This window comes from Nicotiana tabacum, chromosome 14 (genome assembly GCF_000715075.1).
Source record: "Nicotiana tabacum cultivar K326 chromosome 14, ASM71507v2, whole genome shotgun sequence".
NCBI lineage: Eukaryota > Viridiplantae > Streptophyta > Magnoliopsida > Solanales > Solanaceae > Nicotiana > Nicotiana tabacum.
In genome coordinates, this window is record NC_134093.1 from 114,986,730 (window position 1) to 115,058,818 (window position 72,089).

Sequence of the window (72,089 nt, forward strand, 5' to 3'; positions counted from 1 at the left end):
AATTGCTGAACCTATAGACCAGTTGTACGAGAGACTGAAGCTTGTCGATTATATCACTCCCATTCCCGTTGTTGCTATGGAAAACCCTTCCAAGTGGATTAATCCAAACAATACATGTGCTTATCACTCAAGCAGGAAAGGTCATACTATTGATGAGTGTCGTAATTTGAAGGATAAGATTCAGACATTAATTGACACCAAAGTCATACAGGAAAAAGAGGTTACACCCAATGTCCGTAATAATCCTCTCCTAGATCACATGGGTGGAGTAGTAAACATAATATAGACCGATGTAGAATGAGACTCAGAGGGGTCAATTGGACTCATTCGAGAAGGGGATAATTCTAAAACATTTCCAATCACTCTCACACCTATCATGGTACAGACTCAGGCGACAATTAAAGTTGAGGTAGCTGCACCAACTCTGTTTGAGGTTGAAGGAAAATGCCTTTCACTGTGATGGTAGCACCTACGCTGTCTTATAGGTCTAATGTTATACCATAGGATTATGTTGCGGAAGCAAGAAGGAAAGGAAGGGCAAAAATGGAAGAAATAGGTGCAGCGCAAGGCATGACCAGAACTGGTAGGATTTATACATCCGATTATTTGGGAGGAACAAGAAAATAAGCTGCCTCTAAACCGCCTGTCATTGAGACTGGACCAGATGATCTTTAGAGAAAGGTGCAGGCAAGAGAGTATTCTATGGTTAATCATCTGAACAAAACCCCTGCTCAAATATCCATTTTATCACTGTTGCAAAACTCTGAGGCACATAGGAATGCCCTGATGAAGGTGTTGAATGAATCCTATGTACCCAACAACATCACCAGTGGAGAGATGGCCAACATGGAAGGGCAAGTGAAAGCCACAAAATCACTTTTCATGAAGACGAGCTGCCACCAGAAGGACTAAGTCACAACAGGGCACTGCATATCATAATGCAGTTTGAGGACAAGTTCATTGCCAGAGTCCTGATAGATGGGGGTTCGAGTCTCAACATATGTCCACTAACTACTCTGAAAAGATTGGGAAAAGGCCTGCACGAGATACGAGCAGGAAGTATGAATGTGAAAGCATTTGATAGGTCTCAAAGGTCCATAATTGGGGAAACCAACCTCAACCTACAGATGGCCCCAACCTAGTTTGATGTTGATTTTCAAGTGTTGGACATATCTGCTACCTACAACCAATTGTTGGGACGACCTTGGATACATGCCGCTAGGGTCGTAGCTTCTACTCTACATCAGGTCGTAAAGTTTGAGTGGAACCATCAGGAAGTGATCATCTATGGGGACGCAAGTAATCCTATTTACACCAGTCAAACTGCTCCGGTCATCGAGAATAAAACGAAGTTGGGTGGAGAAACATACCATCGCATCGAGTGCGACAACGGAATTGAAAAGGACAAATGGTGGAGCACTAAGATAGAAGGAATATTGGCATGGACAAGGTATGAGCATGTCAAGGGTCTCGGCAAGAATCTCCAGGGTATCACCAAATTGATACAGCTAAAGCGTCATGGCACAACTTTTGGTCTTGGGTATGAATACACCTAGCACGATTATCAGAATTGGTCGCCACCATGGCGTGGTCCTTATTACCCTCTAGAGAAACCAGTACCATATTTGAGCCAGTCATTTCATCAAAATGACATGATGTGGGAGTCCGAAGAAGATGAAATTCTAGTTGGCAGAAAGAATCTATTTCTGGAGGATGAAGACATGGATTGCAGTGCGATAGTTGATGAGGAGCAGAAGGAAGGCCTCATTATTAAGACCATGGAGGAGGGAGTTGTTCTCAAGAATTGGACTGTTGCACCATCAAGGGCCCGTCGAATTTCTGGGTAGCCTGGCAATTAGCATCATTTATTTTGAAAGCAATTTTATGAGCATCTAAGACATTTTCAGTATTTTGTTTTAAGCATATTTTGTTTTGAAATAATTGCTCGAGTCATGGAGCCGTACTTGTTTGACGTTTTCAAGATTTATCTAATGTATTGTTATTTTTAGTATTTATTATTATTCTTTACATTTTTCTCTACAACATTATTATTACCTATCCCGATGAACCTACGACTATGACATGTAATGAGACAACGCAACATAAGGATAATGATTCAGAAGATCTGGAAGAGGATATAATACCCGAGAAAATTGTTAGAGAAGTGGAAAACTTTGAAAACAAGCCTAAGTCCAATTTCGATGAGACCCAAACAGTTAATTTGGGAGACTCTGAAACAGTCAAGGAGACGAGTGTAAGCATTCACCTATCACCGTCAGAGAAGAAAGAGTATGACCGGTTCTTGAAGGAGTATGAGAATATTTTTGCATAGTCCTATGATGATATGACCGGTTTGAGCACGTACATAGTGGCTCACAAACTACCTACCAACCCTATGTGTCCTCCTGTAAAGCAGAAGCTTAGAAAGTTCAAGCCGGATATGAGTCTAAAAATAAAGGAGGAAGTCACCAAGCAGATCAAAGCCAAGGTTCTCAGAGTGGTTGAATATCCGACCTGGTTGGCTAACATTGTTCCAGTTCCAAAGAAAGATGGAAAAGTCAGAGTGTGTGTCGACTATCGGGACTTAAACAGAGCAAGTCCCAAAGATGATTTCCCGTTGCCCAATATACACATACTGATCGACAATTGTGCCAAGCATGAACTCCAATCTTTTGTGGATTGCTTCACGGGATATCATCAGATCTGGATGGATGAAGAGGATGCCAAAAAGACAACCTTTATTACACCATGAGGGGTGTATTTCTACAAAATGATGCCGTTTGGCCTAAAGAATGCTGGAGCCACCTATATGCGGGCCATGACAACCATTTTTCACGACATGATACACAAGGAGATAGAAGTATATGTGAATGACGTCATCATCAAATCCAAGAAAGGTACATATCACATAGTAGACTTGAGGAAGTTCTTTGATCGGCTTCGAAGGTATAATTTAAAACTGAACCCCGCAAAATGTTCTTTTGGGGTCCCTGCCGGAAAGTTGTTAGGATTCATCGTCAGCCGCCAAGGAATTGAGTTGGATCCGTCAACGGTCAAGGCTATCCAGGATTTTCCATCTCCTAGGAACAAGAAAGATGTGATGAGCTTCTTGGGGTGACTCAACTACATCAACCGCTTCATAGCACAATCAACTGTGATCTGTGAGCCGATTTTCAAAATGTTAAAGAAGGATGCCGCAATAAGTTGGACTAAAGAATGCCAGAAAGCTTTTGACAAAATCAAGGAATATTTGTCCACCTTCCAGTACTGGTCCCGCCGGAACCTGGTAGACCTCTGCTACTCTATTTTTCCTTACTAGATGGGGCTTTCGATTGTGTCTTGGGACAACACGATGATACGAGGAGAAAATAGCAGGCTATATACTATCTAAGTAAGAAGGTCACACCCTACGAGGCACGGTATTCTTTGTTGGAATGCACCTGCTATGCCCTGACATGGAGAGCTCAAAAGTTGAGGCATTACTTTTGTGCCTATACCACGTATCTCATATCAAAGATGGATCCTCTGAAATATATTTTCCAGAAACCCATGCCTAAAGGGAAGCTGGAAAAATGGAAGATACTATTGAGTGAACTCGACATCGCATATGTAACTCAGAAGGCGGTCAAGGGATAGGCATTAGCAGATCATCTAGCAGAAAATCCTTTAGGAGGAGAATACGAACCGTTGAAAACGTATTTTCCCGATGAAGAGATATCATTTGTAGGAGAAGAGATCACCGAAACCTATGACGGTTGGAGAATGTTCTTCGATGGGGCTGCAAATTTCAAATGAGTGGGTATCAGAGCTATTTTGGTATCAGAGACAGGTCAACATTACCTGATATCCGCAAAACTCAGATTTTCGTGCACCAACAATAAAGCAGAATATGAGGCTTGTATCTCGGGGCTCAATTTGGCCATCGACATGAACATTCAGGAATTGCTGGTAATTGGTGATTCATGCCTTTTGGTACATCAGGTTCTAGGAGAGTGGGCTACAAAGAATACCAAAATATTACCATATTTGCACTATGTGCAAGAGTTGATGAAGATATTCACAAAGATAGAGTTCAAACATGTTCTGAGAATCCAGAATGAGTTCGTAGACGTATTTGCCACCCTATTTTCCATGATACAACACCCGGATAAGAATTTCATCGACCCTATTCCAGTAAGGATCCATAATCGGCCAGCTTATTGCGCTCATATTGAAGAAAAAATGGATGGGAATCCGTGGTTTCATGAAAATAAAGAATACCTAGCAAAAGGAGAGTACCCGGAGCATGCAAATCATACTCAGAAACTCACACTCCGAAGATTATCCAACCATTTCTTCCAAAGTGGAGGAATTCTATACAAAAGTACTCTAGACCTAGGATTATTACGGTGTGTTGACACCAAGGAAGCTTCCAAACTGCTCTAAGAGATACATGTCGGAACTTGCGGACCACATATGAACGGTTTCGTTTTAGCCAAGAAGATACTAAGAGCATGATATATTTGGATGACTATGGAAACGGACTGCATCAAGTATGTTCAAAGGTGTCATCAATGCCAAATACATGGAGATATAATACGGGTACCACCAAGTGAACTCAATGCAACAAGTGCATCTTGGCCTTTCACCGCTTGGGAATGGATGTCATCGGTCCGATTGAAACCTCCGCTTCAAATGGGCACAAGTTCATTTTAGTGGCCATAGACTACTTCACAAAATGGGTTGAGACTGCATCTTACAAAGTTGTAACCAAGAAAATCGTCGCAAATTTTGTCATGGATCGTATTGTTTGCCGATTCGGAGTGCCTGAATCCATCATCACTGATAACGCCGCCAACCTCAATAGTGAGTTAATGAAATCTATGTGTGAAACCTTCAAGATCAAGCATAATAATTCCACAACATACATGCCTTAAATGAATGGAGTTGTGGAGTCGCAAACAAGAACATAAAGAAAATATTGAGAAAGATGGTAGAAAACCACAAGCAATGGCACGAGAAATTACCATTTGCCTTATTGGTGTATGGTACCATAGGCCGCACATCAGCCGGAGCAACCCCCTACTTGCTGGTCTACAATACTGAAGTTGTCATTCCGCCGAAGTTGAAATTCCTTCTTTAAGAATTATGCAAGAGGCTGAACTTAGTGACGCAGAATGGATACGAAGTCGCTATGAACAATTAGCTCTTATTGACGGGAAAAGAATGAATGTGGTATGTCATGGTCAACTTTACCAAAACAGAATGTCCAGAGCTTTCAACAAAAGGGTCAGACCTAGACAGTTCACACTGGGGCAGCAGGTGCTGAAGCGGATCTTCCCGCTTCAAGATGAAGCCAAAGGGAAATTTTCACCCAATTGGCAAGGGCCCTACATGGTTCACATAGTACTAACAGGAGGAGCGCTCATACTTGCGGAAATGGACGGAGAAATTTGGCCAAAGCCCATTAACTCAGACGTAGTCAAGAGATACTATGTTTAGATTGTTCGCATTTCTTCTGATGTAACGGAACTACGCTTGACCTGATTCCCGTTTAAGAGGGGATACGTAGGCAGCCCTGTGGGTTCAATAAAATCTTCATTTTTACCATGGTCAGAAACTGGGGCAGAATTTTGAGGAGGATCCTCAAAATTCCGAAGCAAGTCTAGCCAACTTCGTTATATGCAGAACAGTCAAAGAATCGCTTATTGAACTGGGGCAGAATTTTGAGGAGGACCCTCAAAATTCTAATTCAAAGAAGTTGCAATGTCTCTAAAAGTGTCACCGTCATTTGGTTCATCTAACTTACTTGATATTGCATACTACTATATTTTTAATTAGCTACATTCATCAAATACACACATATTTTCTCAAAAACTTTATTTTATAAACAACCAGATGTTACCCAGGACAACTCGAACAGGATCTCAAAACAAGAGCAAAAGCAAAGCAAGAAGGTGAAAGCACGGACCAACCTTCCCCGCAAAACTCATGATTTTTCTTTGGATGCAGGCACAATGAACATAACATGAATATTCACAAAAATCACTATTTTCATAACGACAAAGTTGCCAAATGCAAACATATATCCAGCTAAGAAATACTCTACTATCACTCATCGACCTCTTTTTGCATGAGGCTAAGCATTGCCTGTCACGTCTCAAAACCTAAACCGTCGTGATAGCGCCTATCGTAGTACTATACAAGCCGACCTTTCCAAAACTCTTTCAAATTTTAACAGAAGTGAATTAAGACATTTAAAAATATCCAGAGTTTTTCATAAATACGGGGTGAAACTCAAATAAAAACATAAGTGCGGGAAAACAAAAATAGCCCGACATCGGGGTGTCACTAAGTCATGAGCATCTAGACAATCAAACTAATACAACCAGTGTCTAAATATCAATACAAGATAGAAAGAAATATAGAAGGAGAGACAAGGTCATACGGACGTCTGCAGCTACCTCGTAGTCTCCAGTACTCGATCGCCTGAACTCAACGATCTCCGTGATCAAACACACCTGGATATGCACATGAAGTGCAGGGTGTAGCATGAGTACAACCAACTCAGCAAGTAACAGAAATAAATAAGGAATTGAAAAGCAGTGACGAGCTATACAGTACAGTTCATTTTAAAAGTTTTTAGTAAATAGCGAACATGCTTTCAAATCTTGTGGTATAAGTCAAATCAGTTCGCGCTCATGTAAAACAAATATGAATCTTCCAGAAATTTCACAACAACAACATATAACAACTAAGTGCAACAATAAATAAAAGCAAGTACAGCCTCTCAAGGCAGCAGTCACTCAACCCATCTCAACAGCTCACACTCTCGGCTCTCATCCCTCAATACACACTCTCAATAGGTGCATGCGCTCACTGGGGGTGTTTAGACTCATGAGAGGCTCCTACAGCCCAAGCGCTAATCCGCACGGATAACTCACGTGCTGCACGAACAACTCACATGCTATAATATCATATCTGGATCCGCACGGACAACTCACATGTTGTACGGACAACTCACGTGCCATAGTATAAATATAAGAATCCGCACGGACAACTCACGTGATGCACGGACAACTCACATGCCATATAACAATACCTCATGACTAGGCCCTCGCCCTTACTTAGTCATGAACCTCTCTAGTCTCACAGCTCTCAATAAAGAAAGAGAAAATAGCCCAAATCAAAGTGTTACAGTATATCATCGGGGAAAACAAATAATAGAGACATAGGTAAACATGTACAGAAATCACTATGACTGAGTATAACTACCATGAGTAGGAATATAGCCTAAGCATGATTTCTAACATAAAAGCAGTCAAGTTCTAGTAGAGAGGAATGCATGTAAACACAATTAAAGGCTATTAGACTTCATAGTCTCCCGGGATAGACCAGGTCTCAATCCCTCACAGCGTAAACCCACACGCCCATCACCTGGCATGGGTACCACCTCCTAATAGTCATATCATACCAAACTCCGGGTTTCGTACCCTCAAAACCAGATTTAAAACTATTACTTACCTCAAACCGATCAAATCCCTACTCCGCGATGCTCTTGCCCCTCGATTCGGTCTCCGAATGCTCTGAATCTATTCATAATCAGTATAATATCATCAATATATGCTAAAGACATGAATTCCACAAGAAACACTACCAATTTAGACCAAAAACCTGAAATTGTCTCAAACCCGGCCCCCGAGCCCACGTCTCGAAATTCGACAAAAGTTACAAAACATGAAAGCCCATTCACTCCCAAGTATACCTAAACTAAATTCATCAAAATCTGACCTTATTTGGTCCCTTAAATCCCCAAATTACTCTCTCAAAAATCCCAAGCCCTAACCCCTTATTTCACTCTTAAAATCCTACAAATTAGGTGAGAAATTAACGGGAAAACACCATAGCTAATGATAATATAGCTCAATCAACTTACCTCAATGAATACCCTTGAATCCCCTTAAAACATCACTCCAAAAGCTCCAAAAACCGACTTGAAAATGGTGGAAATGAACCAAAATTCGCGAAGTGTTCAATCTATAGTTTCTGCCTAGGTCCTTCGCACCTGCGGCCAAATATGCGCAAGTGCGGTGCCGCATCTGCGCAAAAACCTATGCACCTGCTAAAAATTATTAAATCCCAAAACTTCGCACATGTGCTCCATATCCGCGTCTGTGACCATGCAGGTACGGAAAAGACCTCGCATCTGTGGACTCGCAGATGCGAACTCTCCTACGCAATTGCGGACCCAGCCAACCTCAACACTATATGCACCTGTGAACTTCCACGCGCACCTGCGATCTCGCACCTACGGCTCCCTCTCCGCAAGTGCGGAAATACCAGTAGTAGCACCTTCAGCTACATTTTCCAACTTCAAACAATCCGTTAACCATCCGGAATCACCCCGAGCCCCACAGGACCTCAACAAAACATACAAACAAGTCATATATCAACATACGAACTTAGACGAACCTTCGAAACACTCAAAACAATATCAAAACATCAAATTACCCTCGTATTCAAGCCTAAGAACTTCTAAATTACCAAATTCGACAACCGATGCCGAAACCAACCAAACCACGTCAGAATGACCTCAAATTTTACACACACGTCACAAATGACACCACTAACCTACTCTAACTTCCGGAAATCCATTCCGACCCTGATGCCAAATTTTCCATTGCCGGTCGAAATCACCAAATTTCCAACTTTCGCCAATTCAAGCCTAATTCCACTACGGACCTCCAAATCACATTCCGGTCGCGCTCCTAAGTCCAAAATCACCTAACGAAGCTAATGGAGTTATCAGAATTCAAATACGAGATCGTTTACACATAAGTCAACATCCAGTTGACTTTTCCAACTTAAGCTTCTACTTTAGAGACTAAGTGTCTCAATCCACTCTGAAACTACTCCAGACCCGAACCAACTAACCTGATATATCATAATATAGATTTTTAGCACAAAAGGAAGCAGAAATGGGGGAAACAGGGTTATAACTCTCAAAACGACTGGTCGGGTCTTTACATCCTCCCCCTCTTAAACAAATGTTTGTCCTCGAACGGGTCTAGAAGCATACCTGGAATCTCGAATAGGCGTGGATATCTACTCTGCATCTCCCACTCGGTTTCCCAGTTTGCCTCCTCCACAGGCTGACCTCTCAATTGCACCTTCACCGAAGTTATGTCCTTTGACCTTAACTTCCGCACTTGCCAATCCAAAATGGCCACCGGCTCCACATCATAATTCATGTCACCCTCTAACTGAACCGTGCTAAAGTCTAATACATGGAACGGATCGCCAACATACTTCGGAGCATGAAAACATAAAACACTTGATGCACACTCGACAAGCTGGGTGGCAAGGCAAGCTTATAAGCCATATCTCTTATCCTCTGAAGCACCTCAAAAGGCTCAATGAACCAGGGGCTCAACTTGACCCTCTATAGAAAACTCATAACACCCTTCATGAGTGATACCTTCAGCAAAACTTTCTCCCCAACCATAAAAGACACATCACGGACCTTCCTGTTCGCGTAGCTCTTCTTTCTAGACTGCGTCGTGCGAAGCCGCTCCTGAATCAATTTCACCTTATCTAATGCATCTTGGACCAAGTCTGTACCCAAAAGCCTAGCCTTACCCAGCTCAAACCATCCTACCAGAGATCTAAACCTCCTCACATATAAAGCCTCGTACGGAGCCATCTGAATACTCGACTAATAATTTTTGTTATATGCAAACTATGGGAGCGGCAAGAACTGGTCCCATGAACCCCCAAAGTTAATGACACAAGCACGCAACATGTCCTCCAATATCTGAATAGTGCGCTCGGACTGACCGTCGGTCTAAAGGTGAAAAGTTGTGCTCAACTCAATCTGAGTATCCAACTCTCGCTGCACGGCCCACCAAAACTACGATGTAAACTGGGTACCTCTATCTGAAATGATGGAAACTGGAACACCATGCAGGCGAGCAACCTCTCGGAAATAAATCTCAACCAACCCCTCTAAAGTGTAGGTAGTACAAACTGGAATGAAGTGAGCGTACTTGGTCAGCTGATCCACAATCACCCAAATAGCATCGAACTTTCACGAAGTCGGTGGGAGCCCAACTATGAAGTCCATGATGATTCTCTCCCACTTCCACTATGGGATCTCTAACCTCTGAAGCAAGCCACCCTATCTCTGATGTTCATACTTAACCTGCTAACAGTTGAGACACCGAGCCACTAACCCAACTATATCCTTCTTCATCTGCCTCCACTAATAGTGCTACCTCAAGTCCTGGTACATCTTCGCGGCACCCGGATGGATGGAATACCGCGAGCTTTGGGCCTCCTCAAGAATCAACTCCCTAAGACCATCTACATTAGGCACACATATCTGGTCCTACATCCTCAACACGTCGTCATCACCAATGGTCACATCCATAGCATCACCTCGCTGAACCCTGTCCTGAAGAACGAGCAAGTGGGGATCATTATACTGACGCTCCCTGATACGGTCATAAAGAGAAGACCTGGAGACCACACAAGCCAAAACCCGACTCGGCTCCGAAATATGCAATCTGACAAGCTGGCCCGCTAAAGCCTGAACATCCAATGACAAGGGTCTTTCTGCTGCTGGGAGATATGCTAAACTCCCCAAACTCTCTGCCCGGCGACTCAAAGTATCGGCCACCACATTGGCCTTCCCTGGATGATACAAAATAGTGATAGCATAGTCCTTGAGAAGCTCTAACCATCTACGCTGACGAAAATTAAGATCATTCTGCTTCAACAGATACTGCAAACTCCGGTGATCAATATAGATCTCACAATGAACCCCATACAAATAATGATGCCAAATCTTCAAGGCGTAAACAATGGATGCTAACTCAAGATCATGGACATGATAGTTCTTCTCATGGGTCTTCAACTGGCGCGAGGCATAGGCAATCACCCTACCCCCTGCATAAGAACACATACAATACCTACCCTCGAGGCATCACAATACATAGTGTAAGAACCTGAAGTTGATGGCAGAACTAACACTGGAGTTGTGGTCAAAACAATTTTGAGCTTCTAAAAGCTCTCCTCACACTCATCTGACCACCTGAATGGAGCACCCTTTTGGGTCAATTTGGTCAAGGGTGATGCAATATATGAAAATCCCTCTACAAAGCGACGGTAATAACCCGACAAACCAAGAAAGCTCCTAATCTCCGTGGCTGAGGACGGTCTAGGCCAACTCTGCACCGCCTCTATCTTCTTAAGATCCACCTGAATGCCCTCACTAGACACCACATGCCCCAATAATGCTACTCAACCGAGCTAAAACTCACACTTGGAGAACTTTGCATAAAGCTTCTCCTCCCTCAATCTTTGTAATACAACCCTCAAATGTTGAGCATGCTCCTCCTGGCTACGAGAGTACACCAAGATGTCATCAATGAATACAATAATGAATGAGTCCAAATAGGGATGGAATACATTGTTCATCAAATGCATGAACGCTGCTGGGTATTGGTCAGCCCAAAAGACATCACCAAGAACTCATAATGGCCATAACGGGGTCCTGAAAATTGTCTTAAGAATATCCGAATCTCGAATCTTCAGCTTGTGATAACCGGACCTCAAATCAATCTTGGAGAACACCCTTTCTCCCTAAAGCTGGTCAAATCAATCATCAATATGAGGAAAATGATACTTGTTCTTGATGGTAACCTCGTTCAACTGCATGTAATCAATGCACATCCTCATGGACCCATCCTTCTTCTTTACAAATAGAATAGGCGCACCCCAAGGTGACACACTAGGCTAAATAAACCCCTTATCAAGGAGTTCCTAAAGTTGTTCCTTCAACTATTTCAACTCCGTCGGTGCCATACGATACGGTGGAATAGAAATGAGCTGAGTGTTCGGCATACCGTAGTCAATATCCCTATCAGGTGGCATGCCCGACAGGTCTGTAGGAAACACATCCGGAAAATCATGTACCATCGGAACAGAATCAATGGCAGGAGTCTCTGCACTAACATCCCTCACAAACACCAAATAAGATAGGCAACCCTTCTCAACCATACGCCGAGCCTTCAAATATGAAATTACCCTACTAGGTACATAATCTATAGAACCGCTACACTCAACCCTCTAAAATCCAGACATCGCCAACGTCACGGTCTTAGCGTGATAATCTAGAACAATATGACATGGAGATAACCAATCCACACCCAATATCACATCAAAGTCAACCATACTGAGCAGCAAAAGGTCCACTTGGGTCTTGATACCCCCAATAGTCACCTCACATGACCGATATACGTGGTCCACAATAATAGTATCACTCACAGGAGTAGATACATGAATAGATGAAACTAAAGACTTATGGGGCATATCCAGAAAATAGGCGTTATACGAGGAAACATATGAATACGTGGAACCAAGGTCAAATAATACAAAGGCATCTCTGTGACAAACTGGGACAATATCTGTAATCATAACATCTAAAACAATAGCATCTGGTCTGGCATGGAGGGCATAGAAACGGGCCTGACTACCCCCTGATCTACCTCTCCTTCTCGGGCGATCCCTAGCTGACTGGGCTCCGCCCCTAGCTGGCTGAGCTCCACCCCTAACTGGCTGGGCGGGTGGTGGAGGAACTGGTGTTGGTGCCATCGGTCGAGTACTCCGCTGTGGAGTCCCACCCAATAGCCTAGGGCAATCTCTCATAATGTGACCAAAATCTCTGCACTTGAAATAACCCCTCCTCTGACGAAACTGTTGCTCCTAATGCCCAAAAGAACTACCCGAGGATACCTGAGCGGGCGGGGGCATGATGAGAACTCTGCGCTGGTAGTGCACTGAATTATGACTAGCCCTGCTGATGACTGTGAGAACCATGGCCAGATGATGCACCACGGTGAAATGGCCGAGCTGACTGAGCCTGTCTGAAATGACGACCTCTACCGTTCTGGAACTGACCCCCAAAAGGAGCACCGCTAAATCCACCCTGACCACGAAGCCTCTTGGCCTCCCTCTCACCCTTATCCTAATCACGAACCATCTCAATCTGCCAAGCAATGTCGACAACCTCATCAAAGGTAGCACCAAACACCCTCTCTCTGGTCATGAGCAACCGTAGCTAAAAAATGAGACAATTTATAAACCTCATGATCCTCTCCCTGTCTGTGGAACCAACCAGATAGCATGACGGGCCAACTCCAACAATCGCATCTCATACTGCATCACAAATATATCACCCTAGCGAAGCTGCTCAAACTGTCTGCACAACTCCTCTCTGCGGGACTAAGGCACAAATTTCTCTAAAAAGACCACGGAGAACTACTGCCAAGTAAGGGGTGCTGCGCCAATAGGCCTACACCTCTCGTAAGTCTCCCGCCATTTGAGTACAGCTCCAGAAAACTGAAAAATAGTGAATGAGACCCCACAAGTCTCCAGAATACCAGCTGTACGGAGTATCCTCTGACATCTGTCCAAGAAATCCTGGGCATCCTCTCTCTCTGTGCCACTGAAAGGTAGAGGATGGAATCTCCCAAACCTTTCCAACCTACGCTGATCATCCTCAGGCATAACACGAACCACATAGTCTTGAGCAGCTGGAACCGGTTGGGTTGGTGGTGCCCCCAGTGCTTGAAATCCTTGAACAACCTACTCGGGTGTGCGAGAGGTGGGAGTCTGAGTGCCTCCCCAGGCCTGAGAAGTGGTTGTGGCTGTTGAGATAAAGACCGCCTGAGCAAGGCCGGTACACGCTGTCAGAATCTGAGTTAGGGCCTCCTGGAGGCCTGGAATCATAATAGGCACAAGTGATGTCTGAGCTGGTGCATCAACAACTGGAACCTGGTCCTGATCTGGGACAACTAGTGGATGTGCAAGTACTGCCCCAGCTATTGTACGGGTTGGTGGTACTGGTGGCTAGCCCTCCTGACCGGTAGCACGAGTCCTCACCATCTTTGAGAGAATGAAACAACATGTGTTTAATTACCAGAATAAACATATCCGCACGACAAGAATCCAAGAATGTGAAATTTTCCTAAGAGTTCTACAGCCTCTCAAAGATAAGTACAGACGTCTCTGCACCGATCCGCAAGACTCTACTAAACTCGCTCATGACTCGTGAGACCTATATAACCTAGGCTATGATACCAACTTGTCATGACCCAAAACCTAACTCGTCGTGATGGCACCTATCGTGGTACTAGGAAAGCCGGCCATTCCAAAACTCTTTCAAAATTTAACAGAAGTGAATTAAGACATTTAAAACATCCAGCGTTTTTCATAAATACGGGGTGAAACCCAAATAAAAACATAAGTGCGGAAAAAATATAGCCCGACATCGGGGTGTCACTAAGTCATGAGCATCTAGATAACTAAACTAATACGACCAGTGTCTAAGTATCAATACAAGACAGAAAGAAATATAGAAGGAGAGACAAGGTCTTGCGGACGCCGGCAACTACCTCATAGTCTCTGGTACTCGATGGCGCCCAAACTCAATGATCTCAGTGATCAAACACACCTGATCTGCACATGAAGTGCAGGGTGTAGCATGAGTACAACCAACTCAGCAAGTAACAGAAATAAATAAGGAACTGAGAAACAGTGACGAGCTATACAGTACAGTTCATTTTAAAAGTTTTCAGTAAAGAGTGAACATGCTTTCAAATCCTGTGGTATAAGTCAAATCAGTTCGTGCTCATGTAAAATAGATATGAATCTTCCAGAAATTTCACAACAACAATAGATAACAACTAAGTGCAATAATAAATAAAAGCAAATACAGCCTCTCAAGGCAGCAGTCACTCAACCCATCTCAACAGCTCACACTCTCGGCTCTCAGCCCTCAATACACACTCTCAATAGGTACCTACACTCACTGGGGTGTTCAGACTCATGAGGGGCTCCTACAGCCCAAGCACTAATCCGCACGAACAACTCACGTACTGCACGGGCAACTCACGTGCTATAATATAGATCTACACGAATAACTCACATGTTGTACGGATAACTCGCGTGCCATAGTATATACATAATGATCCGCACGGACAACTCACGTGCCATATAACAATACCTCACAACCAGGCCCTCGGCCTTACTTAGTCATGAATCTTTCAAGTATCACAGTTCCCAATAAAGAAAGGAAAAATAGCCCAAATCAAAGTGTTACAGTATATCATCAGGGAAAACAAATAACAGAGACTGAGGTAAACATGTACAGAAATCACTATGATTGAGTATAACTACCATGAGTAGGAATATAGCCTAAGCATAATTTCTAACATGAAAGAAGTCAAGTTCTAGTAGAGAGGAATGCATGTAAACACAATTAAAGGCTATTAAACTTCACAGTCTCCCGGGACGGACCGGATCTCGATCCCTCACGGCGTCCTACGATGCACGCCCGTCACCTAACATGTGCGTCACCTCCAAACCAATCACATAACGCATAATCCAGAGTTTCATACCCTCAAAACCAGATTTAAAACTGTTACTTACTCAATCCGAGTCAAATCCCTACTCCGCGATGCTCTTGCCCCTTGATTCGGTCTCCAAATGCTCCGAATCTATTCACAATCAGTACAATACCATCAATTTATGCTAAAGGCATGAATTCCACAAGAAAAACTACCAATTTAGACCAAAATCCCGAAATTGGCTCAAATCCGGCCTCCAGGCCTACGTCTCGAAATCCGAAACAAAACCTCAAAGCCAATTCACTCCCGAGTGTACCCATACTAAATTCATCAAAATCCGACCTCATTTGGTCCCTCAAATCCCCAAATTACTCTCTCCAAAATCCCAGGCCCTAACCCCTTATTTCACTCCAAAAGTCCTACAAATTAGGTGAGAAATTAACGGGAAAACACCATAGGTAATGATAATAGATCTCAAGCAACTTACCTCAGTTAATACCCTTGAATCCCCTTCAAATATCACTCCAAAAGCTCCAAAAACCGACTTGAAAATGGTGGAAATGAACCAAAATTCACGAAGTGTTCAATTTATAGTTTCTGCCTAGGCCCTTCGCACCTGCGGCCAAATATGCGCACCTGCGCAAAAACCTCTGCACCTGCGGAAAATCATTAAACCCCAAAATTTCGCACTTGCGCTCCGTATCCGCATCTGCGACCATGCAGGTGCGGAAAAAACCTCGCACAAGCGGCCACTGCCTGACCTCCTCACTTCTGCGGTCATCCATCCGCATCTGCGAACTCGCAGATGCGACCTATCCTATGCACATGCGGACCCAGCAGGTGCAGAAATACCAGTAGCAGCAGCTTCAGCTGCATTTCCCAACTTCAAACAATTCGTTAACCATCCGGAATCACCTCGAGACCCTCGGGACCTCAACCAAACATATTAAAAACTCATATATCAACATACGAACTTAGTCGAAACTTTGAAACACTCAAAACAACATCAAAACACCAAATTACCCTCGTATTCAAGCCTAAGAACTTCTAAAGTACCAAATTCGACAATCGATGCCGAAACTAACCAAACCACGTCTGAATGACCTCAAAATTTACACACACGACAAAAAAGACACCAAGAACCTACTCCAACTTCCGGAAATCCATTCCGACCCCGATATTAAATTTTTCATTGCCGACCGTAATCGCCAAATTTCTAACTTTCGCCAATTCAAGCCTAATTCCACTACGGACCTCCAAATCACATTCTGGACGCGCTCCTAAGTCCAAAATCACCTAAAGAAGCTAATGGAACCACCATAATTCAAATCCGAGATTGTTTACATATAAGTCAACATCCGGTTGATTTTTCTAACTTAAGTTTCTACTTTAGAGACTAAGTATCTCAATCCACTCTGAAACCACTCTGGACTCGAACCAACTAACCTAGTATATCATAATATAGCTGAAAAGCATAAAAGAAAGCAGAAATAGGGGAAACAGGGTTATAACTCTCGAAATGACCGGTCGGGTCGTTACATTACCTCCCTAATTGCATAAGGCTAAGCATTGCCTTTCTTTGCATGAGACTAAGCACTGTCCCATTTTCCTTGCATGAGGCTAAGCATTGCATCCCTAATTGCATAAGGCTAAGCATTGCCTTTATTTGCATGAGACTAAGCACTATCTCCTTTTCATTGCATGAGGCTAAGAAATGCCTCCCTAATTACATAAGGCTAAGCATTGCCTTTCTTTGCATGAGACTAAGCACTGTCTCATTTCCTTGCATGAGACTAAGCACCATCTCCTAATTGCATGAGACTAAGCACTGTATCCTTTTCCTTGCATGAGGCTAAGCACTGCCTCCCTAATTGCATAAGGCTAAGCATTGCCTTCCCTTACATGAGACTAAACATTGTCTCCTTTTCTTGAATGAGGCTAAGCACTGCCTCCCTAATTGCATAAGGCTAAGCTCTTCCTTTCTTTGCATGAGACTAAGCATTGTCTCATAATTGCATGAGACTAAGCATTGTCTCCTTTTACTTGCATGAGACTAAGCACTGTCTCATTTTCCTTGCATGAGGCTAAGCACTACCTCCCTAATTGCATAAGGCAAAGCTCTGTCTTTCCTTGCATGAGACTAAGCAATGTCTCCTAATTGCATGAGACTAAGCACTGTGCCCTTTTCCTTGAATGAGGCTACGCATCACCTTATCTTTTCATAATACCAAATGCTACCTCCGTTATGCTACTTGAAATCTAGCACTATTTTCTACTTTCCCGGGGCTAAGCTCTGCCCCAATCTTACACAAGACTAAGCTCTGTCTTGTTTCGCTTCACATATGACCAAGCATCATGTATTTGCATCTCATGGGTTGAAACAACGCCATTTTGTCCAAAGGTGTCATAGTCTGAAGGCATCATCTGTATAGCTGGAAGACACCATGCCATGGCCTGAGGACCTCTCAATATTGCACATCATTATTCAAAGGAGTCATGGTTCAAAGGCACCATTCTCATGGATCGAGAACATCATTTCATGTCCTGCGAATCCTTTATCACGCGATTCATGGCCCAGGACATCATGGTCTATGGACATCATCCTCATCATCCAAAGACAACTTTCATTGTCCAAAGAGGGCAGGTCACCAAGTACTCTCCTCACATGATTCTTGTCACAAGGCGCAGGGTCTTTTCACCAGTCAAGTAGCAAAGCCAGGATATTCTGGACCATACCGAACCTGGGAATTTCGTGCTTCATTTTCTGCAAACAAAAAAAGGTTAGCCCTTTCCCCCTCCAGATTTGTCTACTTACGCAATAATGATCAACACGTTGGCACATTTTCTCAAAGTAATGCACATAATATGATAATGTCCATTGGGAATGTGGAAATTTAGTCGGACTTTGGACAAGACTCATCTTAGCGGGTTGTTACGTTAACAATGCGTCAACTCGTACTAGGTTTAGCATGATGCATGTACATTTCAAATTGGAGTATGGTTTCTAGAAGGGTCTAGACTGGTACTCCCAAGTGGAAAACTTGAGAGGGAAAGGCATGGGACCGTTGATTGCACCGTTGATCGACTATTCTCATGCAAATAAGCCTTTACGATTTAAAAGGGGAGATTTCAGGAAAGCGCGGGCATTCATCAAGCGCCGCTATGTTGATAATTGTCACAAGTGGAGTATGATACGGAGCATGCTTTATGCAAAAATAATAACACGTTGCCAAGTATTTGCATGATAAAAGTACGTAAAAGCAGTAAATAAAATAGTAAAAGTAAACATGAGGAGAAAAGAAAAGAAATACAAAAGAGAGAAGTTTGCTCGTCTTCGAGCAATCAAACTACACTTATAGATACGGCCTTTTTAAGCAATTCTCCTAACTCATTACACCAAGAATTTTTAAAATAGTTTAAGCACCATACTCGCCTCAAGATTCAACTCACAAATACCATGCCTTATTCACAATTCACTTACTTACTCTAACATGGATGTCAACAACATTACCTTTTCTTTATGAATCATGTGCCCTCACCCAATCAAAGAGATTAGTTCCACACACAATGAATTTTAAGACCGTAGGAACTCAATATAGGAAGAATTCACTCGCTCTCAGAAATAACATTCATATGCTACAAAAGATACACCATAGGCTTGCCCGTAGTGTAATACTCTACTAATCGAGTTCATTCAGTCTAAGATCAAGTAGGACTTTCATTGGTTGTAATGTAGGTTGCGGGTCAGGTAGTATACATTTGGATATGAGTGACTACACCTCCCTTAAGCACTTTAATACATATACTTTAACACACATCCCATACTTATGTCAAACCATAACTCCACCTTCACCTCAATATATATTAACTCCATATTTTTTTAAGCACAATTATATCAAGAGTCACCACTATCAAGGGATATTTTTCACAGCAATACAACTAATTTTTCTTTTCTTTCTTTTTTTCAATTCAAGTGGCTCTTACTTTTTCAAAACAATGCACCTTTCTCCTTATTTCATTAGTTCCACGCCAAAGCCGAACCAACCACCCAACACTTTAACTTTTACAAAGTTCATAACAATTCAAGTGCTCATGAGAGGTGAAAAGGTTCAAATATATGGTCGATTAAAACAAAGGGGTACGACTTGTAATGCGGTTACCAAAGAAATAAGATTATAGGCTCAACGGGGTTAACTACGGTACATAACATTTAGGTGGGTAAACATTATATATATGGCTTAACAAAGAAACGCTCATATCACTTCCTAGACTGAACAATACTACTATTTCGCTTTGCAAACATACGGGGCAAGTTCTAGACATCAAATGCAATGCATAGAATACATACAAAACCTCACACAGACATGGCACATAACTCACTCAGTTTCATCGCGACGCTTCAGTCAAAGCAGTTAAGCAAAATTAAGAATCTACGATTTAAGGTACTTATGCAAGAGTCAAAACCCCTAAGCGTCACAACCATAGTACTAACTATTCTCAAGGCATAACAAAGCTAAGAGATATTGCTTCAATTCAATTCATGGCACAATGGTTCCTATTCCTAAAAACAAATAAAACTAACTATACCTGGTTCAAACAAAACTCTTGGAAAAGAACCATGATACAAAGAAAAACCAAGGGGAAATTGCTACACTACCTAGCAAAAGAAAATCTTTTTGTCTTTTTCCTTTTGACTTAAATCCCTCAAGAAAATTGTCTAATAGATCCCTCATCAGGAAAAGTCCAATCTTTTCTATTTCTGTTCTCTAAAAAAAAGAAATTCAATTAAACTAACATAATTAAAATAGCATAGAAAGTCACCTAGACAATCTCCTCACCCCACACTTAAAATTGTGCATTATCCCCAATGCACACCATAACTAATAAGAGGGTAAAAGAGACTCCTTGGTAGGCCAAAGGCCGAAGCACTAGCAACTCATGGGGTACTCAGACTTCTCCCAGGCTTGGTCTTTCGTGCGGGTACCTCACACTTAGTTCCAACCATCTGGTTTGCTGTTGCATCCTTCCAATAGCTTTGCTTTCCATGCTCCTAGAAAAGCAAAAATCGACACTACAAAAATAATAAATAAAAAAAATAAAAAAAATAAAGCAGTAAAGCTGAATTTCCTCCCAACAAGCGCTTGATTTAACGTCGCGGCACGACACGAATCACTTTCTGCCTCCACTTTGAACATATGAATTGGACCCTAAGTTTTGATTCTGCTCTATGATCATGCTCCTGGGGTGGTGGAATGAATCTGCCTGGCCCAATAAAACAATGTAGTATTCTGCACTTCTTGGCCTTTAGATAAGATGTGTATTCCCGACTTTCTGGCAAGAAGCATTTCAGAATGTAGGCGCCTTGTTCCTCATTCCTTGACTCCTCAAGTGGCTCGGATGACTCTATTTCTATATCATCATCCAAACACAATGTGGAAAAATGCTTGGAGTGTGGACCAATGCGTTTAACTACATGAGCATTGGGACTGTCTACATCCTCAATACTAATGACACTAGAGTCAACTAAATATGTATCTTCAATGTACTTGCTTGACTCTAGTATCTCTTCTACAAAATCGGCATCATCAAATTCTAGTTGGTTGGTTTGGTCAAATTCTACTCTTAACTCCTCCATTATAATGGCAATTTCTGTAGCCCATTCATGCTCTTCTTGGCTATTATCCACAATGTAAGCTTGTTGCACTTTACAAGGTTCAATTAGTTTATTAGCTTGAATCTCCAAGTTGTGAATAGTTGTCTCTTGCCTTTGTATCTGTAGTAATTTCTCATCATATTGTTCCATGAGGCCCTTTAACATATCTTTGATCTCCTTCAGGTCCGCTTCCCAAGATTCTTTGTTCTTATTCACTTCACATGAAAATGTAGAACCATCAAAGTAAGGGGTTGGGGGAGGATAAGATATATAAGCACAACCATGAAAGTGACCATCTTGACCACCACACATATCACACACATTCCACACATAAGATTGAGTTGGTGCACATAACTCGCTCTCAAGAATATTTTGATAATTTTGCCATGGGTGGTTTCCTCCACAATATGCATAAGGAGGATCAATAGTAGAATTACCAACATCAAAACTGTCATAATTCCAAGATGCCATGTTTCTAAAATCAACAAGTAAAACAAAAATAAAAAAAATTCAAATACAAGAAAAAAAAAGGTTCAAACTTGCAACCTAGCAATATGTACACCTACATCTACACCGTTAGTTCCCCGGCAACAGCGCCAAAATTTGATCACGTCCAACTATGCCTTATAAAAAGGACTAAGCGGTCGTTGCAAATATAATCCGGTTTACAAGTCTGGAGTCGAATCCCACAGAGAACTAAGGCTTAACTACAATTGTTTAATATCCCTAAGAAACACAAGTCCAAATAATTTCCTAATTATAAAGATTATAATGCTTATTTTTATCTAATTAACTAGCAAATACTAGAAAGCACTAAAACTATCAATTAACATGGATGAAATTATAGACAAGACTAAGGAGGTCTAGAGTTATGATTTCTCTAATTGTCGGAATCCTTTCCGCTACGTTTCCTATAAATTTGCCTAAGTTTTCTCTATCGACCATGAGCACTCTAACTGTCGTAACTCTCTCCCGAGTAATTACCATAATTTACTAGGCATATTCTCCCAAATTACGCTAGATGGCATTAAGTACAGCTCACTCAGATCGCACCAAGGTTTCGTTAACCCTAATCCCACCTTTAAACCTCCGTATTGATCCCTCATATATATTTAGGAGTGATGTTATTCAACAACTACCTAAATATGCACTCTCTCCCGAGTAATACATACTAAATAGGCACAGCTGATTAAAGGGCCCTTCAATCAACCACAAGAATAATATAGTTGAACAAATAGAGAAAATACTACGGCAAATCTATATTAACGTAACAAGAAAATCATCCTTCAATAGGTTCCATCAAAACCCTAGATTAGGAAGTTAGCTACTCATATTCATAGTAACAATATCTCAAATATTTTGCATAATTAAAATAGAGAGTAAAGATGAAAAGATGTAGAAATAATGATTCTAACTCCAAGGGGGGTGATTCCACCAGTTCTTCTTGCCTCTAGCTGCCCAAAAACGTGGCTGCTGAAAGAACCCCCTTCCAAGTGGTGTTTTAAGTCTATTTATATGTGTATAAGAAATCCTAAACGTGTGGGTCGGGTCCTAGTCAAACCCGGAACGAATTAAGTCTTCAAAATTCGGATTGGACCTGGTGTTAGGCCTGGCGTCGCTAGCCTAACGCCTGGAATTTGGCTGGCCTCGCCAGGCTAAAGCCTGGTCCAGCCTGGCCTTAGGCTGGCCTCGCTAGGCTAAAGCCTGGTCTCTCCTATTCACTGTTCTGGAGCACACTACTCTATACTCTTGATGCAATGGACTCCCTAAAGCCACTAAACCGCTCTCTTCCACCCGATTTGAACTGAACCTCGTTCTAGTGAGATTTCAACGTTTAAGTATCCTTTTTGCTCTACTTTCATCTCCAATTCACATACACATAAAATAGACTCCATTATGCACAAATAAAGTATAATTTATCATTAAAGCATGTAAAATGCAAGGCACATAATGTACGAAACTATGGAATTATAGCCACACATCAAATGTGCACTAGTTTTATCATTTTGACCATCCTAATGGAAGTCTAGAACCACCCAAATATAAGTCCAAAGCCTTATAGGCCATAGGTGTGGGACGGGTTGTGCACGCATAGGGTAAGACCTAGAATTGAATTAGAGTGCCTTTAGGTAAACAACTTTAACATAGTAATCGGGTAGCAGGAGATGATAGTTTGTGCCTGCTGAATAATATGAGCAACCCCTATCTCAAAGTAGTTGCGAAGTATTATTTATGTTGTATAGGATGGTCCTTTAGGCTAAAAAACTTAGGACCCCCTTCTTTTCTTTATGTATTTGTTATTTACACTTAGTCATCTAACATAGATAAATGTAATTGTATCCTTGTAATCATTAAGATTTGTGTCGATTCTCACATGTTCTAATAAGACTCTTCGGCTTCTAAATTTTCCTTTATTTATCTGATCACCTAGCCTAATTACGTAATCCACATAATTTAAAGTTCGGTCGGGAACCACAGTTGTGTTCTAAATTTTTCTTTATTTATCTGATCACCTAGCCTAATTACGTAATCCACATAATTTAAAGTTCGGTCGGGAACCACAGTTGTGGACCTCGAAGAGTGCCTAACACCTTCTCTTTGAGGTAATTTGAGCCTTTACCCGATCTTTGGTGACACAGACTAGTCAAACAGAGTTATTTATAAATAGGTACCCTAACACACCTCAAAATCGTTAGGTGGTGACTCATCCCTTTTAATACCTATTTAAAATAGTTGTCACACGTCGAAATCTGCTTTCGCGAGAAAACGGGGCGCGACAGCACGGTGACTCTGCTGGGGATATACTTAGGTTTTTACCATAATGAACTTGACTTATGTGGATTACTTTCTTTGTCTTAAACTGCTATTACATGCACATCCTTTCCCTTATTCTCCTTTATTTTCTATGACATGTATGATCTTTCTCCATCTCCTTCATCTTATCTAATATTGCTATATTATGATTCTCTCATCCATATTTCCCTACCTGCTTCATTACGTTCTCGCACATGTTTTTCATGAGCTAAACTAACTTCTCTCTTTTGTATTTCTTTTCTTTTCTCCTCATGTTTACTTTTACTATTTTATTTACTGCTTTTACGTACTTTTATCATGCAAATACTTGACAACGTGTTATTATTTTTGCATAAAGCATGCTCCATATCATACTCCACTTGTGCCAATTATCAACATAGCGGCGCTTGATGAATGCCCGCGCTTTCCTGAAATCTCCCCTTTTAAATCGTAAAAGCTTATTTGCATGAGAATAGTCGATCAACGGTGCAATCGACGGTCCCGTGCCTTTCCCTCTCAAGTTTTCTACTTGGGAGTACCAGTCTAGACCCTTCTAGAAACCATACTCCAATTTGAAATATACATACATTATGCTAAACCTAGTACGAGTTGAAGCGTTGTTAACGTAACAACCCGCTAAGATGATTCTTGTCCAAAGTCCAACGGGATTTTCACATTCCCAATGGAAACTATCATATTATGTGCATTACTTGGAGAAAATGTGCCAACGTGTTGATCATTATTGCGTATGTAGTCAAATCTGGAGGGGGAAAGGGCTAACCTTTGTTTGTTTGCAGAAAATAAAACACGAAATCCCCAGGTTCGGTATGGTCTAGAATATCCTGACTTTGCTACTTGACTGGTGGAAAGACCTTGCGTCTTGTGACAAGAATCATGTGAGGAGAGTACTTGGTGACCTGCCCTCTTTGTTGAACATTCAACCAAATAGGGAACTGATCGAGGCCCTGACCTGCCCTGATCACTAAAGACCTTGAAGTTGCTGGGTTCTTCCTCTTTGGGCCTACTCTGCTTATTGGGTTTGTACTCATTCAGTTTGTAATATTCGAGCATGTACTCTTCATTTTAGGCATGTAATAATTTGTAAACAAATAATTGGGGCGTTAGTGAAACTGGGGAATGTGTGTGCTTTATTCTTACATAAGGGGTAGAGAACATGCCTATAGGGTCTACGCGCTTTATTTGCTACCTTGTTTAACTTGCTCTACTTTTGCACGCTAGTAGAAATCATGTCTATAAGAATCGCACACACCTCACCTAATTTGTCTAATACTCGCACACTATCTCAAACATGTTAGTATTTGCTATATTTGATTTCCATATTATTACTATGCGTTCAGACAGCATGCTTATAGGATGTATAACACATGCTTTGTCAACCTAGAAACCATGTATATAGAACTTCAAATAATCAATTGGTCTATTGTTTCTATTACTTTTAGTGTACTGCCCATCTAGACATCTTGACTACAGGACCCTAATCTTTTAATCAACTACTTCTATTATTCTTCATTACACGGGTTCGCCTAGATGATATGCTTATAGGAGTAAAGTGTTATAAAATCAAGAATAATTCTCAACTACTAGAAATCCTGCCTATATGATGTTGTCACCTGCCTAAGAAGTATGTCTATAAAATCAGCACTGATAATTCGAAATTCTGAGATCGTTTCACTGTCTTATTGCGCAAAAAAATTAGAAATCATGCCTATAGGACTTGCAACGCCTTTAATCTGCAAATTCGTTAGTTTAAAGTTGCAACGCTGCCTGTACAACGCTGGAAATAAGAATCACATAGAAACTATGCCTATAGGACTTAATGACTCTACTGCATCTGAAATTGTCTATTGCCTAACTAGAGGTTAACTTGAAATTGTCTATTGCCTACATTTTCTTTGAATGTGTGCTAAGTTTAGCATTTTGAGCATCCTAAGGGAAGTCTAGAACAACCCAAATAGAGGTCCAAAGCCTCGTGGGCCATAGGCGTAGGACGGGTAGTGCATGCATAGGGTACGACCTATAATTGAATTAGAACGCTTTTAGGTAACAACTTTAACATAGTAATCGGGTAGCAAGAGATGATAATTTATGCCCGCTGAATAATATGAGCAATCCCTATCTCAAAGGAGTTGCGAAGTATTATTTATGCTGCACGGGGTGGTCCTTTAGGCTAAAAAACTTAGGACCCCCTTCTTTTCTTTATGTATTTGTTATTTACACTTAGTCATCTAACATAGATCAATGTAATTGTATCCTTGTAATCATTAAGATTTGTGCCAATTCTCACGTGTTCTAATAAGACTCTTCGGCTTCTAAATTTCTCTTTATTTATTTGATCACCTAGCCTAATTACATAATCCACATAATTTAAAGTTTGGCTGGGACCCATAGTTATGAACCTCGACGAGTGCCTAACCCTTTTGTTTGAGGTAATTTGAGCCCTACCCGACCTTTGGTGACACAGACTAGTTAAACAGATTTATTTGCGAATAGGTGCCCTAACGCACCTCAAAATCGTTAGGTGACGACTCTTCTATTTTAATACCCATTTAAAAGGGTTGTCTCACGTCGAAACCCGTTTTTGCGAGAAAACGAGACGTGACAATAATTATTTTCCAAATTTTTATATTTGTTTAAGTTAAAACCACCAGTCCTTGTCTTATTCGTTAGTCTGGCGTGTGAATTTTACGTACTTTTTGTGTTTGGCTGCCTACAAATTTTGTATCTAAATGACACATTCGAGCTGTGGTTGGAGTATTCAAATGGAACAGACTTAAGATGGAGTGTCAAAGTGAAAAGTGATGACAACTTTAATGAATTGTCGATGTATTCTGCATTTAGTTTTACTCCATTATTTTTCGTTTTATCTTCAAAATACTTGATTTAAAGAACATCGTTCCGTTGTCATCTGTTTGGGTACCGTGGCTATTGCTGCGAAAGTCTTAGCAACATCACTGAGAGAATGCCATTAATTATTGTACTAATTTTGGGGTGCACATTATGAGAAAGAAACATGTGTGAGTCGGTGGAGAAGAGGACACGTGGGTTTGATTTTTCCTTTGGCAGATGAAGACGTGTTGGGGAAGATGACCAAGAGTTGGGTAGGGTTCTTGTTTTGCTTTCACTTTTTTCAAAAGTTTTTTTTTTATTAATTTATTCAAGTTAAATCCATATGCCCCTTTTTTATTAATCACACTGGCGAGTGAATTACACATATTTTTTATGTTTGACCGCTTATGAATTTTGTGTTTAAATGACATATTTGAGATGTGATTGGGATGTTCAAATGTAATTGACTTAAGATGAAGTGTCTAAGTGAAAAGTGAAAATAATTTTAAAGATCTCTCGATATATGAGTGAATTGTGAGGCCCTCAAAAGTGTGTGCAAGTGAGAAGCTGCCAAGAAAAGTGGAAATTTGTTAGGAAGAATTTTTACAAGTGGCCAATTATGATTGATTTTTTTTTTTTGTAGTATTTTATTTTCTTGATAATAAATAAGCAAAATAATCTACTCCTGCTAAATAAGTAAATAAAAAGTAAGCTAAAATAACTACACTCAATATTTAATTCTTAAAGCCTTTAACTTAAAAATTGTACTACACTAGATAAAATTATATTTTTTGGAAACTCTTCTTTCTTTGCAAATGATAATAAAACTAATACTCTAAAAAATGTCTCTTTTTGTAGTTTTTAATTTTATCAAATAAACCTACTAAAAAGTGAAATAAAGGTTAAAATATCAAGATTAAACTTAGCAAATATTTACATACTAAAAAGTGATGAAAAATTTAAATATAGTCAAAAATTAGGTGCTCGCATCCATAATAATGGTCTTTAATTTTGTTAAGTGATATAGTGGCGTTCAATTAATAAATTTTTAACTTTTACAAACTTTTTTCAAGTTAAAATTATTTTAAAATAAAATCAAACCTTTTTTGTTTGTTTTAACAACAAATACAACAAAAAAATTCACAAATTCTTTTCAACATTAACACAAGTACACAACTATCTCACTACAATTAAATGGAGGAGAAGCAGCAAACGCTGCGCGGCGGAGCAGGAAATGCTCATTGTTCATGCCTAATTACTATGTATAACTATAGTATGTAACTATAGAGAAAGCGTATGACAAAGGTTCTATGGAGGTTCTTTGGAAATGCCTGGAGGTGAAAGGTGTATCGGTAGCCTACATTAGGGTGATAAAGGACATGTACGCGAGAGATAAGACTCGGGTTAGGATTGTGGGAGGTGACTCAGAGCATTTTTCGGTTGTTATGTGGTTGCACCAATGGTCTTATTTGCCCTGACGATGGATGCACTAACACACCATATTCAAGGGGAGGTGCCATGGTGTATGTTGTTTGGTGATGATATAATTTTAATTGATGAGACGTGATGCGACGTTAATGAGAGGCTGGAGGTTTGAAGTCAGAACCTAGAGTCTAAAGGTTTCGAGTTGAGTAGGAGTAAGACAAAATATATGGAGTGTAAGTTCAGCGATGCGTCGGGGGAAGCGGACCTGGACGTAAAGTTTGACTCACAAGTCATCCTCAAGAGAGAAAGTTTCAAGTACCTTGGGTCAATTATCCAGGGGGATAGGGAGATTGACGAGGATGTCACACACCGTATAAGAGTGGGGTAGATGAAATAGATGTTAGCTTCTGGAGTCATGTATGACAAGAAAGTGTCACCGAAACTTAAAGGCCAGTTCTATAAAGCGGTGGTTAGACCAACCATGTTGTATGGGGTTGAATGTTGGGCAACCAATAACTCTCATACCCAAAAGATAAAAGTGGAAGAAATGAGGATGTTGAGATGGATGTGCGGTCACACTAGGCTGGATAAGATTAAGAATGAAGATATTCGGGAGAAGGTGAGAGTGACTCCCATGGACGACAAGATGCGGGAAGCGAGGGTTAGATGGTTCGGCCACGTGCGGAGGAGAAACATAGATGCCCCGGTTAGGAGGTGTGAACGGTTGATATTGACAGGTACAAGGAGAGGTAGAGGGCGGCCTAAGAAGTATTTGGGTGAGGTGATCAGGCATGACATGACGCGACTTTAGATCTCCGAGGAATAACTATGGATAAGAAGATGTGGATGTCGAGCATTAGGGTTGTAGGTTATGAGGGAGTCGACCATTTTTCTACGTTATTTCCGGGGGCGGGACTAGGTTGATAATATTTCGCCTTGGGTTGTTAATAATTTATGTAGCTTCCACATTATTTTCTATGAATTTTCTGTTTCTTACGATGCTGATATTATTTTATTTTTCTAGCTTATGTTGTTGTCTATAATTGTCTATTGTTTATTTTCTTCTCCTTGAAGGGTCTTTTGAAACACAACCTCTCCACCCTTGGGGGTAGGGGTAAGGTCTGCGTATACTCTACCCTCCCAACCCCCATTTGTGGGATTTTTACTGGGTTGTTGTTGTAGTATGTAACTATAATGTGCCTAATTACCATTTTTGCATACGACTACAACCAAGACGGAATATAAAAAATACAGAAAGATAGAATACTCTCATTGAGAGTCGAACTCAAAACCTCTACTTACTAAGCATGTGCTCTAACTAACCGAGCTACGAGAACTTGTTACTTTCTTGTTTTAGTTCAAATAATTGATATGTTGTTTCAGTAATATAAAAGAATTTGTTATAAAATTCAAATATAACTATAAATGATACTTTTTTGAAAGTATAGCTACAAGTGGTAAATATAATGTATATGTTTGTTATGTAACTAAATTTTTCATTATTTTTCTTTCAATGTTTGTTAGGTCACGTAATTTTTCCTTTATGTTCAATTTCTTTTTCTTAAATATCAATATTTAAACCGGGGCGCCAACCAGATTACTCTCCCGCGCAAGTACCCAAAATATGATGGGCCCATTGCCAGGCTGGCGATCCTCGTGCCCATCACTTTCACCAACCAGCACATATCATTTCCTCCTATATATATACCCTAATACCCTTTTCGATCTTAAACCGAAAGCAAATAAGCAACAGAAGAAGAAAGCTTACTTTACACACAAATCGAGAGCTAGGGTTAGGGTTTCTGTTACTCTTTCATCTAACAATGAGTTCTGATGGAGGATCGGGCAAGGGCAAGGGCGGCGCTGGTAGAGGGAAACCTAAGGCATCAAAATCGGTGTCTCGGTCTTCAAAAGCGGGGCTCCAATTCCCCGTTGGTAGGATCGCTCGTTTTCTTAAGGCTGGAAAATATGCTGAGCGTGTTGGTGCTGGTGCGCCAGTTTACCTATCTGCTGTCCTTGAATACCTCGCAGCTGAGGTAATTTTTTTGTGAATTTTTGCTTCATTTGCTGGATTGAGTATTGAATTTTTAATTGATTTAATTTCGATCTCATTTGTATGTCGGTTTTAATTTTGTTAGGGATAATTGCATTTTTCGGGTCCTCATTTATTAATAAATTTTTATTTTGGTCTGTGTAATGGTTGCCTAAGCAAATTTAAACTTCAATTAAATAAAATGTGTGTTTACCTATCTTCTGTCGTCAAATACCTTGCTGCTGAGGCAATTTTGTATAGATTTTTACTTGTGTTGAATTTAATTGATTTGATTAATCTCATTTTTGTCGGTTTTCATTTTGTTCGGGATAATTGCATTTTTTGGTTCCTCATTATTAATAAATTCTGATTTTGTTCTGTGTAATAGTTGCCTAAGCAAATTTAAGCTTCAATTAATTGAAATGTGTGTTTCTAGTCACTTTATACAGGGAATATGTGATATTTAGACTTTTTTTTTTGACATTTATACTATACTCAAATATGTAACAAAATTCTAAATTTCACTTATGCATTTCATTCTTCAATTAATTGAAATTTATGTTTTTATTCTCTTTATATAGGAAATATGTGATGTTTATATTATTTCTAGAGTTATACCATGTTAAAACATGTAGAAACAATTTGAATTCAACATTTTAATGGGTTAGCACTTAATTATTTCCTATGGTTGTAAAAATTCACAAGTTTAGGTATCAAAAGTTCATAAATTATATAATTAAAGGAATTCTGTGTTTAACCAGAATTCATTGGGACTAAAAGTGCAGATTCACATTTTTATCCATGTATAATTGATGTTGTTTACAGGATAAAGATGTTTGGTAATGGATTGTGACAAACGTTTGAATTGTTGGTAAAGAGGTGTAAGATTATCAAGTTTAGTTTTAATGTGTTAGAATTAATAAATCTTTATAAATATTCATAATGTTCTGGTTGTAGGTGTTAGAGTTGGCAGGGAATGCAGCAAGGGATAACAAGAAGAATCGTATTGTGCCGAGGCACATCCAGTTGGCTGTGAGGAATGACGAGGAGCTGAGCAAGATTTTAGGTCAGGTTACAATTGCTAATGGAGGTGTTATGCCCAACATTCACCAGAATCTGTTGCCTAAAAAGGCTGGCTCGGGCAAGGGTGATATTGGCTCTGCATCTCAAGAGTTTTAGATTTACCCATTTTCTTGTTCTGGGGAAATGATTAAAAGTAAACATAGTTATGTAAAATAGAAATGGCTGTTGTTTTGATAATACTTTGGAACATTAAATGCAGTGGCATTGTCAACTTGCAGTTTTGGTAATACATTGTGGAATGTTTTTGTGACCTTTTGCTGTGTCTTTCTTTTTTTAATTGTCATCATCTCAAGTCTAGAAATTTTGTTCTCGACTGATACTACTAGCTTGTTGCTGTTTGCTGTAGATTGCAGCTTGTTGTGACAATTTTTGTTGCATCTGTGTTCTCCTTTTGTTAGTATGTTCCACAGCAAAAGATTTGGCATTTCATTTCCGCAATGGATACATTAAGCTGTCCTGTTCGTAAATAAAGATCTTTGTATAAACTGTGTAATCTGTTGCCTCATAAATTCATTTCTATTTCTCTTGTTATTTGTTATAGCTGATACATGTGAAATATTAAGGGAGTTAGACATGTATTTGATCACTGATTTCAGATGTTTCAATGTAGTTGTGTTTCAGCAGGGAAGAATTTAAATTCAAGCATACTGCATCTCACCCATAAGTCCACAACTGTAAATTGTAATGTGCAACATCAAATTCAAGCATCCCTTTCAGCAAGGTTCAAGACTTTGAACTTTGGTTACGTGCTAAACGTTACAATTCTCCTTTGTGTTCTGTAGATAATAATAATAATTATCATCAAAGGTTGTGAAAGTGTGGCATGTATTTTTCCATACTTAATTGAAGGTTTTGGATTTGAGTCTGAGAATGATATCGTCCTTTGCTAAATGAGCTTGAATTTGGATTTGTCGGTGCCACGTTGAATATGGGATATCAAATGAAAAATTTAAAAAAAAAGGAAGAATGATAATAGTACTATGCATATTAGTCCTTTTTTACTAGACAGATCTACAATATTAACCTGCTCAGATTTCACTTACGGAAAATGGTTAGGTTTGTTGTTGTGGATCTTGTGGTCTACAACACGATTCTGCTGAATAATGGTTTCCCAACAGGTTTGAGCAATGGACTTGCAATCACGATCAAATTACAGTAAGGAAGTAAATAAATTTCAATCCCCTTCATCTAGAAATTCCATTGTGCAATAGTATAACAATAAAAAATATTATATCCTTTTAAAATACAATAAAAAATCTTTTCAGTACGGTGATAACGTGATTCAAAATACTTAGGGGTCGTTTGGTACAATGATAAGAAAACAATCTTGGGATAAAAATTTAATATCGTATTGTCGTTTATTTGGTTACTAATTCTGGGATAAGTTATTCTATGATTAAAAATAGTTTTGAAATAATTTATAAATAATAGAATACTAATTCCAGAATAAGTTATCATAGAATAAAAAAGTAAAATTAACAATTTCAGGATTAATATAATATTACCAAATAATCAGTAAGAAATAATATTAGGATAACTAATCCTAGTATAATTAATCCAAACATAACTAATTTCGGCATAAATAAATCCAGTATAACTTGTCTTCCAAACAAACGACCCCAAAATATGATTATATTGTAAAAATAACAGTATGTAGCCACTTTAAAGGCCTTCTATTTAGGAATTAAGCCATGCGTCCTGAATTTCACCTAAAACAAACTATACTGAATTTGTCCTGAAATTAAAATTTACTTTTTTTTTTACCAGACTCGAAAGAAAAAGATCACGGGTACCGTTATGTAACCCACTTGTACATTCTAGGACGTTGTAGAGATGTGGTAAATAAGCAAGCCACATCAACTTGCTCACTCATCAATCCAGCCAAATAAGTCCACGTGAATTCTTTACTTTTGAGGCCCAGACTTTACTTACGTGGATCTTAAAATATCCACCCCTTTTTCCCTTGCCTATTGCTATAAATATCATACCAAACTTCATCAACTTTACTCAAGTGAGTTAATTTGTTTAATATTCAAGTGATCAATTCTCTCTGTTTGTAAAGAAAAGAGAAGCTATATATTGCATTTCTTAGAGTTCTTATAAAAAGATGGCAACTTGTGTTGGTATGCAGACCATGATTTTGGGAAGTCCAATAGTGTCAAATATCTCAAAGAGGAATGGAGTGAATCAGTTCGTTCCTTCTTGTTATATTCCACGCCTTCAGAGGAATTCCACTCTCAGTGTTAAGTGTATGTCCGAGGTAAGACGTTGGATTATTAACTTGTTACTCGATCCGTTTCCTAAAAATAATATAGTCAAATTTCTCTATAAAAATTTCGTTTGTTCCGAATATTTTTGGATGTTACGTTAAAGTATCTGTTAACATGAAAATTGGTTCCCTGAGTTAAGTGTTGTTATAGAATATTATTATAAAGAGCCCTCTTGTGATACTTTGTTTGACACATGTACTATTTTAACAATAAAAAAAAAGTTTCTTCTTTGATCATTTTTTTCTTATATATTTTTAGCTATATTTTAAATTATTAGCTATTTAATTTGTGTTGTATTACTTACTTGATCCGTTTCATAAAAATAATACTCACTCGATCTGTTTTACTTTGTTTGGCACATTACTATTTTTCTTATAAATATTTTCAATATTTCAGATTATTAATTGTTTTGACTTATTTTACCTTTTATGTAGATTTTAAATAGATAAATTTTATTTTTAATATTAAGTATAAGAACTTTGATCCTCGTACTCCGAACCATTAAACGGTGGTTGTAATTTTTAAGTTTGAAGAACCTTTAATATCAAATTTTCTGACTTAAAACACTTATTAACGTGCTCTTATGGTCACGAATATGAATAAATTGCATGTTAGAAGGGTTTTTTCTTTTTTTCTTTTTGCTTGCCAAGCTAACTTAAGTTAATTAAATGTTGACGTTACTAAAATTTGCAGGATGGTGAGAAGGGCCAAACTTCAAACTCCTTGAATGATATTACTGCAACGCCTACACCAACACCAACACCCACACCTCCTGTGGCTAAGGTCTACATTTTTCAACGTTTTTTCGAAGTCTACAAAATTTTATCTGCCATACTTCAAATAAAATATTTGTGTCAACTTATGTGACATAGTTTAAAAAAAACAATTATTCACCAACATGTCTAATGTGGAAGATAAAGAACCTTTATTGTCTTAGTATACTCATATTTTACCAGTATAATTTAACATGAAGTCAATAATAGTTCGCCTTTTTTTTAAAAGTATTGTTAATGACACTTATTATTTGTACAAGTGGTGTTTTTCAAGTGACATAAGTATTATATATTTAATACTTTCTCCGTTCACTTTTATTTGTTCGTTATATTAAAAAAATATTTTTATTTTTACTTGTCCACTATAATAAATTAAGAGAAATATAATTTTTTTTTCCATTTTACTCTTATCCTTATAATTACTCATTTTTAAATCATTTTCGAAGTCTTTTGAAAATGCTATTATTATTAAGGGTAAAATTATAAAATACAAACTTTATTTATTTTTTATGAGGGCAAAGTTAAAAGGAGTAGTGTTTTGATATTTATTAGCATAAATATTTAATATTAGTGTTTTGATATTTACTAGCATTAAAATCACTTCACACATAGAAGATCAGTGTTCTAACATTTCTCATACAATTTTATGAACAGACCAGCACCAAATTCGGGGACCTATTCGCCTTCTCTGGACCAGCACCAGAGCGTATTAACGGCAGGCTAGCAATGATAGGATTTGTCGCCGCCCTTGGCGCTGAATTTGCCAACGGCGACGACATATTCGCTCAGCTATCGAGCGGAGGTTTCTCGTGGTTTTTAGGGACAAGTGCTTTACTAACATTAGCCTCTCTAATTCCTCTATTTCAAGGCATTAGAGCTGAGAAAAAATATACAAGTGGGATTATGAGCGCCGATGCTGAGATTTGGAATGGAAGATTTGCTATGTTAGGATTAGTTGCTTTGGCTTTTACTGAGTATGTTAAAGGGGGTGCATTTCTCCAAGTGTAAAATAATTTAATTGTAAAGATAATATCACTATCGCCTCTTGGATTTATTTTCATATAATCTATTCGACTAGATGGAAAGTTATACAGACTTTTTGACTTTATAAGAATATGAAATGAGTGCGAAAATATGTAACCTACTTTGCTATTTTTATGTATTTGCTTAATTATGCAGTTTAAGTTTTGTGGCTTATATTAAGAATAGAAGATATATACTGAAAAATATTGTTTTCCAATTTGGTGTATGTCTTCTTTGTTTCACCTTACTGCCCTATGAATTAAAATGATAAGCTCAAGACTTGAACACAAGGTTTTTATTTTAATAAAAAAATTGTACTTTTAGTGTCTCAAATATTAACAAGTTTTTATTTTGGTCCTCATAATATCTGGATAAGCAAATTAAAGTTTTAATTAATTGATCTGTGTAATTTTATCTTTACATTTTCATAATTGCGATAATTTATCTCTTGCAAAAACATGAGCAACATAATATAAAGTTGCTCTTTCAGTTGACATAAAATAATTAATCAATCAAAGCTTGAGATGCAAACTCGCTATCATTCTGAAGATGAATTGTCTTTATTACACAATTTATAAATCTATGTTCTTAATCTAAGCCAGCGTTTCGTCATAAATTTCCAAATTTTTTCTGAAAAATCTGATTTGGGTGAAGTTTGGTTTGAAGATGAAAATATGTTTGGGCATGGTTTTCAAAACATATTTTTCAAAATAATTTGGAAAAATATGAAACATGACTTATACGCACAAGTTCTAAAAATTATCACAAATACCCAACAGTACCATTATCAATAATATTCATTATATTATCGCAAACCATAGTCATGGACATAAATAAATTTGATACAAAATCATCATTTTTATTATGAATTATATGATACACTATCAGGAGACCGAGAAGACGAAGCAACATTGTTACAAAATAATAAATGGTGGGCTATTTTATAAAATATAAAAGTTTGAGGTAATTTTTAAAGAAGTATAATAGTGATATTTTGGCCCAAAATCAGCTATTGAACTGGTTTTGGAATTTGAGATTTTACCAAAATATAGGCAAAATCTATGACCAAACATGTGTTTGCCAAATAAAACCCAAATTTATTTTGGCAAAATCTATAACCAAACGAGTCCTAATTATTTGGCAAAAACAAAATCTTCGAGTGTCACATAAAAGGTTACATTTCCGATGTTCTTGCCTCGTGCATGAAAAAAAGAGGAAAAAAATCAGTATCATTTGTAAATATTGATACTTGATAATAAAATTCTTATTTACCAAAAAAAAAAAAAATTGTTATAAGCATCAATTTAACATAAATTAATCAAGTACATGATAACTATGTATATTTGCTGCTTTTCTTATTTATACTTAAATTATAGTATATATATATATATATATATATATATATATATATATATATATATATATATATATATATATATATATATAGAGAGAGAGAGAGAGAGAGAGAGAGAGAGAGAGAGAGAGAGAGATTTTATAAGACGATATTTGACTGAGAATATGTAGTATTTAACGAATAAAGAAAATATACTTTTCACGTACCAAGAATACCCTTAAATTGTAGTTTTAGACACATCAAAGACATTCGTATAGCTACAAGGAGAATGCCATTATGGGCAGTGGCGGATGCAGTCCTCTGGCAACAAGTTTATCCGTACACAATATTTTTGACGAGAAGCATATATTGATATATTTTTATGGAAATTCACTAAAATTTTAAATGAATATTAAATCTGAACCCATAATTTTGAAAGTTCAAATTAAGAAACTTAAAAAATCAAACACAATAATTTTGAATCTTAGATACTGGATACGACCCGCCGCTAATTATTGGTTTAGTAAAAAAATTAAAGTTAAATAAGTTTCAAATATTAAAAGATATCATTCTTCAGAAAAAGGAGAATCATATAAATAAAATAGAGTGAGAAATTGTTTGTTGATGAACTCACCGAGATGACGAGTAGGGTTGAGGTCCCGAGCTAAAACAACTGAAGTAGTAAGCAGAAGAAAAGCTAATGCAACCATCACTAAGATGTAGCTGTAAAAAATATTTGCACAATAAGATTACTTATATGATAATTACATGTTACTTTCTATGACAAACAATACTTTGATAACCAGACAAAAACCATAACTAACATATGATAAGAAGTTAAACTTCAATGGTCATGAAAAAAGGATATTTATATTGTCAGCATATATAATTTAAATCATATTTTTTTTTTTGATATAAGGAGGTATTATTGAGTCTTAAGAATTTAGAATATTTTATAAGTTTCAAAGAATTAGAATACAATTTTACCCCATCGTCATGTTGGCACAGTATTTTGAGGTTGTCATATCAAATATTTCCTCTTTCATATGGTTTGTGTTTTTGTGACCAATAACAAATTCCTATATATAGAGGAAGCAAACGGTAAAAAATAATTGCAAGAGGATTTGCATTAGATGCCAATTAATCAACGCATGAGACGATAGTAGTTAAGATTAAGTAGAAAATACTATATCACTTGAGAAGTAAATTACAATAGGACATGCTTAAGAGGGCATAAATGCAAGAAATTCGTCATTAAAGAAAAAATGGATTGCTATTAAGATGGGCCGGAAACAAGAAGCCCAGTCCAATATTAGGAGGAGATGTAAGCCAATCAAATTCACTGTTTACTTTATATTCAGTCGGCTAATTTTTGTGTAAGCTATTGGATGAACGGCTATTTCCAGAAAAATAGCACAGGCTAGCCAGTTTTCGGACTGATAATTGACAAATAGCCAGTGTTTGCAAAGTTATTGAAAAATAGCCATTATTTTGCTGCAATACGAAAAGTTCCAGCATAATATATTGGAGATTGGTGTACCTGTGTCACGACTCAAAATTTCACTTGTCGTGATGGCGCATATCTCAATACTAGGCAAGCCAAAAATTCCAATAAACCACCATTTCTTTTAAATTTGAAAACAAAATAATTAAATTCAGCGGAAGAAATCTCAAAATTTCAAATATATCACTCCCAAAACCCGGTGTCACTGAGTACATGAGCATCTAATGTGAATACAATGTTTGACTGATAAAAACCACTGTCTAAAAGTATAGAACATTACAATAACTGAAGGAAAGAGAGACAAGGTCTGCGAATGCCAAGCAACTACCTTGATAGTCTCCAACTGATAGTACTCTGAAATCTAACAATCTCCGTGTCTGAAAGCACCTGGATATGCACACGAGGTGAAGAGTATAGTATGAGTACAACTAACTCAATAAGTAGCAAGCCTAACCTCTGGGCTGAAAGAAATGATGATCTTCGCAGGTACAGTCCATTAAAAATAATGGTACATAAATGTAGGCATGCTTTCAAGTTCAACAGTTAAACTCAGTACAAGTGAAATAGATCAATACTGCATGATATGAGGAATATGACATCTCAGTGGAAAGATCTCATGTAATACTGGTCACAAATCATTCGGTCACTTGGTACTGTTTATGGCCAATCCCGCCTAGAGGTGTTCCAACCCGTATATATATACATATCGACTGACAGTCAGTCACTCAGTACCATATAAGGCCAATCCAGCCCTGGGGTAATTTATCCCCAAATGCAAATGATACGGACAAGATCCATGTCCAGGTAAATTCATTACAATATAAATAAGTAAGGCAAGTCCATGCCCTGGGAAAATCCATCCCAAATATATATATAAGCAGTAAGTAAGGCAAGTCCATGCCCTGGGAAGTCCATCCCGAATATATATGATCATTTACGCTCACTGGAGGTGTGTACAGACTCTGAAAGGGCTCCTGAATATATATAATCATCTACACTCACTGGGGATGTACATACTCCGGAGGGGCTCCTTCAGCCCAAGCGCTATAAGTCAACCGCGCTCACTGGGGGTGTGTGTAGACTCTCGGAGGGGCTCCTTCAGCCCAAGCGTGATATAAAGCCAATATGGCCTACTACAGACGGGCAGTTCCGATCCATATAATAACAAAGCCTATAAGGCCTGCTGCAGGCGGGCAACCCCGATCCATAAAATAGTAAAGCCAATAAGGCATCCTGCAGGCGGGTATCCCCAATCCAGAACAATAATAATGTATAAAGCCCTTCTGGCCTGCTGCATTGCGCAGCTCAATCCCATAAATATCCTCACAATGGACAATTATTATTGAGTGTGAAATGTATATTTTAGAACAATTAATTCAACAGCATTACGACCCCATATGTCTTAAAATATCGGCACATAGCCTAAATATGATCTTGATTACTAGCCTCAGCTTAATTCCTCTAACACGTGCCGCATATTTAGATAATAACATGATTCTTTAATTTTTATTACGTCACAGGATTTATTCAAGACACGCTTTCTGTGGTGCACGTCTACATGTTCGTCACCTATCGTGTGTGTCACCTCCAAATAATTCATATCTGTCACAACCCAAAATCCCACCACAGCCGTCGTGATGGCACCTAGTCTTTAAGACTAGGTAAGCCGATTTCTATTACATTTGAAGCCATTTTTGTTTGAATTAAATAAGTAACCAAAACTAACAGTGGAATAAATATGAATATACAACCTCTCAAGACTGGTAGTACTGAGTCACGAACTCTAACTGAATACATGGAATGATCACGAGGACCGAATATACAATACTGTTTGATTACAAAATAACAGTACAATGAAATGAAAAGACTCCAAGGGACTGCGACGACCAAACAGCTCTACCTTGAATCCTTTCGATCCCGCTTTAACTCTGCTCAAGTCCGATATCTCTAATACTCGGCTCTGCATAAAAATGTGCAGAAGTGTAGTATGAGTACACCACGGTCGGTACCCAGTAAGTATCAAGACTAACCTCAGTAGAGTAGAGACGAGGTACAATCAAGACACTCACCAATCTAATAACCTGTGCAATATAATATATAAAATAATAGGAAACAGATAGCAAAAAGGGAAGGATAAAAATACAGTGATATGCACAGCAAGACAACAAGAATACCATAAATATCACTAAATAATTAATAAATACATGTACGCCCAATTGTACGGACAATTGTACGGACAATTCACATGTCAATAATATCAATGTATATAAGATCCACATGATTAATTAATTCCCAATAAAGTAAGTTTAAAATTTTTAAAATCAAGTAGGAAATCAACAAAGGAATGAATTTATTTCTAAAATCATTTGGGTGGAGAAAAATAATATTTTAATTAAAATAAAACACCCGATAGTTGTTGATTTGGATGTAAAACTTATAAGAATTAAGCATACATCAATTTCTTTTATTCAAAACAACTTAACCTAAACGAATAGTAAAAACTAGAAACATAAATCCTCAGAGTCTCGTACAAGAGCCAAAGCCAACACATTACAACAAGGAATACAAACACACAATAAAATCAAATAATACATCACGGAAGAACACCAGGATTTACATATCACGAAAAAACAAAATAACCAAAGGCAAGTGCAACCATAGAAATATCAACAAAAAGGCACTCCCGAGGTACCGCTTCGTAGTCCCAAAAGTAAATATGCAACAACAACAATAATGCCCCCAGGCCATCACAAATCAATCCTCGACATAGCTCACCTTGTATCGCCACGTGTTCAATAGTAAAGTGAATGCCCTCCTTGTCTTGCCACACGTGCACAATAATGTTCCCTCCTTCACACACACACACACACACACACACACACATATATACATACATATATATATATATATATATACATACATATATATATATATATATATATATATATATATATATACATACTATCCATATATATATATATATATATATCACGCCGCATGTGCATAAATCAATAGTAATAATAGCACGACAGACACCCCGTGCAAACACCCGAACAAAACTTTCCAACTAACTAACGTGCCAATATCACATCTCATAAACTGCACCTCAAGTTCTCAAATATTATAACATATCACTGATTTGCACATCAAGTGCTCAATTATTATAATTTATCACAGATTGTACATCAAGTGCTCAAATATTATAATTTGCCAAAAAATTCAATAACAGATAAATTTCCATCATAAGGAGCCCATGGCTCGACCATAGTATGCACAAAATTTTAACAAATATATCCGAGAGTGAACAACTCAACAAATAATATTTCGCATAAGAATCAAAGTGGCAATCCCACCAAATCATCATATAGATACAAAACCAACAAAACAAGAATTTAGGCAAGACAATTAAAGAATTTAATTGTTACCAATAATTTCCCATTTAATACATAAGGCGTCTAAGGATTTTAACCAATGTACTTTGCATATATAACCCAAGTACGTACTCGTCACCTCGCGTGCTTGGTTTTCAATTACATAAATTGCACATAAGACTCAATGCCTAAGGGGTAATTCCCTCACTCGAGGTTAGGCAAGATACTTACCTTTTTTAAGTTATGCCGATTTTCCAAAATCACCTTCTTGCTTGAATTGACCTCCGGACAGCTCAAATCTATCCAAATTAATTGTATAACCTCATTAAAATTCATCGGAAATAATTCCGGATTATAATACATCGACTTAAAAATTTATTCCAAAAAGTCAACAAAAGTCAACACGGGACTCGCCTCTCGGAATCCGGAAAAATTTTCACGAAATCAGATCTCCCATTCCGATACGAGTTCAACCATACTAAAATTATCAAATTCCGATGTCAAATGGACGTTCAAATCTTTAATTTGTGGTTTATGAAGTTTCTGCAATTTTTCCCAAATTTCCATCTCAAAGTACTAATTAAATGATGGAATCAGTGATATATTCATATATATTAACCAAATCCGAGATAGAATCACTTACCCCGATGAATTTTTGACAAACCCACGAACAATCGTCTGAAACCGAGCTCCCAAAGTCCAAAAATGAAATAATAACCTAAACCTCGGATATATAGTACATCCTCTGAACTTCCCATGTGTGGTCCGCATAATTCCAAGTGCTGCCGCATATCCCAGCTCCTGCGGTCGCACAAAAATGGTGCGGCCGCACTCTCTTGGTGACTGCACTGCCATGCTTTAGTAGTTTGGCCATAACTTTCTATACAAATGTCCAAATAATGACTTCTGTATCTTTATAAAAACTAAACACGAAGTGCTACAACATTCGTTTTTGAATCATCTTAAAATTCCTCGTAGATCAAAAGATATAAGCTTCCGAAGTCGGACGAGCGAATCTGAGAGTTCTTGAGTGCGGCCGCACACTCCACTGCGGACTGAAGTGCGGCCGCACCAAAATTGTGCGGTCCGCACAATTCCCCCAAGGTTTGCACTTCCCTTTTGCCTCAGCACTCCCGAAACTCATCCGGAACCTCCCGGACACAAACCATATATGAATTTCAATCATAAAATACGCTACGGACCTGCTCGCACACTCAAGACACTAAAAAGAGGTCATCTTGACCTGATATTGACCATGGTCAAATTCCCAAATTTCTTAACTTTACTAATCTCTCAACCAATGACCCAAAATATACACCCAAGCCACTCGGGACCCCAACCAACTATGCCAACACGTTCAAAAATACAATACAAACTTAGTGGAGGCTTCAAGTCACGTCAAACAAATGTCTGAATTATGAATCCTTCCTCGAATCGAATTATGAGTTTTCGGATCTTCCAACTTCTATATTTTGCGCCGAAACGTATCAAATAAATCTGGAATGACTTCAAATTTTACACACAAGTCATAATTGACGTAATGGAGCTATTCCCATCATCGAAATTCCATTCCGGTAGTTTTCTCAAAAGCCTACTCTCCGGTCAACTTTTTTCATTTAAGCTTCTAAATAAGAATTGTTCTTTTAATTAAATTTCGAATCTTCTGAAAATCAAACTCGACCACACCCGCGGGTCATAATACTTATTACGAAGTTGCTCGAGACCTTAAGTCACTTAATGGGGCGTTAATTCTTAAAATGACAAGTCGGGTCGTTACATTCTCCACCTCTTAAATAAACAATCGTCCTCGAACGTGCTAAGAATTATTCTGAATATACCAAATTGATGATTTTACTTTTACAGATATACTCACGGATGATCCCACGTTACCGCATTTGAGATAAGCCCGACAACACTATCTCAATTGAGATTATTTCTTTTATCCATATTTGTAAACGTTAAGAGCAATTTCTTACACTCTAAACATTTTCAAAGGGCCTGATTTTTCACAACAACACACGATATTAGTCTAAACTGGCTATAGTAACTCGTGCATACGCACACATCAACTTTCTTGATAGTGTTGAAATACTTCAAAATTTTTCTGGGGTGTTACATTCTTCCCCCCCGCTTAGGATCATTCGCCCTCAATCACATAACATAACTTATCTCTTCCTTTGCAAATCTGAATCCTCCAAATTTTACTATCTCCCAATTTTTTCAGAAATTTTGGTAGAGTCTCCCTTGTAATTGGGCCTATCCACCTGCTAGAGTAACACCAAAACAACTCCTAACAACACATCATAACCCAACAAAATACCACAAGGTATATATCAATAACACCAATCTCAACATTACGAGCACTACATTATCATAATGATATCAGGACATGAAGCACATCATATGTATGCTCATCACCACATCTATGGTCTTAAAAGTTGTTCATAATTAATTCCAGCATCATCAATTAATCTCATATTAACCACCACCTCATTTCAAATTTTCACAACACTGACAACAGAATGTGAGGCATGAAGACCTCATGATTACTTACTCGGATTAATGAGTCACATTTAACGCCACCCGGGTACTCATCTCATAGGCTAAAACTCAATATTTACAGCACGAAAATTGCTATATATGCATAGAAAATATACAGGAAATTATCAAATAAGCATGACTCCCTATTAATAATATAGTACAAATTAAACTTAACAAAGGGAGAATTTAAACTCATAAATATTTCACCACAAGGACATCGTCCTTATATAACTTCCACTGTGACTTTTAGCCCGGTTTAAATATTTCACATCATGTAAAAATGTGAGGATCCCGTCCTCAACTCCGAATCACAAGTATTTTGCATATTGTGCCAACTGAAATTTCAATTTCCTTTGTTTCTTCTTTTCAATAAATTTGGTAAATATTTTTCATAACACATAATGAACCCTCATACCGGTAGGGCATATAATTTATAAAATTAGAATTAATTATTCCGAAATACATCAAACCCACTGTAATGAATAATAAAAATTACTTTTGGACTTATAGTACTCAATGGTGTACAAAATAAAATGACAGACACATGCTCACATCTTTAAATCTCCCAACAGGGATAAACATATAAGTGGGTCACAAACTTACGACGCTCGCCCATAGGCGGAGCATAATAGGAGGACTCACCTCAATGTTCAGATCCGAATCCAACTAAGGGGAAATATTCTTTTATAATAAATCGGGATCATACCTGTAACGACACCATCTAGTGTATCGGCCTCAGCCAAATCATAGCGATTATATCAACGGGTCGGGCCTCCACCTCTTAGGCGTCCACTACCCGCCTGTCCTCCACCTGTAGCTGACTGTGCACGTGGAGTAATAAATGGAATAAAGCTTGTAGCTTGAGTGCTCTGATGAAATCCACCACTCCCAAGTCTGGAACAATCTCTCATGATGTACCTAGAATCACCACACTCATAACAACCCCTATGAGGTCGCGGTTGCTCGTACTGAGTCTGTGTCGGATAACTGAAATAATCATTATAGGAATCCTGTGTCGATGGTGCATCATAAGAACTTATTGAAGCACTCTGAGTAATCTGTTGTGCGGACTGATCTGGCCGACTACTTGACCCTCCGCTATAATGGGTCCTAGTTGAAGAGTAAAATCTACTGAACCCTCCAGATCTTCGAGACTTTTTGGCCTCCTTAGACTCCCTTTCCTCGCCTAAAACACCCTCAATCTTTCTCGCAATCTCTACTACTTGTTGAAATGGAGTATCAATTTGAAATTCTTGAGCCATGCATATTTTAATATCATATTCGATCCCCTCAATGAATCTGCGGACCCGCTCTTTCATTGTAGGAACCAAGATAGATGCATAGTTTCCTGACGCAACCGTTCAAACTCTGTGTGCCACGCATCTCAGAGAGTCTAGGGAACAAACTCTTTCAAGAACATTTACAAAAATTGAGCCCAAGTTGGTGGTGTTGCATTGGCTGGTTTACCTTCTTCATAGATTTGCCACCACCGATACGCTGCGCCGGACAGTTGAAATGTAGTAAAGAAAACTCTGCTCACTTCCACAATACCCATGGTGCGAAAAATACGGTGACAATTTTTTAGAAATCCTTGGGCATCCTCTGTAGCTGCGCCACTGAAAGTAGGAGGACTATACCTCTTAAACCTTTCAAGTATCTTTTGTTCTTCTTCTTCTGATGCCTTGGGCCTGACCTTAGGCCGAACCGGAATAACAGGTTGTACCGGCACTACACCCGAAACCTGACAAACGTGAACCTGCTGCTCTGGAGTTGTGATAGAAGTCTAAGCTACTCCCCCAATCCGTAAAATATTCCGTGCAACAGAGATTAATCCCGCCTGAGTTAATGTACCAAACATACTCATGAAATGTGCTAAAGTCTCCTGAAGTCCGGGGGTAACAACAGGTGCTTCTGGTACCTGTCCCCCAACTGGAGCTACTGGCGGCTCCTCAACTACTGTTCTGACAGGTGCTCTAGTCGCGGCACGTGCCCTTCCTCGACCTCTGCCTCGGCCTCTTGCAGTCCTAGCAGTATGTGCGGATGCCTGCTCAGCTAACCCGGTAGCACGTGTGCTCACCATCTGTGAGAGAATAGAGGTACAAAGGCTCAAATTCTACAATCAACAAATCCGCACGACAGGAATGAAAGAAGTGGAAATTTCCTAACAGTTTGGTAGCCTCTCGAAGATAAGTACAGACGTCTCCGTACCGATCCGCAAGACTCTACTAGACTCGTTCGTGACTCGTATAACCTATGAACCTAGAGCTCTGATACCAACTTGTCACGACCCAAAATCCCACCACAGACGTCGTGATGGCACCTAGTCTCTAAGACTAGGTAAGCCGATTTCTATTCCATTTTGAGGCCATTTTTGTTTTAATTAAATAAGTAACCAAAACTAACAACGGAATAAATATGAATATACAACCTCCCAAGACTAGTAGTACTGATTCTCGAACTCTAACCGAATACATGGAATGATCACGAGGACTGAATATACAATACTGTTTGATTACAAAATAACAGTACAATGAAATGAAAAGACTCCAAGGGACTGCGGCGACCAAACGGATCTACCTTGAATCATTACGATCCCGCTTTAACTCTGCTCAAAACCGATATCTTCAATACCTAGCTCTGCACAAAAATGTGCAGAAGTGTAGTATCAGTACACCACGGTCGATACCCAGTAAGTATCAAGACTAACCTTAGTAGAGTAGAGACGAGGTACATTTAAGACACTCACCAGTCTAATAACCTGTGCAATATAATATACAAAATAATAGGAAACAAATAACAATAAGGGAAGGATAAAAATACCAGTGATATGCACAACAAGATAACAAGAATACCATAAATATCACTCAACAATTAATAAATACATGTACGACCAATTAATTCAATTTTTTTAAATAAATATCTTTCACATATAATTCTTACGAATAAAAATCCTTTTCAAATATAATTTCCTCAAATAAATATCTTTCAAATACAATTCTTTCATATAATTCTTTTTGAATAAAAATCCTTTCAAAATTATTTTGAATATACTTCTTTCAATTAGAAAGTCACCATGTGACACCTCATTTTATAATCATAAAGATACGGGTCTCAGCCTATTTTCATATTTCCACGACACATCGTGCTCATAATTAAATCATCATATTTCCCCGGCACCTCGTGCCCACTTTTCATATCATAGCTGCACGGACAGTTCGTGTGCCAATATTATTATCCTTTAATCCCGATACCTCGTGCCCACATTTCATATCACAATTGTACGAACAATTCACATGCCAATAATAGCAATGTATATAAGATCCACATGATCAATTTATTCCCAATAAAGTAAGTTTACAATTTTTAAAATCAAGTAGAAAATCAACTGTAACGACCTGACCAGTTGTTTTGAGTATTACCACCCTTCTTCCCCCTTTACTGCTCAAATTATACTTTACAGTTGTTGTGTGAATTTCCGGGGTAAATGGTTCGGGTCCGGTGAGGTTTTGGAATGAATTGGAATATTAGTTCAAAGGTTTAAAGCTTAAATTAAAATAGTGACCGGATATCGACTTATGTGTAAACGACCCCGGAATGGAGTTTTGATGATTCCAATAGTTCCGTATGGTGATTTTGGACTTAGAAGCGTGCCCGAAAAATTATTTGGAAGTACGTAGTGGAATTTGGCTAGAAATATCGAAAGTTAAATTTTTGGGAAGTTTGATCGGGGGGTTGACTTTTTGATATCAGGGTCGGAATCCGATTCTGAAAATTGGAATAGGTCCGTAATGTGAAATGTGACTTGTGTTCAAAATTTGAGGTCAATCGGACGTGATTTGATAGGTTTCGGCGTGGTTTGTAGAATTTGGAAATTTGGTAATTTATTAGGCTTGAATCCGTGTGTAGTTCATATTTTTGAGGTTGTTAGGTATGATTTGAGGCCTCGAGTAGGTCCGTCTTATGTTATGGAACTTGTTGGTATGTTCGGATGGGGACCCGAGGGCCTCGGGTGAGTTTCAGATGGTTAACAGATTGATTTTTGTATTAGAAGACTGCTGGAACTGAAGCCTTCTGGTGTAATCGCACCTGCGGAAAGGTAGTCGCAGGTGCGAGCTCACAAGTGCGAGCAGGGGTGCGCTGAAGCGAGATGCGCAGGTGCGGAATTGCACCTGCGCTAGAAGGAGCGGAGATGCGGGCAGAGGGCTGTGAGTCATTGGTTGCAGGTGCGAGGGAAAATTCTGCACCTGCGTGAGCGCAGATGCGGACGGATGCGCGCAGAAGCGAAAACTGGGCAGGCGAGTGGAGTCCGCAGATGCAGCATTTTTCTCGCACAAGCGGATGCGCAGATGCACAAATCTTGTCCACAGATGCGGAAATCGCTGAGGGCAGAACCTTAAATTCGAGGGTTCGACATTTTCACCCATTCTTTGGATTTTGGAGCTCGGGTTGGGCGATTTTGGAGAGGAAATTTTCCACACAACTTGGGGTAAGTGTTCTTAACTCCCTTGTGATTATATTCCATGAATTAATCTTCATTTTTGGTGTAAGATTATTGAATCTTCAAGAGAAATGGAAATAAATTTCTATAAGGTCACGAAATGAATTTTTCAAGTTTGAATACCGATTTGGAGTTGGATTTGGGTGAAATTAGTATGGTTGAATTTGTAATTGGATGGGTTGTCGTATTTTGTGATTTTCATTAGATTTCGAGATGTGGGTCCCACAGGTGACTTTTGGGGCGTAATTTCGGATTTTGTGGGAAATATTAGCATTTTGATATGGAATTAATTCCTATAAATTGTGTGGACTGAATCAAATTAATTGTAGTAGATTCGAGCTGTTCGTGAGTTGATACTCGCATAATGGGATTTCTGGAGCATTGTTTAGCTTGCTCGACTTTGGATTCGGTTTGTTCGAGGTAAGTAACTCTTCTAATCTTGGAGTTGAGGGTATGAACCCTGAATATATGTATTTTTGTGAATTGTTGGGAGGTGACGCACATGCTAGGTGACAGGCGTGTGGGTGTGCACTATAGAAATTGTGACGTAATTCTTTCTGTGAAATTTTATAGTTAAATAATCTTGACATTTTCCATGCGGTTTTATGTGTTAAAGAAATTGAGCTGAAAAGCATATTAAATATCATGTTGAGGCTATTTGCCAGTATTATTCGGACCCACAGAAGTCATATTGCTGTGAATTATTGTGTTAAATTGAAATTCATACTCAGTCATATTCATTTCATTGCATATCATATCTCAATCTCTGTTGTTATTTATTGATACATCATATCATCATTTTTGGGCTATTTTTCATGACATTGTGAGCCCGAGAGACTTGAGAGGTTTATGATTGAGTGAGGCCGAGGGCCTAATTTGTGAGGATATTTATGGGATCGGGCTGCACGCCGCAGCATGTTGCATATTTATGGGATCGGGCTGCACCCCGCAACATATTTGATAAAGGCTGAGGGCCTGAGTGATTTTTGCCAGGATTTGGCTTGATATAGTGCTTGGGCTGAAGGAGCCCCTCTGGAGTCTGTACACATCCCTAGTGAGTGCAGGTACCTACTGAGTGCGAGTGCCGAGTGCTTAGTGAATGGGAGGCATGAGTGATTGTGAGGTATGCCCGAGTGACAAGAGTGATTGTGAGGTATGCCCGAGTGGCACGAGTGATTGTGAGGTATGCCTAAGTGGCACGAGTGACTGTGAGGTTTGCCCGAGGGGCTGTATATGAGTGATGTTCTACCCGAGGGGCTGTTTATGATTTTATCATTGAGTTGCATCGCATTGGCATGCACACATGACATACAGGCATAGAGATGTATTTCCTCGTGCTGTACTGCATCACATCATTCATGATTTTTCACACATTTTTGACAGATGGGCATAGTGATGCATTTGTTTTTATATGGGTTATCCGGAAGGAAAATGAAACATCTTATTTATTATTGACAAGATTTAGGGATAAATTTATTGTTTTCAAATTATTCATATTTTTAGCAACTCCGGCAAACGATTTGGGTTTTCACTAATGTATTTGAAATAAAGAACTATTGTTTTTTGAAATCATGATTTGGTTGAGCATTTTATCTCTGAGTTACTTCTTGTATTATTTGCTTTATGTTGTTGTGGACTATTGGTTGTGGACCCGACCTTGGTAGAAGCTCGTCACTACTTTCAACCTACGACTAGGTTTGTTACTTACTCAGTACATGGGGTCGGTTGTGCTGATACTACACTTCTGCACATTGCGTGCAGATATTGGCTCCTGCTGTTGCTGTGCTCGATGGTTGCGGGACTTGAAGATGTACCTGCGTTCCTGTTGTAGCTGCCTCTTATTTTGGGTAGCCTTAGATTTATAAAAGCTCTGTTTATGTATTATTAAAACAGACTATGTATTTATTTCATTTCCGCTTTGTATACTCTATTCTTAGAAGCTCATGATTTGTACTACCAGTTATTGGGTATGTAAAAGATTAAGACGTTTGTTCACTTAAATTACTTTAATAATTGTTATTGAAATTGGATAATTGAAAGTTGGATTACCTCGCGCGTTGTGTTAGGTGCCATCACGACTAGTTAGATTTTGGGTCGTGACATCAACAAAGGAATGAATTTATTTAAGAAATCATTTAGGTGGAGAAAAATAACATATCAATTAAAATGAAACACCCGATGGTTGTTGATTTGGATGTAATACTTATAAGAATTAAGCATACATCAATTTTTTTTATTCAAAACAACTTAACCTAAACGATTAGTAAAAACTAGAAACACAAATCCTCAGAGTCTCGTACAAGAGCCAAAGCCAACACATTACAACAAGGAATACAAACACACAATAAAATCAAATAATACATCACGGAAGAACACCAGGATTTACATATCACGAAAAAACAAAATAACCAAAGGCAAGTGCAACCATAGAAATATCAACAAAAGGGCACTCCCGAGATACCGCCTCGTAGTCCCAAAAGTAAATATGCAACAACAACAACAATGCCCCCAAGCCATCACAAATCATACCCTGACATAGCCCACTTGTCTCGCCACGTGTGCAATAGGAAAGTGAATGCCCGCCTTGTCTCGACACACGCGCACCATAATGTTCCCATCTTCACACACACACAGATTGCACATCAAGTGCCCAAATATTACAATTTGCCACGAAATTCAACAATACATAAATTTCCATAATAAGTAGCCCATGGCACGACCATAGTGTGCATAAAATTTTAACAACTATATCCGAGAGTGAACAACTCAACAAAATAATATATCACATAAGAATCAAAGTGGCAATCCCACCAAATCATCATATAGATACAAAACCAACAAAATAAGAATTTAGGTAAAACAATTAAAGGATTTAATTGTTACCAGTAATTTCCCATTTAATACATAAGGCGTCTAAGGATTTTAACCAATGTAATTTGCACATATAACCCAAGTACATACTCGTCACCTCGTGTACTTAGTTTTTAATTATACAAATTGCACATAAGACTCAATGCCTAAGGGGTAATTCCCCCACTCGAGGTTTGGCAAGATACTTACCTTTTTGAAGTTATGCCGATTTTCCAAAATCGCCTTCTTGCTTGAATTGACCTCCGGACAGCTCAAATCTATCCAAAGTAATTGTATAACCTCATTAAAATTCATCGGAAACAATTCCGGATAATAATACGTCGACTTAAAAATTTATTTCAAAAAATCAACAAAAGTAAACAAGGGACCCGCCTCTCGGAATCCGGCAAAATTTTCACGAAATCCGATCACCCATTCCGATAGAGTTCAACCAGTCTAAAATTATCAAATTCCGATGTCAAATGGACCTTCCAAATCTTAAATTTATGATTTATGAAGTTTCTACAATTTTTTTGAAATTTCCATCTCAAAGTACTAATTAAATGATGAAATCAGTGATATATTCATGTATATTAACCAAATCCGAGATAGAATCACTTACCCCGATGAATTTCTTGAAAATCCCACAAAATATCGTCTCAAACCGAGCACCCAAAGTCCAAAAATAAAATAATAACCTAAACCTCGGATATATAGTACATCCTCTGAACTTCCAATGTGCGGTCCGCACAATTCCAAGTGCTGCCGCACATCTCAGCTTCTGCGATCGCACAAAAATGGTGCGGCCGCACTCTCTTGGTGACTGCACTACCATGTTTTAGTATTTTGGCCATACCTTTCTCTACAAATGTCCAAATGATGACTTCTGTACCTTTCTGGAAACTAGACACGAAGGGCTACAACTTTCGTTTTTTGAATCATCTCAAAATTCCTCGTAGATTAAAAGATATAAGCTTCCGAATTCGGATGAGCGAATCTGAGAGTTCTTGAGTGCGGCCGCACACAAAATTGTACGGCCCGCACACTCCAGTGCAGACTGAAGTGCGGCCGCACAATTCCCTTGAGGTACGCACTTCCCTTTTGCCTCAGCACTCCCAAAACTCATCTGGAACCTCTCGGACACAAACCATATATGAATTTCAATCATAAAACACGCTACGGACCTGCTCGCACACTCAAAACACTGAAAAGAGGTTGTCTTTACCTGATAATGAAAATGGACAAACTTTCAAATTTCTTAACTTTACTAATCTCTCAACCAATGATCCAAAATATACACCCAAGCCCCTCGGGACCTCAACCAAATATACCAACACGTTCCAAAATCCAATACGAACTTAGTGGAGGCTTCAAATCACGTCAAACAAATGTCTGAATTACGAATCGTGCCTCGAATCGAATTATGAGTTTTCAGATCTTCCAACTTCTATATTTTGCGCCGAAACGTATCAAATCAATCAGGAATGACTTCAAATTTTGCACACAAGTCATAATTGACGTAATGGAGCAATCCCATCATCGAATTTCCATTCCGGTCATTTTCTCAAAAGTCAACTCTCCGGTCAACTCTTTCCATTTAAGCTTCTAAATAAGAATTGTTCTTGTAATTAAATTCCGAATCTTCCGAAAACCAAACTCGACCACCTCCGTGGGTCATAATACTTATTACGAAGTTGCTCGAGACCTTAAGTCACTGAATGGGGTGTTAATTCTTAAATTGACAAGTCGGGTCGTTACAATATCATACCAAATTTGGGGATTCATACGCACAGAACCAAGTTTAGAAGTGTTACTTACCTCAAACCGTGTAATTCTTTATTTCGCTATGCCTTTATCACGAGAACTGGTCTCCGAAAGCCTCGTATCTAGGCACAATTAATTCGATTCAGTCAATAACAATTATTGTAAATAATTCCATAAGGAAATTCTAATGTTCCAAAAACATTCGAAATTAACTCAAACATCGCCCGTGGGGCCCACATCTCAGAACCCAACAAAAGTTACAAAATATGAACGCCCATCCAGCCACGAGTACAACCATATAAATTTCACAAAATTCCGACATCAACTCGACCCTCAAATCTTCAATTAAAGTATATGAAGATTTTTGCCATTTTCAACCCAATCTTTACCCATTTGAAATCAATAATCCTTCCATAAACCTTATTGGTATGTGTATGTATAAATAATACTCTAACACTCAAGAATTATACCTTTAATTACCCATTTTTACTACAAACCCGAAATTGAAGAATCGAGGAAAGAAATTCTTACCTCTTTGAAGCCCTAGCAAGATCCTTGTGAAATCTTCAAACCTTGAACTAGAATTGATGGATAAATGACTAAGTCTTCACTTTCTCTCTCTAAAATGCTCTCACCTCTCTCTAAAATGTAAGATTTTAGCTACAAAATGACTTAACCCTTCTCCCTACCCGGCCTTGGGGGTATTAAATGAGCTCCTACGTGCGCGGCCGTGCACCTGGGCAAGTGGCCGCGCTACCGGCCGCGCACCTAAGGCAGAAAGTCTCAAATATGCGCGGTCGCGTATCTGGGCGCGCATATGACACAAGTCCAGTAAAATGGCCATAACGTTCTGTATACATATCCAAATGATGCACGGTTTGTTGCGTTGGAAACTAAACGCAAAGGCTTTAATTGGATAGGTTATACTCCACATAACTCTTTATAGATTAACAGTTATGCTCGTTTGCGATTAGGTCTTGTGCGAATTCACTTGAAACTTTATCCCATCATATAATTTTCAACTTGACTCAGCCTTAGGGCTCTTCTTAGGCGATAAACCATTCTTAATGAACCTCATACATATATTATCATGATCAATTAATATAATTCAAATTATCAGTCTTGTTCATACCCGAATTAATACAATTAGCACCCGCCAATCTTCTTAATGGTCTTAAAATACTTCAAAATTTTCCGGGGTGTTACATTCTCCCCCATTTAAGAAAATTCGTCCTCGAATGTTTTACAAGTCATTATTATGCTCAGTATTATCGTCCTTTCACCTTAACCATTATCTTTAATCGTTCTTGACTTCATATAGATCTTAGATATTCTTCCAACATTTCAACTTCCTTAATGCCCCAAAATTTGGCTAACTCCTAAATTTTTTAGAAATTTCGGCAGAGTGTCCTATGCAATTGGGCCTAACCACCTGCCAGAGAATCACCAAAACCAGTCCTAACAACATATACATGAACCAACGATGCAACATAACATTAAAACAATGCCAACCGTGACCTCACGGGCAGTATACTACCAAAAAGGAACACCTTTAGCATCAACTATACAGTTGATACATAATTCATAGAAGGTAACTCTTAGCATTTTCGTAGAACACAACTTTATAAATGCATGTCTATTCAAACAAATGAGGGTACTTCTTCTTCATTTCTTCCTCGGCTTCCCAAGTGGCCTCTTCAACCTGTTGGTTTCGCCATAACACTTTCACAGAGACACTTTATTTATTTCTCAACTTTCGGACTTGCCGATCAATATTAGAAACTGGAATCCCTTCATAAGTCAATTTATCATTAAGATAAATAGTCTCAACCGGAACAATGAGTGTCGGATCTCCAACTACTTTTTTCAACATAGACACATGAAACATCGAATACATGGAGGACAATAATAGGGAAACATCCTACTCATAGTTTGGCCTATTTGCTTCAAGATTTCATAAGGCCTAATGTGACTACACATACTTTAACTTTCTTAACAATTGACCCAATATATTCATAGAGAAAATCTTGAGAATAACCCGTTCACTTTCTTCAACACTAAATCTCTATGCCGAACACCCGAACTAAACCTTTGGCGACCTCCAACAATTACTCTAAGATGTTCTAGTATGAAAAATGACCAAAAACTTTTCTATCAAATATATATTTGATCATGGGGTGATACTTCTTCTTTGACATGTTTGAGCCTTCAAATCACTATTTCACCTTATCACGCATGCATACCCGAGGTGATCCCACATCACCCTATCCCATGTAGTCCTGACGACACCACATAATTGAAAATTACTAATTTAGCCTTAGCCCATAAACCTTGGAATCTAATTTCCAACATCCAAAAACTTCCTTTCAAGACCCGAATTTCACATCTACACACTGTATAAATTTGACCAAGTTGTATTAAGCTGTAACCATAACCTTATCCCAACACCTTCGTACACTGTTAATAATGAAAGAAACACATGGAAATCTCATGACCCCTTATCAGATCAACAAGTCATGGAGCTCTCTCGCTCCAACTATAACCATAATCACTTGCTAATCCGACTTTCAATATTATTCTTCCGAATATACTGTAATCAAACATGATAGTACCCATTCTAGGTCTAATGACCTTACATTATTAAATGCAGCTATTCCACAGACACGCCACATCAATATAACTCAAGTCACAACTGCACAATCTGTGTACCTAAATATGGGAGATGTCTCAAGGAAGAGAACCGTGTTGCAAGTTCAACAAGCATCACTACAACTGTAATGATATAAGCTCATTATATATAGTAGAACCAAGACACACAAATTTAATAACAGTAACAAGCTCTTCTAGAGATCACATTACCATTACTCGCACGGACAACACACGTGCTAAAAATATCAGTACATGGATCCGTACGGAAAACTCACTTGCCAATAACATAATCCGCATGGCATGGTCACAGGCCTCTAATCCAAGCATATCATACAAGAGCAATCAAATAAGTACACATGAACCATCCAACTTAAATCTCAACACATATACCCTGCTGGGACAAAAAAACTCTCTATTCACATCATAAGGAACACACCAACATAGATTACTGCGCAAGAGATAACCCACCTGCTTAGTCTCAAATTGGCATCTTGTTATACCCTTTCGTAGCCACAATTACTATGAAATCACTTGATCTTTCCGAGTCCAAACTCATTAACTAGACACGGGAATTTAATTTTCCCCAAAATTTAACAACGTGAAAGATCTTTCAAAATATTCACACTCAAGATTGTACGTCACATCAAAACAAAAATAAAAAACCCCATGGCCTTCCTTTACATTTCAAGGAAACACTTCTCGTCACATTCAAATCATCTTAACATATCCCGCAGTTATATCATACTCACCACAAAGCCATTCCACCCCTCATCGAGCCACAAATTCCATTTGTAGGGACATTACAGGACATATGAGTCCAAATGTACAGGTTACAACTGAAGCTACAGAGCCTAAGTTGCGGTCTAAACCTGGCCTCAAGTCCTAAAGACTAGCCCATCACCAAAATACGGAATACACATCTCAAACATCATTCATGGAATCACAAGCCGACAATGCATGGCTGATACCGAGCGCTCATGTGCGCATACGAATGCGAGGAATGAATTCAAAGAGTTAAGTTTCAAGCTAAATCAATTCCGCGCAATAGAATACAAGAAAGTGAAATTTTCCTAAGGGTTTGACAACCTCTCGAAGATAATTACAGACGTCTCTGTACTGATCCGCAAGACTCTACTAAACTTGCTCATGACTCGTGAGACCTATGTTATCTAGAGCTCTGATACCAACTTGTCACGACCCAAAATCTCACCTGTCGTGATGGAGCCTATCTCAATACTAGGCAAGCCAAAAATCCCAATAAACCACCATTTGTTTTAAATTTAAAAACAAAATAATTAAATTCAGCGGAAGAAATCTCAAAATTTCAAATATATCACTCTCAAAACCCGGTGTCACTGAGTACATGAGCATCTAATGTGAATACAATATTTGACTGATAAAAACCTCTGTCTGAAAGTATAGAAAAATACAATAACTGAAGGAAAGAGAGACAAGGTCAGCGGACGCCAAGCAGCTACCTTGATAGTCTCCAATTGATAGTACTCTAAAATCTAACAATCTCCTTGTCCGAAAGCACCTGGATCTGCACACGAGGTACAGAGTATAGTATGAGTACAACTAACTCAATAAGTAACAAGACTAACCTCTGGGATGGAAGAAATGATGAGCTCCGCAGGTACAGTCTAGTAAAAATAATGGTACAGAAATGTAGGCATTCTTTGAAGCTCAACAGGTAAACTCAGTACAAGTGAAATAGATCAATACTACATGATATGGGGAATATGACATCTCAGTAGCAAGACCTCCTATAGATACTGGTCACCAATTATTCGGTCACTCGGTACAGTTTATGGCCAGTCCAGCCCCGGGGTATTCCAACCCGTATATATATACACATCGACTGACAATCAGTCATTCAGTACCGTATAAGGCCAATCCAGCCCTGGGGTAATTTATCCCCAAATGCAAATGAGACGGACAAGATCCATGTCCAGGTAAATTCATTACAATAGACATAAGTAAGGCAAGTCCATGCCCTGGGAAAATCCATCCCGAATATATATATAATCATCGTAAGTAAGGCAAGTCCATGCCCTGGGAAGTCCATTCCAAATATATATAATCATCTACGCTCACTGGGGATGTGTACAGACTCTAGAGGGGCTCCTTCAGCCCAAGTGCTATAAATCAACCGCGCTAACTGGGGGTGTGTGCAGACTCTCGGAGGGGCTCCTTCAGCCCAAGCGTGATATAAAGCCAATATGACGTACTGCAGGCGGGTAGTCCCGATCCGTATAATAACAAAGCCTATATGGCCTGCTGCAGGCGGGTAGCCCTGATCCATAAAATAGTAAAGCCAATAAGGCCTGCTACAGGCGAGCAGCCCCGATCCAGAACAATAATAATGTATAAAGCCCTTCTTGCCTACTGCATTGCGCAGCTGAATGCCATAAATATCCTCACAATGGAAAATTGTTATTGAGTGTAAAATGTATATTTTAGAACAATTAATTCAACAGCATAACGATCCCATGGGTCTTAAAATATCGGCACATAGCCTAAACCTGATCTTGATTACTAGTCTCAGATTAATTCCTCTAACACGTGCCACATGTTCAGATAATAATATGATTCTTTAATTTTTACTACTTCACAGGATTTATTCAAGACACATTTTCTGTGCTGCACGTCTGTATGTTCGTCACCTATCGTGTGTTTCACCTCCAAACAATTCATATCTTACCAAATTCGGGGATTCATACCCCCAGAACCAAGTTTAGAAGTGTTACTTACCTTAAACCGTGTAATTCTTTATTTCGCTATGCCCTTACCACGAGAATTGGTCTCCGAAGGCTCGTATCTAGTCACAATTAATTCGATTCAGTCAATATCAATTATTGTAATTAATTCAATAAGAAAATATTAATTTTCCAAAAAAATCCAAAATTAACTCAAAAATCACCCGTGGGAGCGGGCCACGTCTCGGAACCCGACAAAAGTTACAAAATATGAATGCCCATCCAACCACGACTCCAACCATACAAATTTCATCCAATTCCGACATCAACTCGACCCTCAAATCTTTAATTAAAGTCTATGAAGATTTCTACCATTTTCAACCCAATCTTTACCCATTTGAACTCAATAATCCATCCATAAACCTTATTGGTATGTGTATGTATAAATAATACTCTAACACTCAAGAATCATACTTTTAATTATTCATTTTTACTACAAACCCGAAATTGAAGAATTGGGGAAAGAAATTCTTACCTCTTTGAAGCCCTAGCAAGATCCTTGTGAAATCTTCAAACCTTTAACAAGAATTGATAGATAAATGACTAAGTCTTCACTTTCTCTCTCTAAAATGCTCTTACCTCTCTCTAAAATGTCATATTTTAGCTCAAAAATGACTTAACCCTTCTCCCTACCAGGCCTTAGGGGTATTAAGTGAGCTCCTACCTTAGTCCTAGGGCTCTTCTTAGACGATAAACCATTCTTAATGCACCTCATACATATATTATCATGATCAATTAATATCATTCAAATTATCAGTCTTGTTCATAGCCACTATTTTGCTGCAACACGGAAAGTTCCAGCATAATATACTAGAGATTAGTGCACCTATGTATGAACTTCCAGCATATTATGTTGGAACTCCAGCACACGAAAAGTTCCAGCATAATATACTGGAGATTGGAGCATCTGTGTATGAACTTCTAGCATATTATGCTGGAACTCCAGTATATTATGCTGGCACTCCAGTATATTATGCTGGAAGTTCACATGTAAAGAATTCGAACTCCAGTATATTATGCTAGAATATTTTTCGAATTTTGAAAGGATAAGGATAATTGGGATTAAGTCAAATGATTAGATGGAGTTGGAAACATCATTTTTAGCGTACTATAATATTTTAACATAGTCAAAATTTCTAACATTGTGACATTGTACTAAAAATACTCTTAATATATAGTTGCCAACAATTGACAAGACAAGATACAAACTATATTAATTTACTGAAATACATGCACATATTATTCATACTATAAGCATTAAATAAAATCTTGACCCTGTGATCAGCAGGAGTACTACTCTAGCATACAACAAAATTTTCTTGATATATCCACCAAACGACGACGTCAAATTTTCATCCTTATTAGGAATATTCAATTCTGGAATAGGACGGCCACCCAGAATTGCTGGCGATTGAATCGAAGGGTTATTTTTATCGTCTCGGGTTGAATTTAGAACTGGAATATAATCCATATTTGGTGGTAAGGGAAACACCAAATCCTTTGGCGTAGATGGTAGTGGTGATGGTGGTGGCTCCTTTGGTACCTTTGGAAAAATTGGCACTGCTCTACTTGGTAGTGGTGATGGTGGAGGCTTCATTTCTTGGTACCTTGCTGCAGAAGGTGTCATCTAACACTGTTTCGCAAAAAAAAGAAAGAAGAAAATACATGTATAAGTAGTACTCGCCCTATTTTATTTTATATGTCTTGTTTTGACTGTGTATGATCTATAAGACATACACAGTAGTACTCGCCTTGAATCTAGTGGTCTTAGTTAAGCATGCCAAGTTACTTCTATAAGACACTTCATTAAGGGTAAAATGAATGGTGAAAGATATATTTTTTAAAACAGATGAAAAAAGTAAATCATATAAATGTAAATGGAGAAAATATTTTTTTCTTTTTGGTAAAAATACATTGTGTAAATATATTTGTACGATAAGCATTTGTAAATAATGGAAATGGAAAATCAATTTGGAACAAGAAATGAAGCATTAGAGACCCCACTAAACTAAAGCCAAGCTATACTAAGAGGCCTCTTAAATTTATTTCGTAAAATTCATATAATAATAAGACACAATTGAATTTGCCTTTTGAACTAAAGATCAATGAAAATACGACTAAATATAAAGTAGCTAAGTCTGAGACAGTGAGTTCAAGTCAGAAAATAAGTAAAAAATATGAAAAGAAATAAATGAACTTAGAGGAGGAAAAATTAAAATAGAAGAGGAAGATAAATATGCTAACTACTAAGAGAAAATTTATTGTTATTTGCTAACTCGTCTTGTATAACCTCAACAAAATAAATAAATTGCTTAAACTTGAAATCTCTTATTAATAACTTTTATATAAAATAAATTATATGTAATATATAATAATTAATAATATAGTAAACTCCTAATATATTGGGGGCATCTAATTTTGGGGTCTAGCCTTACCCTTCGGCCGCCCCTGGAATCATATATTGATACATTTTTATGAAAATTCACTAAAACTTTCAAATGACTTTAGTATTAAGAAACTTAAAAGTCAAACGGAACAATTTTGAATCTTGGATATTAGATAGGGCAAAAATTACTTTTACCCCGCGATCGAAATTATTTATATCCATAGCCACAAAACTTTATAAAATTTAAGTATTTTTATAACATATAGAAATGCATATTTATAAAAAAAATAATATTTTTTCAGCTATTATTTTTCAGAGCAGCTATACGGTGTCATTTTTCCTATTGGATATCCCGCCACTAATTATTGATTTAATAAAATTTTTAAAATTAAATAGTTTTCAAATATTAAAAGACGTTATTCTTTTGAAAACACGAAAAAAGAAGAGTACTATATAAAATAAAACAGAGGGACATGTTGATGAACTCATCGAGGTGACGAGTAGGGTTGAGGTCCCGAGTTGAAACAACTGAAGTAGTAAACAGAAGAAAAACTAATGTGACCATCGCTAAGCTGGAGCTGCAAAATTATTTGCACAGTCAATTGACTTATATGATAATTACATGTAACTTTCTATGGTAAACAATATTTGATAACTAGACAAATTTGTAACTAATTTATAATAAGTTGAACTTCAATGGTTATGTAAAAAGGGTATTTCATATTGTCATTACATATAACTTAACTCATTCTTTTTTTAAGATACAAGGAGGTATTTTTTGAGTTTTAAGAAATTTTGCGTTCAATAGTCTAAAAAGGGAAATTAAGTAAAGAATAAGAAAACATTTTTATGCGTTGCCTAGCATGAATTTAATCAAGTATTTGTTTTTCCTATTTATTTGACGCATATCTCAGCAACGAGAATTTATACTATTTTACAAAATTTCAATGAAATAGAATAGAATTTTACCCCATATATATAATTATATATAGATGAAGAAAAACGTAAGATAATAATTATAAGAGGAATCACATTAGAAGCCAATTAATTAACACATGAGACGATGGTAGTTAGGATTAAGGAGAAAATACTGTATCATTTGAGAAGCAAAGCACAATAAAACATGCGCAAAAGGCATAAATGCAAGAAATTCGTTATTAAAGAAAACAAATATTAAGTACTATTATTTAAATTATTAACTGACTAGAAATTGATTTGGGTATTATCCACACTAAATGTGATGATCTCCAATAAATTTCCTCTTTATATATCATTCTTATTTTTGTCTTTGTTTTTGTTAGATAATATTTTCTATTTTTTGTTTTTGGAGAAACGGATATTTTATTAATAAACTACTAAGGTGGCATTACATCACTAGTACTATTAGTAGGAATAACACTTACGTTTCCAAACATTGCCAGTTTGTTACATATGGAATTTGATATAAGTCTAGTAGTAGCTAGTCCATCTTTGTCCTCTTGGATGGTTGTCTTGACAGGATCTGGGGGTGAACAAAATATTTGTGCCAGCAAGAGGTCGTTGTTTGGGGCCTAATTTACTCAAAACGTGTGCCGGATCACTGGATTCCCCAATCTTTTCAATAAGCACCTGCATTCAAGGACAACATTAGTATATGCTGGGTAGCTATTATGCTCAAGTAACCGGATTATTACTGTGGAATCAGTTTCTATTTACAGGGGAGTTAATCTTCTATCATATGCGAGTTTTAACCATGCTTGGAGTGCTAGTAACTCTACATGTGTAGGGGAAGCTCAGACTACTTTAGTGAAGCCTACTACCCAGTTACCTTGTGTGTTTCTAATAATTCCTTCTATGCTCCCAGCATGATACCTATCCAAAAACGTTCCATCTGTATTTAATTTGTATGTTTGAGGTGGTGGTGATTTCCACTTGATGAGGATGGTTTTTTTGTGCGTGCGGCTCGTATTGTTTTCTACGAGCAGTTTGAATTCGATGGTACGTATTTTGACCAATTGGTAGTTTAGAGGTCTGGAGAGGTTGTGAAAGCAGTTGTTGTTTCTATTTAGCCAAAGTTGCAATAGTACAAGAGGAAATACATCTTCCCAAGTTATATAGTTGTAGTTGGTAGGTATATGGAGATCCTTAAGCAAAAGCATCCAGTGCTTGCCATTTGGGAGGTTTGAGTATCAATTCCCAGGCTACTCCAGAATGTATGGGCAACTATACAATGTAGGAAGATATGTGTGATAGTTTCTTCTTCATTCTTACATATTGGGCACAGGTAGTTATTGGTGACTCCAATTTGATGAAGATATGACTTTATGGGAAGCGTGTTACGATAACATTGCCAAAGGAAGAATTTTATTTTATTTAGGGTACTTAGTTTCCAAATCCATTCATAGTGAATATGTGTTTGTTGGTGTTGGTGAAGTAAGGTATAAACAAAGTGTGTGGAGAAGGTGCCATTTGGGTATAGAGACCAAATGGGGGTGTCCATGGCCATTGGGTTATTGGAAAGGGAAATGGAGGAAATCTTTTCTCTTGTGTTTTCTAGTAGCTCGAAGGAGATTTGTGACCAGTTCCACTGGTCGTGGTACCACAACTGGGAGACTGTTAGGTTAGTTTCGTTGATACAAAAGGACCCTTGAGTGATCGAACGGATACGAGGAGTGTTGGGGGATCCAATTTCCATAATAGAAGTGAATGAATTTTCCGTTGCCAACATCCTATGTGATGCCTTTTGTAACAATTTCCCATCCTTTCAACATATTTTCCCAAACGAAAGAGTTGGTCTTGGCATTAGCTCGCCCACAGTACTTTTGGATTAGGGTATTAGCACAAACTGTAGAAGGGATGGTGAATAATCCCCACGCTAACCTTGCTGGTGAATAATACCCATGCTAACCTTGCTAGTACATATTTATTTTTATAGATTGCTTTATGAATTCCCAGACCCTCAGGTTTTTAGGGAGAGTTACGATATCCCAGGAAACATAGTGAATTCTCTTGTTATGAGAAGTAGTGCCCCAAATGAAGTCACCCTGGATTTTGTCAATATGTTGTTGAGTCTTCTTGGGAGGTACATGTATTGCATGATATGATTTGGTATAGCGTTGGCGGAATATTTTGCTAGAATTGTACGTCCCACAAGACTTAGGAAGTTTTATTTCCAATTTGACAGCTTGTGACACATATTATCAATAACAAATGGGAAATAGCCTGGCTTTGGTTTGTTGTTGAGGATAGGGTATCCCAAGTATTCTTCAAACTGTGTGGTTGGGTTAATGTTGAGCAACTCAACTGCGTATTCTCTTATGGCAAGTGAGCAGTTATTTGAGAAAAGAATTTTTGATTTTATATTGTATCATGACCCAAAATCCCACCACAGGCGTCGTGATGACACTTAGTCTCAAAGACTAGGTAAGCCGATTATAATAACAATTCAAGCCATTTTTTTTTAATATAAACCAACATCGAAAATATTCAAACAAACTCCTAAGATTGGTAATACTGAGTCACGAACTCTAACTGAATACATAAAATGATCTCAAGGATCAAAAACTCAATACTGTTTGATTAATAATTAACAGTACAATAAAATGGAAAGACTTCAAGGGACTGCGACGACCAAGAAGCTCTACCATGAATCCTTACGATAACACTTTAACTATATCCGAGTCAGATAGCTCCAATACCTGGCTCTGCACAAAAATATGCAGAAGTGTAGTATGAGTACACCACAGTCGGTATCCAAACCTCAGTGGAGTAGTGACGAGGTACAACCGACACATTCACTAGTCTAATAACATGTGCAATATAGTATACAAAAATAATAGGAAACAAATAACAATGATGAAAATAATAATCAACCAGTGATATACACATCAGAGCGACAAGAACACTATAAATATTGCGCAATAAATAATGAATACAAGTATAACTAATTAATCAAGTCCTTCCAATATAAATCTTTCGCTTATATGTTTTTCAAATAGAAATATTCAGGATATAATACTTTCAAATAAATCTGTTTCAAATATAATTCCTTCAAATAAATATCTTTCAAATAAAATTCTTTTAAATAAATTTCTTTCGAATAAAAGTCACCCTGTGACACAACATTTCAAAATCATAAAATACGGATCTCAGCCCACTTTCATATTTCCATGGCACCTCGTACCAATTTCTGTATCATAACCACACAGACAACTCACGTGCCAAATATCATCATCATTTAACCACGGCACCTCATGCCCACATTTTATATCACAACTGCACAGACAATTCACGTGCCAATATCATCATTATTTACTCACGGCATTTCGTGCCCATATTTTATATCACAACTGCGTGGACAGTTCACGTGCCAATATCATCATTATTTACTCACGGCACCTCGTGCCCACATTTCATTTCATAATTTGTCTGGCAATAACCACATGCTCCAAATTTCAACATATATCAAACTATTATCAATTTACCAACAACATGACAAATTGCACAAGGTATCATCCCTGACAATATCCACCCTTATCTCTCCTATATTAACCCTTATCACTCCTATAATAGCCTCCCTTATCCCTCCGCCCTGACAATATCAATAGCCACCCTTATCACTCCTATAATAGCCCCCCTTATCACTCCTATAACAATATCAATAGCCACCCTTATCGCTCCTATAGCCACCTTTATCTCTCCTATAGCTGCCCATATCACTCCGACCAGACAATATCCCAACACACATAAACTGCCACCTTTATATCCTCAAAATAATAACTCAAATAACACAACAATGTACACGGAATATTATCACGATAACATAACAAAATAAATTCATATCATAATTTGCACAATGGCCACAACCAATTCCAAAGATATAACAAAATCAATTATTTTCACAACAAATACCCCAAGGCTTCACACAATGTGTAGAAAACCTCAAAACAACCACAGAATTGGAAAATACTCAGTATAGGGCAACGCCTTCATTAATCCAAATTTTTGATAATTATATACCTCCTCGGTTTAAACTTATTTCATTAATTATTTGCAGATGCAAAATCTATAATATAATTATTTCCAGAAATATCAAATCACCAAACTCACGGAATTCACATAAATATACAAGCAATAAACACATCAAATTGTCATATAAAAACAAATTCAACAAACACGAATTGAGGCATGGCAAATGGATGATTTAATAAATGCCAACAATTATTCAATTTACTACACAATATGCCTAAGACTTTAACCTAATCAATTTTGCACATATAAGCCCGAGTACGTACTCGTCACCTCGCGTACACAGCTTTTCACATTTCACAAATGGCACATAAGAGTCGATGCCTAAGGGGTAATTCCCCCACTCAAGGTTAGGTAAGATACTTACCTCGACGAAACTAAGTCAATGCTTTAAATGATCTTCGCGAGTGAAGCCACCTCCGGGTGGCTCAAATCTGAAATTTGCCCCTTAATAATACTACAGTGGTCCACCACCTAAATAAATTTCAATCTACAATAATTCAACACAATTGCACCAATATTAGTAGGCAAATTTCTAAAGTTTTAGTCATTTAGGCATTTTATCAAACACCTAGAGTACATAGCATTTTACTACCTCTGGTAATGGTGTTTCTTCATCCAACAATCCCTCCTTCCCACCAGCAAGAGATACTAAACCATCCTTTGTCTACAAACAACCTTCTTTAGCACCGTTAAAATCATCAATGAACTCACATCCACCCAATTGTTGCTAATTAATTAATTACAAAATATCTACAACACCCAATAATCTAGTTTAAGTATTTATGGCTCCCAAGCACCATCCAATAAGTGTTAATACCTATTTCTTGCTCACATACTCATAATAAATCCATACATGTAAGTCTAAGGGTGTAGGTTTACCTTTTTGAAAGAGATCTTGCAAAATCCTCCTTTGAGTTCTTGATGAAATTTCTTGAAGATCTAAGTATTTTATGTGTAGATTTCATCAATACTACTGTAGAAATGATGGAATTCCATACCAAGATATTGGGGATTGCTTACCTTGAAGAAGAGGGGAGTTGGGGTTCTTGAGAGAGTGGAGAGGAGCTCCAAGAATCGGCCAAGAGGAGTGGGAGAAGTGAGCTACCGAAATGGTCTTTATAAGGTCTTCACGCCTAGCTTCTCCATCCTCGTGCTTCACGCGGACATGCACGAGCTCTCATTCACGTTCGCATGCTGGGGAAATACTTCACTGTTTTGTTGAAATGGCTGGGGGGTCATGGGTCGTTCAAACCCGCGCGGTGCACGATTTCACACGAGCTCCCCAGTTGCATCCTTTCTATATTTCTTGTTTTCCATCTTACCCTCCTTCGATACCTTGCTATGAAGTAGACCCCAATTCACTTCCAAACTTTTATATAAGTATGAAACCATGATTACACGATGTTACCCTCATCCATAGCCATCTGGGGTACGCAAGCGAAAAGTGGAGATCCGAGGCGCGATTTAAGGCCTTAAACCCTTAGCAAAACTTTCCTTGTTTCGCCTGCCTTATTTTAGTAATTTGATTAAAACGTTTTGTAGAAATATCCAAATGGCAAATGGTTTGATGCATTTGAAACCAGACTCGAAGGGCTATTCTTTAGGGGCAAAATTTCATGGAATGTATCTTCACATTATGAGAGTTATACCCATTCAAAGGTAGGTGTTGTGCAAGTAAGACACATTTTCCACTTAATATTTTCAACTTTCGCCAATCTGCGTTGAATTGTCCTATGAACTTCCAAATCCAAATCTGGACACATGCCTAAGTCTGAAATCACCATACGAAGCTATTGACATCATCAAAATTCCATTACGGAGTCGCTTGCTCAAGAGTCGAACTCCGGTCAACTCTTTTCATTTTAAGCTTCAAAATTAGAATTGTTCTTTTACTTAAATTTCGAATCTTCCGAAAACTCAACTCGACCACACACGCGGGTCATAATACATATTACGAAGCTAATCAATACCTTAAGTCGCTGAATGGGGCATTAATTCTTAAAACTACAAGTTGGGTCGTTACATTCTCCCCCTCTTAAATATACGTTCGTCCTCGAACGTGCCAAAAATCTTTCTGGGGACTTTAAATTACTGAGTGCATTATTTCACACATACTCAAGGGTGATTCTACGCCACCGTAAATTTAATAGGGGTCCGACAACACCGTCTCAGTGGAGATTATTTCCTTTATCCATACTTATAAGTTTTAAATCCAATTCCTTACTCTCCAATCAAATTTCAAATGCGTGATTTTTCATATTAGCACACAGTGTTAGTCTCAACCGGTTGTAGAAAATTTCGTGCTCATGCACACATTATACGTATGCCCATAACCACATCTCTGATCGTAAAAGCTATTTATAATTAATTCCAGCATACTCAATTAATCTTATAGTAACCAAAATCTCGTTTGAAATATTTCTCAACACTGACAACAACACGCCAGGCATGAAGACCTCATAATTATTACCCAAATTAACGAGTCATATTTAATGCCACCTAGGCACTCATCTCGCAGGCTAAAACTCAATATTTACAGCACAAATATGGCTAAATATGCACAGAAAATACATACAAAATTATCAAATAAGCCTAACAGACATGACTCCCTATTAATACTATAGTACAAATTTAAATTTTACAAAGGAACAATTTAAACACATAAAATTTTACCACAAGGACCTCGTCCTTATATAACTTAAACCGCGGCTTGTAGTCCAGTTTAAATATTTCACATCATATAAAAAAATGCGAGGATCTCTTCCTCATCTCTGAATCACAAGTATTTTGCACATTGTACCAACTGAAATTTTCCATTTCCTTTATTTCTTCTTTTTAATAAATTCCATGAAATAATTTCACAAAAAAAAATGAACCCCATACCGGTAAGGCATATAATTCACACACTTGAACAAAACTATCCCAAATTTATATCAAAGCCCACTGTAGTGAGTAACAGAAAGTCACTTTTGGACTCTTAGCCCTCAATAGTGTACAAAACAAAATGTTAGACATGTCTAACACCATCAAATCTCCCAACGGGAATAAGCACATGAGTGGTGTACAAAATCACTAACTCACCATACATGGAGCATGATAGGAGGTCTCACCTCGTTAATTGGAATTGAATCAAAATAAGAACAGTGCTCCTCTATTATGAATACATCATACCTGTAATGACACCATCTGGTGTAGAGGCCTCATCCATTCCATATCAAATATATCAATGGGTCGGGCCTCCCCCTCTAAGGCGACCGCTACCCGCTTGTCCTCCACCCCTAACTAACTATGCATGTGGGATAGTAACTGGAATAGAGCATGTAGCCTGAGTATTCAGATGAAATCTGTCGCTCCCAAGTCTGGGACAATCTCTCAAGATGTGCCTAGTATCACTACACTGATAACAACTCCTCTGCAGGTTCGACTGCTCACACTGAGTCTGTGCCAGATAACTGAAATAACCATTATAGGAACCCCGTGCTGGTGATGCATTAAAAGAACTTACTAGAACACCTCGAGTATTTTGAAATTGTTTCCATGACCCCGCTGATACTGAAATGTAGAATTATTAAGGAAGCGGGAATACCGCAAGTCCCAACATCATCCTATACAAATCTCAGCTCTTAATCATATACAAGTTTTGGAGAACCTTTTAATACCACATATATACATCTCAGGCCAAAACTGATATAACACATGGCCCCGCAATCTGATCGTTGATAGTGGACTCCCCTCACTTGGCGCGAAGCGATAGGACACAGTCCGATGATCCACAATACTAACCTTCATCGCTCATACGACACCAGTCATAACACACGTTAAGCCATTTATTAGGCACATGTCATCCTCGTGACAGTCAAAATTTCCTCCTCGAGTGCCTTGACTGCTAGTATGTATCCTTCACTAAATGGAAATCCCATACGAACCACATAGTCTCTAATACCACCAACTATATTAAGAACTACATCCACCTCGTGACCCTACCACGATTGTGATGATTAGGCAACTAATTAAACCTTCTTAAGATCGTCCTTATCAACTAGATGTCAGAACCTGCTGAACCCCTATGTGCACAACGGAATGATCTCTCAATACTTTCGCTTCCTTGATCTGGACGACACATGGTAACAATGGTTGAGAAACCCTGGCTCCCTTATAACCCCTCTGTAGTATCACAAACCATTGGCGCATAGTTGATACCAAGTGCGCAATTTTATACACGAGTGGATGCAAAAGAACATAAGATATATGCTTCAAGCTAAATAAATTCCGTACGATAAGGAATGAAAGAAGTGAAAATATTTCCTACTAGCTCTATAGCCTCTCGAAGATAAGTACAGACATCTCCGTACAGATCCGCAAGACTCAACTAAACTCGTTCGTGACTTATAAAATTTATGAACCTAGAGCTCTAATACCAACTTGTCACGATTAAAAATCCCGCCACAGGCGTCGTGATTGCACTTAGTCTCTAAGACTAGGTAAGCCGATTATAAATAACAATTCAAGCCATTTGTTTTAATATAAACCAACATCGGAAATATTCAAACAAACTCCCAAGACTGGTAATACTGAGTCATGAACTCTAAATGAATACATGGAATGATCTCAAGGATCGAATACTCAATACTGTTTGATTAATAATTAACAGTACAATAAAATGAAAAGAGTCAAGGGACTGCAACGACCAAACTGCTCTACCTTGAATCCTTGCGATTACACTTTAACTTTGTCCGAGTCTGATAGCTCCAATACCTAGCTCTGCACAAAAATGTGCAGGAGTGTAGTATGAGTACACCACGGTCGCTACCCAGTAAGTATCAAAACTAACCTCAGTGGAGTAGTTACGAGGTACAGTCGAGACACTCACTAGTCTAATAACCTATGCAATATAGTATACAAAAGTAATAGGAAACAAATAACAATTATGGCAATAATAATCATCTAGTGATATACACAGTAGGGCGACAAAAAAACCATAAATATTGCGCAACAAATAATGAATACAAGTACAACCAATTAATAAAGTCCTTCCGATATAAATCTTTCGCCTATATGTTTTTCAAATAGAAATCATCAGGATATAATACGTTCAAATAAATCTCTTTCAAATATCTTCCAAATATAATTTCTTCAAATACATATCTTTCAAATAAAATTCTTTTAAATAAATTTTTTTCGAATAAAATTCACCCTATGACGCAGCATTTCAAAATCATAAAATACGGGTCTCAGCCCACTTTCATATTTTCATTGCACCTCGTGCCCAAATTTTATATCACAACTGCACGGACAATTCACGTGCCAATATCATCATTATTTACTCACGACACTTTGTGCCCATATTTCATATTACAACTGCACGGACTATTCACGTGCCAATATCATCATTATTTACTCACGGCACCTCGTGCCCACATTTCATTTCATAATCCGCATGACAATAACCACAGCTCCAAATTTCAACATCTATCAAACTATTATCAATTTACCAACAACAAGACGAATTGCACAAGGTATAAAACTAAACACAAGGAAAATCACAACATCACATGAAAATTACCAACGCAATAACCCCACACCATCACATATGATCCCTGACAATAGCCACCATTATCTCTCCTATAGCCACCCTTATCACTCCTATAATAGCCTCCCTTATCCCTCCACCTTGACAATAACAATAGCCACCCTTATCGCTCATATAGCCACCCTTATTACTCCTATAATAGCCTCCCTTATCCCTCCGCCCTGACAATATCAATACCCACTCTTATCGCTCCGCCTTGACAAAATCCCAACACACATAACAACAGTGCAATGCCACCCTTATATCCTCAAAATAATAACTCAAATAACACAACAATTTACACGGAATATTATCACGACAACATAACAAAATTAATTCATATCACAATTTGCCCAATGGCCACAACCAATTCCAAAGATATAACAAAATTAATTAATTTCACAACAAATAGCCCAAGGATCCACACGATGTGTATAAAACCTCAAAACAATAACGGAGATGGAAAATACTCGGTATAGGGCAACGCCTTCATTAATCCAAATTCTTGATAATTATATAATGCCTCGGTTAAAACTTATTTCATTAATTATTTACAGATGGAAAATC

General features: G+C 38.1%; 2 protein-coding genes across 2 annotated transcripts; both read left to right on the forward strand.

Annotated features, from left to right (window-relative positions):
* Positions 1-29,830: 29,830 nt before the first annotated feature.
* Positions 29,831-31,474, forward strand: LOC107800410 (putative histone H2AXa). The gene is made up of 2 exons (XM_016623572.2): positions 29,831-30,143; positions 31,097-31,474. Exons 1-2 carry the CDS (start codon positions 29,931-29,933, stop codon positions 31,316-31,318), a joined length of 435 nt encoding a protein of 144 aa, XP_016479058.1. The 5' UTR covers positions 29,831-29,930; the 3' UTR covers positions 31,319-31,474.
* Positions 31,475-33,225: 1,751 nt separating this feature from the next.
* On the forward strand, positions 33,226-35,505 carry LOC107800411 (early light-induced protein, chloroplastic). The gene is made up of 3 exons (XM_016623574.2): positions 33,226-33,482; positions 34,186-34,275; positions 34,920-35,505. The coding sequence occupies exons 1-3, from the start codon at positions 33,330-33,332 to the stop codon at positions 35,271-35,273; spliced, it is 597 nt and encodes a 198-aa protein (XP_016479060.1). The 5' UTR covers positions 33,226-33,329; the 3' UTR covers positions 35,274-35,505.
* The last annotated feature ends 36,584 nt before the right edge of the window (positions 35,506-72,089 follow it).

Bases quoted from the DNA above. Each gene is read 5' to 3' on its own strand.
- LOC107800410 (XM_016623572.2), top strand. From the start codon at position 29,931: ATGAGTTCTGATGGAGGATCGGGCAAGGGCAAGGGCGGCGCTGGTAGA. The intron at 30,144-31,096 runs GTAATTTTTTTG...TTCTGGTTGTAG, and splicing joins TTGAATACCTCGCAGCTGAG to GTGTTAGAGTTGGCAGGGAA.
- LOC107800411 (XM_016623574.2), top strand. From the start codon at position 33,330: ATGGCAACTTGTGTTGGTATGCAGACCATGATTTTGGGAAGTCCAATA. The intron at 33,483-34,185 runs GTAAGACGTTGG...TAAAATTTGCAG, and splicing joins GTGTTAAGTGTATGTCCGAG to GATGGTGAGAAGGGCCAAAC. The intron at 34,276-34,919 runs GTCTACATTTTT...TTTTATGAACAG, and splicing joins CCACACCTCCTGTGGCTAAG to ACCAGCACCAAATTCGGGGA.